The sequence below is a fragment of the Tachyglossus aculeatus genome, unplaced genomic scaffold, assembly GCF_015852505.1.
Source record: "Tachyglossus aculeatus isolate mTacAcu1 unplaced genomic scaffold, mTacAcu1.pri scaffold_1_arrow_ctg1, whole genome shotgun sequence".
NCBI lineage: Eukaryota > Metazoa > Chordata > Mammalia > Monotremata > Tachyglossidae > Tachyglossus > Tachyglossus aculeatus.
The window spans coordinates 5,340,588-5,412,676 of NW_024044915.1; positions in this window are offsets into that span (position 1 = coordinate 5,340,588).

Consider the following 72,089-nt stretch of genomic DNA (forward strand, 5'->3'; position numbering starts at 1 on the left):
TTCATACGGAGGTTGATAGTTCTCTCTGTTCTCTCTGTTCCCTTCTGCTCTCTATCTACCCTCACTCCCTTGGTGAACTCATTCACTCCCATAGCTTCAACTATCATCTCTACACTGATGAAACCCAAATCTTCATCTCCACCCCTGCACTCTCTCCCTCCTTCCAGGCTCGTATTACCTCCTGCCTTCAGGACATCTCCATCTAGATGAGATCTAAAACTAATATGCTTTAGATTAAAAACATAGATAGATAAACATAGATTAGATTTTAGATTAAAAACCATCTAAAACTCAATATGTCCAAGAATGAACCCCTTATCTTTCCTCCCAAACTCTGTCCTCTTCCTGACTTTCCCATCACTGTAGACAGCACTACCATCCTTCCCATCTCACAAGCCCTCAACCTTGGTTTCATCCTCGACTCAGCTCTCTCGTTCACCCCACACATCCAATCTGTCAAAACCTGCCGGTCTCACCTCCACAACATCGCCAAGATCCTCCCCTTCCTCTCCATCCTTTGCCACCTTGCTACCTCGCTAGTTCAATCTCTCATCCTAGCCCAACTGAATTACTGCACCAGCCTCTTCTCTGATCTCGCATCCTCTTATCTCTCCCCACTTCAGTCTATACTTTACTCTGCTGCCCAGATTATCTTTGTACAGAAACGCTCTGGGCGGCATGTTACTACCCTCCTAAAAAATCTCCAGTGGCTGCCTGCCAACCTACGAATCAAGCAAAAACTCCCACTCTTGGCTTCAAGGCTTTCCATCACCTCACCCCCTCCTACTTCACCTCCCTTCTCTCCTTCTTCAGCCCAGCCCGCACCATCCACTCCTCTGCCGTTAACCTCTTCACTGTGCCTCGTTCTCGTCTGTCCCGCCCTCGACACCTGGCCCACGTCCTTCTCCTGGCCTGGAATGCCCTCCATCCACAAATCCATCAAGCTAGCTCTCTTCCTCCCTTCAAGGCCCCTCTGAGAGCTCACCTCCTCCGGGATGCCTTCCCAGACTGAGCCCCCTTTTTCCTCTCCTCCTCCCCATCCCCCCCCGCCCTACCTCCTTCTCCTCCCAACAGCACTTGTACATATTTGTACAGATTTAGTACTCTATTATTTTACTTGTACATATTTACTATTCTTTTCATTTTGTTACCGATGTGCATATAGCTATAATTCTATTTGTTCTGACGATTTTGACACCTGTCTACAAGTTTTGTTTTGTTGTCTGTCTCCCCCTTCTAGACTGTGAGCCCGCTGTTGGCTAGGGATCGTCTCTAGATGTTGCCAACTTGGACTTCCCAAGCGCTTAGTACAGTGCTCTGCACAAAGTAAGCACTCAATAAATACAACTGAATGAATGAATGAATATGAGCCCACTGATGGATAGAGACCATATCTATATGTTGCCGACTTGTTCTTGCCAAGGACTTAGTACAGTGCTCTGCACCCAGTAAGCTCTACGATTGAATGAATGAAAGAATGAATGATAGGCAATGACTGGAGATCTTTGTGGGGGGCGGTGACATGCTCCGAACATTTCTGTAGAAAGATTATTTGGGCAGCAGAGTGAAGCATGGACTGAAATCGGGAGAGGCACGGGATTGGGAGGTCAGAAAGGAGGAGGCTGATGCAGTAATCCAGTCAGGATAGGATGAATGATTGTACTAATGTGGTAGCAGTTTGGCTGGAGAGAAAGAGTGGTTCTTGGCGATGTTGTGAAGGTGAGACCAGAAGCATTTGGTGATAGATTGGATATGTGGAGTGAATTAGAGAGCGGAGTCAAGGATGACACCAAGGTTACAGAATTGTGATATAAGAAGGATGTTGGCACTTGACTCCTCGCTCATATTCAACCCACATAGCCAATCCACTACTACATCCTGTTGGTTCTACCTTCACAACATAGCTAAAACCCTCCCTTTCCTCTCCACCCACACTACTACCACTGTGATACAATTATTCATCCTATATTGCCTTAATTACTGTATCAGCCTCTTTGCTGACCTCCCAACTTCTTGACTCTCCCCACTCCTTTACATACTTCACTTTGCTACCTGGGTCATTTTTTTTTACGAAGATGTTCAGGATATGTTGTCTTGCTCCTCAAAAATCTCCAGTGGTTCCCCATCCACTTCAGCATCAAACAAAAACTCACCATTGTCTTTAATGCAATCCAACACCTTTCTTCTTCCTACCTCACCCCCCTACTCTCCTTTTACAACTCAGCCTGCACACGTCGCTCCTCTACTGCTAACTTTCTCACTGTGCCTCGATCTTGCCATCTCACCACCAACCCCTAGCCCATATCCTGCCTCTAGCCTGGAATGCCCTCTCTCCTCAAATCCAACAGACAATTAATCTCCCCCTCTTCACAGTCTTATTGAAGGCACATCTCCTCCAAGAGGCCTTTATAGACTAAGCCCTACTTTCCTCTTCTCCCACTCCTTTCTGCATCACCCTGACTTCCTCCCTTTGCTCTTCCCCCTTCCAGCCCCACAGCACTTATGAAAACATCTGTAATTTATTTTTATTGATGCTTATCTGCCCCCCTCTACCCTCTAAGCTCACTGTGTGCAGGGAATGTTTCTATTTATTGTTATAATTGTATTCTCCTAAGCGCCTAGTACAGTGGTCTGCAGACAGTAAGTGCTTAAATGCTCAACAAATTCGAATGAATGAATGAATTAGAGAATGATATGGGAAAGTAGCGAAGGAGTTCAAGTTAGAGGAAGAGGGAAAGTGATTGTACCTAGGTGAAGAGGTAGAGAGTAAGATACAACTAGAAGGTTACCTGGAGAGTAATGAAATGAGCAAGGTGGAAAATAGTGGGTGAAGATAATAGTAGGTAAAGTGAGGAGAGTTGGTGGAGAGTCTTGGAGTTGATTGTGAGGTGGGTTTTTTTGCTTCAGAGAAACAAAAAATTCCAGGGTAGGGTTATGAGGAGAGGAGAATTATGAGTTGGGAGACACCTCAGGAAGATAAAAGTCACAAATAGCTGTTATTTGAAGATTTCAATATGGGAAACTGAAAATAAGGAAGGGATAGGAAACATTTTCAGAACAAGATAAAACAAAACTTCAAACACTGCTGCATCCCAGATGAAAACTGGGAGTCAGTTTCTAAGGGTAGATAAGCATGGCACACTGCCATCAAGAAGGGAATAACTCAGCAAAAGCTTCCTATGGAGAGACAAGGAGGTGAAAAAGAACACAAGGGACAACCTTCTAATTTGTAATGTGCCCGGGACTGTGGAACCCATGTTGACCGTTTTTGTCATAGGGTGACAACCATCAGTGAGTTCTAATCCCAGCTCCTCCACTTGTCAGCTGGGTGACTTCGGGAAAGTTACTTAACTTCTCTGTGCCTCAGTTCCCTCATCTGTAAAATGGGGATTAAGACTGAGCGCTACATGGGACAACTTGATTAACTTGTATCTACCTCAGTGCTTAGACTGTGCTTCTAGACTGTGAGCCCGCTGTTGGGTAGGGACCGTCTCTATATGTTGCCAACTTGTACTTCCCAAGTACAAGTTGTTCAGGATATGTTCTGAACATCTATCTGTATAGATATATATATATAGGGAGATATTATTTGTTTAGTGCTTACTATGTGCAGAGAACTGTACTAAGCACTTGGAAGAGTACAGTAGAATTAACAGACACTTTCCCTACCCATTACAAGATAGATAGGTAGCTATATGTGTGTGTGTGTAAATGTATATACCCAAATATATGTATATACCCAAATATATACATACATAGTGACTATAGAGAGAGACTTTCTCATTCATTCATTCAATCGTATTTATTGAGCGCTTACTGTGTGCAGACCACTGTACAGTGATCTGCACACAGTAAGCGCTCAATAAATACGATTGAATGAATGATTGAATGCTTAGCACGTTTCTTGGCACATACTAAGCGCTTAAGAAATGCCTGTGTTATTATTATCATTATTATTATTATCTTCTTCAAATATGAAGGACTATGTATAGTAAGCACTGCATTGTATTGCACTCTCCCAAGCGTTTTGTGCACTGCTCTTCACATAGTAAGCACTCAATAAATAAGATCGATTGAGATATATATAAGCTCAATTGATTACATCTTTCTGTATATATATTTATATCTTTATATATCTCTATCTGTATAGAGATATATATAGAGAGATAATATTTGTTTAGTGCTTACTATGTGCAGAAAACTGTACTTAGCACTTGGAAGAGTACAGTAGAATTAACAGACACTTTCCCTACCCATTACAAGATAGATAGATAGCTATATGTGTGTGTGTGTAAATGTATATACCCAAATATATGTATATACCCAAATATATACATACATAGTGACTGTAGAGAGAGACTCTCTCATTCATTCATTCAATCATATTTATTGAGTGCTTACTGTGTGTAGAACACTGTACTAAGCACTTGTAAAGTATAATTCGGCAACAGAGAAATCCCTACCCAACAATGAGCATAGAGAGAGAGACTATATATATATATATATATGATCGACATTTTGCTAGATCCAAAGTGCTGCTCACTGTACACATACATAGTATATATATATACCAATGACCAACATTTAGCTAGATCCAAAGTGCTATATATATAGTGAGCAGCACTTTGGATCTAGCTAAATGTTGGTCATTGGTGACCTTAAGAAGTCCAGTTCTGGTGGAGTGAAGGAGTAAAAAACCAGACTGGATCAGGTTGGAAAGAGAGTTGATGGTGAAGAAATTAACAGAGCAGGTGAATATGACCCATTTTCAAGGGCACAATGAGTTGGGGCTGGAAAAGACACCCCCAGGCCTTAAGTGAGGCAGGAGATTTCATTCATTCATCCATTCAATCCTTTTTTTGAAGACCTACTGTGCATTAGATACTGTACTATCATACTGGAGGGAAATGTTCCAAGAGAAACACCATGGCCTAGTGAAAAGAGCACCAGCCTGGGAGTCACAGGTCACGGGGTCTAATCCTGGATCTGCCAGTTACTTGTTCTATGACCTTGGGCAAGTCACTTAACTTCTCTATGCTTCAGTTCCTCAACTATAAAATGGAGATTAAATACCAATTCTCCCTCCTACTTATATGATAAGCTCCATATGTATGGAACAGGGACTGTATTCAACCTAATTAACTTGTTCCTACCCCAGTGTTTGACACATAGTAAGAGCTTAACAAACAGCATAAAAAATTCTGAAAACAAGAGGCTCACAATGGAAGAATAAGGGCTAGGGAAGGAGGAGGAGTTTGTAATTGAATGCATAAGGAGAAATGAAATAAAAAACAAAGAAATAATAAAAAGACAACACCAGTGAACAATACAAAACTAACAAAGTATTGTGACTAAAGGATCAGCTTTTCAGACTCCTTATGCCTCAACTAGGGATGCTAAGAGTCCAGAAGTCACAAGAGCCACACCCGCAGGAACCACAACATTTGAAAAGTGGTTACAGGAACAATGATGATGCTTCCTCATGCTGACCACCTGGAGGAGGGCCTGATTGGATGCCAAGATGGTATAGGGTTTGGGAAGTCTCTCTTTCCTGGGTAGCAGCCCAATGGTAAGAACCTCAAGCTGATGCTTCTTTTCCCGGTGTGCAGGCAAATAAAAAGCAGAATTAGCCTCCTTTCTGTTGGGAATAAGTCTGGATTGGGGGGAATTGAATCAATCAGTCAATAGCATTTACTGAGCATCTACTGTTGCACAAAGCACTGTAATACATTCTTGGGAGAGTACAGAAGAAATAATGAAACACTCCCTGTCCTTTAGTGATTTACTGAATATAGCCAGAGTGCTCACTCTGAACTCATTCCTTGGGGTAATAGAGAACCATTCTATTCTGCAAAGATACTGAAAGCAAGAGGGGCCCTGACCTGGGATGCAGACCTGACTGTATGTGTTGTTTTTTGTTTTACCCCACAGAAACAGAGGAATAGAGGACAGATTTACCTCAGTTCGAGGGGATAGTCCTTTGATCCAACCTGTCCAGTCTACTTGAGCCCTAGCTAAATGTGGTGACATACCTCTTTTTGCTAAATACTTTGACCAGGGCAAGAAAACAAGGTCTATTAATCAATCAGTCAATCAATTTTATGCATTGAGGGCTTACTGTAATTAGAGTACTGAACTGAGGGTTTGGACAATACAGTAAAATGGAGTTGGTAGACACATTCCCTACTCAAAGTGAACTTTCAGTCTAGACGGGGAGACAAATTAACATAAATGAATAAATTCAAGTATGGATAGGTACATAAGTGCTGTGGGGCTGGAGAGGAATAACAAAAGAATGCAAATCCTAGTGAAAGGCCAGCATGAAAGGGAGTGGGAGAAGAAGAAATGAAGGCTTAGTCAGAGAAGGCCTCTTGGAGGAAATGTGTTTTTAGTAAGGTTTTGAGGTGGTAAGAGTCAATGTTTATCAACAAATATGCGGAAGCTGAGAACATTCTTTGGATTTTGGACAAGATTTGGGTGTTTGGGACGTGGCATTAGCCTTGTTGTGGACTCGGGGCTCTACCGATTGCTTCCTCCCTTTTCTCAGGCTCGGCAGCTTGCTCTGCAGGAAGACCCTTCTGGTTCTGGTGGTGAACCCAAAGGATGGATCCCATGGAGATGGTTTTTGGGATCCTGATCCTACTGGAGATCAGCTTTGGGGTTTTAGGGAATGTGTTCCTCCTCCTGGTTTACATCTATCAGGTATCTGCCAACAAAAAGACAAAGTCCTCAGACCTAATCCTTGCCCACTTGGACGTGGCCAACACCGTGCTGTGCACACAGTAAGCACTTAATAAATACGATTGAATGAATGAATGAATGAATGAATGAATGAATGAATGAATGAATGAATGAATGACCCTTCTGGCCAAGGACACCCCAGACATTCTGTCAGCCTGGGACTGAGAAATTTCTTGGGTGATGTTGGTTGTAAAACCCTCCTTTAACTGTACAGACTGTTCCGAGGCCTGGCCATATGCATCACCTGCCTCCTGAGCATCTTCCAGGCTGTCACCATCAGTCCCAGCACCTCCCAGTGGGCAGGACTTAAAGCTAAATTACCCAAGTGTATCACCCCAACTTGTCTTCTCTCCGTTGCCAACTTGTACTTCCCAAGCGCTTAGTACAGTGCTCTGCACACAGTAAGTGCTCAATAAATACAACTGAATGAATGAATGAATGAATGAATGAATGGTGGATGTTACTGCACCCATAATCGTGACAGTTCCCCAGAACAGGACAAGTAGGCAAACTGTCAACATTCTGAAATACCGTTCCTCCACTAGCATTAGTGCAGTAACCACCCTGGTCAATGCAATCGTGCTCTTCTTTCGGGATCTTTTTTTTGTGGGGCTCATGAGTTTGTCCAGCAGTTATTTGGTGCTTGTCCTGCACAGACACCACAGGCAGGTCCAGCACCTTCGTGGATCTGGCCACTCCTCCAGGGAGATGCCCGAGGTCTGAGCGACCAGATGTGTTCTTGCCCTCATGACCCTCTACAACCTTCTGTATGTGTGGGAGACTATCACGCTGAGTGTTTTAAGCAACATTAGAAAAGATTTGCCTCTGCTTCTGAATGCACACATGATTTTGACATTCTCCTTCTCGGCTGTAAGTCCATTATTGATGATTCTTATTAACAGTAGGATAAGTACATTCAGGAAACGGAATTTACCTGTTTGGGACACTGTCCTCTCCCCAGTCCCAGGAAAATGAAATGTTCATTCCTGGTTTCCTGTGGTGAATAAATCAGAATCTTGGAAACTGCAGACTCACAGATGTGCTCCATTGAGTTAGAGACCATGCTTGGCTGGCCAAATTCTGTAAATTCATCATCTAGCTAGGCCCCATCCTCCCTGATGTCAGGGAGAAGTAGCAGCCCGATCTCTGCACTAAACCGCCTGGATAGAGCTCGGGCCTGGGAGTCAGGAGGTCTCTCCCCCTCTCTCCAGGCTCGCATCTCCTCCTGCCTTCAGGACATCTCCATTTGGATGTCTTCCCGCCACCTAAAGCTCAACATGTCGAAGACTGAACTCCTTGTCTTCCCTCCCAAACCTTGCCCTCTCCCTAACTTTCCCATCTCTGTTGACGGCACTACCATCGTTCCCATCTCACAAGCCCTCAACCTTGGTGTCATCCTCGACTCCGCTCTCTCATTCACCCCTCACATCCAAGCTGTCACCAAAACCTGCCGGTCTCAGCTCCTCAACATTGCCAAGATCCGCACTTTCCTCTCCATCCCAACTGCTACCCTGCTCATTCAAGCTCTCATCCTATCCCGTCTGGACTACTGCATCAGCCTTCTCTCTGATCTCCCATCCTCGTGTCTCTCTCCACTTCAATCCATACTTCATGCTGCTGCCCGGATTATCTTTGTCCAGAAACGCTCTGGGCATGTTACTCCCCTCCTCAAAAATCTTCAATAGCTACCAATCAATCTGCGCATCAGGCAGAAACTCCTCATCCTGGGCTTCAAGGCTGTCCATCACCTCACCCCCTCCTACCTCACCTCCCTTCTCTCCTTCTACAGCCCAGTCTGCACCCTCCGCTCCTCCACCGCTGATCTCCTCACCGTACCTCTCTCTCGCCTGTCCTGCCATCGACCCCCGGCCCACGTCATCCCCCGGGCCTGGAATGCCCTCCCTCTGCCCATCCGCCAAGCTAGTTCTCTTCCTCCCTTCAAGGCCCTGCTGAGAGCTCACCTCTTCCAGGAGGCCTTCCCAGACTGAGCCCCTTCCTTCCTCTCCCCCTCGTCCCCCTCTTCATCCCCCCCATCTTCCCTCCTTCCCTTCCCCACAGCACCTGTATATATGTATATATGTTTGTACATATTTTTTTACTCTATTTATTTATTTTATTTTTACATATCTATTCTATTTATTTTATTTTGTTAGTGTGTTTGGTTTTGTTCTCTGTCTCCCCCTTTTAGACTGTGAGCCCACTGTTGGGTAGGGACTGTCTCTATATGTTGCCAATTTGTACTTCCCAAGTGCTTAGTACAGTACTCTGCACATAGTAAGCGCTCAATAAATACGATTGATGATGATGATGATGGGTTCTAATCCCAGCTCTGCCACTTGTCTGTTGGGTGACCCTAGTCACTTCAGTTTTCTGTGCCTCGGTTCCCTCATATGTCAAATGGGGATTGAGACTGTGAGCCCCATGTGGAACAGGGACAGTGTCCAACCCAATTTGCTTGTGTTAACTCCAGCGCTTAGTACAGTGCCTCACCCCTCACATCCAAGCCTTCACCAAAACCTGCCGGTCTCAGCTCCGCAACATTGCCAAGATCCGCCCTTTCCTCTCCATCCAAACCGCTACCCTGCTCGCCCAAGCTCTCATCCTATCCCGTCTGGACTACTGCATCAGCCTTCAGTCTGATCTCCCATCCTCGTTTCTCTCCCCACTTCAATCCATACTTCATGCTGCTGCCCGGATTGTCTTTGTCCAGAAACGCTCTGGGCATGTTACTCCCCTCCTCAACAATCTCCAGTGGCTACCAATCAATCTGCACATCAGGCAGAAACTCCTCACCCTGGGCTTCAAGGCTCTCCATCACCTCGCCCCCTCCTACCTCACCTCCCTTCTCCCCTTCTACAGCCCACCCCACACCCTCCGCTCCTCTGCCGCTAATCTCCTCACCGTACCTCGTTCTCGCCTGTCCCGCCATCGACCCCCGGCCCACGTCATCCCCCGGGCCTGGAATGCCCTCCCTCTGCCCACCCGCCAAGCTAGCTCTCTTCCTCCCTTCAAGGCCCTACTGAGAGCTCACCTCCTCCAGGAGGCCTTCCCAGACTGAGCCCCTTCCTTCATCTTCCCCTTGTCCTCCTCTCCATCCCCCCATTTTACCTCCTTCCCTTCCCCACAGCACCTGTATATATGTATATATGTTTGTACATATTTATTACTCTATTTATCTATTTATTTATTTTACTTGTACATATCTATTCTATTTATTTTATTTTGTTAGTATGTTTGGTTTTGTTCTCTGTCTCCCCCTTTTAGACTGTAAGCCCTCTGTTGGGTAGGGACTGTCTCTATATGTTGCCAAGTTGTACTTCCCAAGCGCTTAGTACAGTACTCTGCACACAGTAAGCGCTCAATTAATACGATTGATGATGATGATGATGATGATGGCACATAGTAAATGCTTAATAAATACCACAACTATTATTATTATTATTTCTACCAGATATAAAATCTTTCAAGTATGCAACCTTTGCATTATCCTTGACCCTTTATACCCTAACAACTATTTAATTAATCTGACATTACATCCAATCTTTTGTCCTCATAATATGTCCTGCATCCATTCTTCATTGACAATCCAAATGACAACAGTCCTAATCTAGCATATCCTGGCTAGACTACTACTATTAAAGAAGCAGCACGGCTTAGTGGAAAGAGCCCAGGCCTGGGAGTCAGAGGACTTGGGTTCTAAGTCCGGCTCTGCCAGCTTGGCACAGAGTAAATGCTTAACAAATATGACAATTATAATTATTACTCAGCATGACCCAAGTTTAACTTCTTTATCTTCCTTCACAAAAGTAGTCCTCCTCCCCAGTCTTTGGATTTGGACTTCATTTTGATTTTTTCACCCCACCCTCAGTAGCACAGCACTTTTGTACCTAGTCATAATTAGTTTAATGTCTTTCTCCCCCTACATATTGTAAGACCTTTGTGAATAAGGAATGTGTCTGCCAACTTTATTAAATGATACTCTCCCAAGTGCTTAATACAATGATCTATACACAGTAACTCAATAAATAGGATGGATTAATTGATATATTAATTAATCGATTCCTTGGTAAGCGGGTCATTGGCCAAAGCCAAATGGCCCAAAGCAGGTGGGAACCTGGCGAAACCGACCCAATGGAGATGGGGGAATACCTCATTCATTACTGGTGGGTGGGTGTGGAGGGACTTTAACTCAGTGGGTGGAGCACATTTGCCACACCTCAGGGAAACTTTCCGAAGATAAAAGAATTGCTGTGCTGTTACAGGCACCAGGGGATTGTGTTAATTATCTTTGGGGAGAAACCTGCAGTTTGTGCCAGAATTTGGATGAGACAGAGGACAACCTTATTGCCTTGCAGGAGGTCCAAAAGAAGCAACAGATGGTCACTAATTAGTCAGTGATGACCATGAAATTAAAGAATCCACAGTTGCAAGGAAGGAGGGAGGAGGTTCAGAGGCTTGAAGGGCAACGTTAGGGAATGGAAGGAGACATTAGGTATCACCAGAGAGCTTTAGCTCAGCAAAGGGGGTGGGGGGCATTCTGAAACCCTCTCCTCGGTACCCTCAGAGAAGCAGGGGAGGCTATATTGAGAGCTGCAGATGTTCTGATCCAACCCCAATTCCTTTGAGTGCCATGGTGATTGTCCTGACCTAGGAGGGGAGAATAAGGGCAAGCCCTCACCCGCTGCTAGACAGCCAGAAAGTGTTTCTGTAACCACACAGACACAGATTTCTAGCTTATCAAAAGTCCCCGCAAATTCACCTCAACAAGGTCCTGGCCTTATTGTCAGAAAATGAATCACATTAATCACTCTGACATGAAGAGGGTTGTGAAGTCAGAGATCTGGGCCGTTGGTCGAGGGATAACGAAATTGGATTTACCCAGTGCAGAAATTTGCCCCTTCCCTGGATCTATGGGGGCTCTTTACAAGAGCCTGGCAAGAAGCAGAGACTCTAGCAACAGTCATTCGTTCATTCAATTGTATTTACTGAACAATTAATGTGTGCAGAGCACTGTACTAAGGGCTTGGAAAGTACAATTCAGCAACAAAGACAATCCCTTCTCACAAGGGGCATACAGTCTTATAATTCTCCCGACTTCAAAGCCTTACTAAAATCATATCTAAGCCTTCTTTTCAACTAAACCTTCATTTCCTCTATTCTGGCTCCCTTCTGCAATGTCTATACTCTTGGATCTGTACCCTTAAACACTTGTCAGTCAACCCACCCTCAGCTGCTCCTGTCTTAACTACATACATTACGTTTACTAAACTACCATTTTCAACGGCTCACTTTCCAATGGCTTCTTCCCCACTGCCTTCAAACATACCCATGTCTCCCCCATCCTAAAAAAAAAAACCTTCCCTTGACTCCACATCCCCCTCCAATCTTCCTCCTACCCTTCCTCTCTAAACTACTGGAGTGAGTCGTCTACACTCGCTGCGTCGAATTCCTCTCCTCCAACTCTCTCCTGGACCCCCTCCAGTCTGGCTCTGCCCGCTCCACTCCACTGAAACTATCCTCTCAAAGGTAACCAATGACTTCCTTCTTGCTAAATACAAAGGCTCCTACTTCATCCTAATCCTCCTTGACCTCTGAGCTTCCTTTGAAACTGTGGACAAAACCCTTCTCCTCAATATGTTATCCAACCTCGACTTCACTGACTCTATCCTCTCCTGGTTCTCGTATATCTCTGACTGTACATTCTCAGTCTCCTTCACGGGTTCCTCCTCCCCCTCCCATACCGTAACTATAGGGGTCCCTCAAGGTTCAGTTCTTGGTAGCCTTCTAATTCTCCATCTACACTCACTCCCTTGGAGAACTCATTAGCTCCAACAGCTTCGACTATCACCTTTTTGCAGACCACACCCAAATCCGTATCTCCTTCCCTGTTCTCTCTCCCTCTCTCCAGGCTCGCATCTCCTCCTGCCTTCAGGGAATCTCTACTTGGATGTTCTCCCACCACCTCAAACTCAACAAGTACAAGACAGAGCTCCTTATCTTCCCTCCCAAATCCTGTCCTCTCCTGAACTTTCCCATCACTGTGGAAGGCACAACAATCTTTCCCATCTCTCAAGCCCACAACCTTGGTGTTATCCGTGACTCTGCTCTCTCATTCACCTCATATATACTATCTGTCACCAAATCCTTCCAGTCTCACCTTCACAACATCTTCCCATTCCTCTCCATCCAAACCACTACCATGTTAGTATAATTGATCATCCTATCCCGACTAGATTATTGCAGCAGCCTCGTTTCTAACCTCCCAATCTCCTGCCTTTCCCCACTTCAGCCCATACTTCACTTAACTGCCCAGATAATCTTTCTAAAGAATAGTTCAGGGCATGTCACCCCCTTCTCAGAAATCTCCATGGTTGCATCAATATAAATAAATATAATTATAGATATATAGATATATACATAAGCGCTGTGGGGTGGGGAGAGGGGTAGAGCAGAGGGAGGGAGTCCGTTCTATGGGGAAGGAGGAGGAGTAGGGAAAAAGGGGGGCTCATTCTGGGAAGGCCTTTTGGAAGAGGTGAGCTCTCAGTAGGGATTTGAATGGGGGAAGTGTGCTAGTTTGGCGGATGTGAGGAGGGAGGGCATTCCAGGCCATCGGGTTGACGATGGAACAGGAGAGAACGAGGCACAGTGAGGAAGTTAGCAGCAGAGGAGAGGAATGTGCAGGATGGGCTGTAGAAGGAGAGAAAGGAGGTGAGGTAGGAGGGGGCAAGATGAGGAAGAGCTTTGAAGACAATAGTGAGGAGATTTTGCTTGATATGAAAGCTGATAGGCAATCACTGTTGATTTTTGAGGAGGGGGGTGACATTCTCCCAAGCACTTAGTATACTAATCTGCAAGCAGTAAGCGTTCAATAAATTCCACTCATGATAATGATGATCCTGCATTCAGCAATTCAGAATCAAATCTCATTGAGATCCATTCTAGGTTATTTTAGCTTTTTTTTCTATCCAATTAATTAATTAATTAATCCAATCAATCGAATTTATTGAGGGCTTACTGTGTCCAGAGCACTGTACTAAGCGCTTGGGAAGTACAGGTTGGCAACATATAGAGACGGTACCTACCCAACTGCGGGCACACAGTCTAGAAGGGGGAGACAGACAATAAAACAAAACATATTAACAAAATAAAATAAATAGAATAGTAAATATGTACAGGTAAAATAGAGTAATAAATATGTACAAACATATATACACGTGCTGTGGGGAGGGGAAGGAGGTAGGGTGGGGGATGGGGAGGGGGAGGAAAGGGAGAGGAAGGAGGGGGCTCAGTCTGGAAAGTCCTCCTGAAGGAGGTGAGCTCTCAGTAGGGGTTTGAAAGGAGGAAGAGAGCTAGCTTGGCGGATGTGTGGAGGGAGGGCATTACAGGCCAGGGGGAGGACGTGGGCCAGGGATCGACGGTGGGACAGGCGAGATCGAGGCACAGTGAGGAGGTTAGCGGCAGAGGAGCGAAGGGTGTGGGCTGGACTGTAGAAGGAAAGAAGGGAGGTGAGGCAGAAGGGGGCGAGGTGATGGAAAGCCTTGAAGCCGAGAGTGAGGAGGTTTTGCCTGATGCATAGGTTAATTAGTAGCCACTGGAGATTTTTGAGGAGGGGAGTAACATGCTCAGAGCGTTTCTGCACAAAGATGATCCGGACAGCAGCGTGGAGTATAGATTGAAGTGGGGAAAGACAGGAGGATGGGAGATCAGAGAAGAGGCTGATGCAGTAATCCAGTGTCTCTATTACTCTTGCCTGCCTCAGACTCAGCTCCATAGCAGAGAGATAAGCCTTGGTATATTTCCACCATAGAGCCCACACTTGGAGCCTTTGCTACTACAGGACATTCTTGGGCTTCCACGGTGGGGGCTTTTTCTGACTCCAAACCGGCTCCAAACCATGTTCTGGGTTGAACTCCATGGTGTGGTAAGGGAGGTTATCCCCATGGTCTAGAGCTGGCCCTGTAACATGTGGAAAGGGGGCTCCAAGATGCCATTGCTATGGAGATGAGACCTCCTCTCCCCTCCCCCGTCCCCTCTCACCTGTGGCACTGAGGCCTGACCTGCTGCCACTTCAGAGTGCCCCTGCAGTTTTTAGTAGATGCCTGTTTGCCTAAATTCAGTGCCTCTACCCACTTGTCGCCCAAACCCATTACCAGTCCTGGGTCCTGGCTCCATTGTCAGATTTGTTCCAGTGGTCCAAGACTATTGCCCCCTTCCCACACACAACCTGATGTTGAGGTGCTGCTCCCAGCCTTTTTCCCAGAGTGTAGCCCTCAGTGATTTCTGGAACCACTGCCACTGTAGGACTCCTTCAACCCCTGCCCTATCACATTTTGGGATTGACACTTAGTGCTCCATATTTCCCAAATGTCTTGGAATTTTAGAGGTGCCTTTCTGTTGTCATTATCCCCCCCAGACCAAATGGTTCTGAGATGGCAGATCAGGACACAAAGTGGAAATCAATGGACCATTCCTTGGAGGTGGGACTAAGAGTGATGAACGGGTATCATTGGAGATGAGTGAAGCCAAATTCCTGCTCAGTTACCAAAGAAAAGCCACAGACCCAAGTGATAGCAGAAGGACTAATAAATGTTCATTCCCTATGGGAGCATCTTCTGGAGAGCCAAAGAGAGCTGACTGTTTAAGAATGGGAAGTAGTCTGGCATAGTGGATAGAGCGCAGGCCTGGGAGTCAGAAGGTCATGGGCTCTAATTGTGGCTCTACCACTTGGCTGCTGTGTGATCTTGGGCAAGTCATTTAACTTCTCTCTGCCTAAATTATCTCATCTGTAAAATGGAGATTGAGACCGTGAGCCCCACGTGGGACAGAGACTATGTCCAATCTGATTGGCTTGTACCAAATACAGTGCCAAGTACAGTGTCTGGCATATAATAAGGGCTTGACGAATACCATAAGTATTATTATTATTAGAATTGGAGATTCAGAGACTGAGAGAGGAGGTGAGGCCCTGAGAGAGAGAAAACCCAAAGTGGGGCTTAATCCAACAACACAAGATGCTCTGTATTTCATCTCTGCCCCACTAGAGGCTTCATGCCCACCTTACCACAAGCCCCCCCCCCCCCCCCAGGGAAGTGGAATGGAGAACTCGGCAGCTCATCAAGTGGTGGTCACTTACCTATCTCTGCAGGTGAGGGAAGCAGTGACTAAAGAATTAATTTTGGGTGTTGGAGGGGTAGGGGAATGGAATGTTTTTACATGTCGGTTGGTAAAGCAAAGGTGGAATATGCTTCGGCTGACCAGGGAAAGTTGCAGAAGACTTTGTTAGGACCCAAGATGGCATGGGTCTTGGTGGGGGGCAGCTTTGCCCAAACAGCAAAAGAAGGTAAAAACATGGTTTGGGTTATATTCACTCATTCATTCAATCGTATTTATTGAGTGCTTACTGTGTGCAGAACACTTTATTAAGCCATTGTGAGAGTATAATGCAACAATAAACAGACATATTCCATGTCCACAGTGAGTTTACAGTGTAGAGAGGGGAGACAGACATTAATATAAATAAATAAATTACAGATATGTTCATAAGTCATGCGGGGCTGGGAAGGGGAAAGAACAAAGGGATCAAGTCAGGGAGATGCAAAAGAGAATGGGAAAAGAGAAAGCGGGGGCCTTAATCTGGGAAGGGTTCCTGGAAGAGATGTGCCTTTAATAAGGCTTTGAAGTGGGGGAGAGTAATAGTCTGTTGGATTCGAGGAGGGAGGGAATTACATTTTAGAAGCAGGATGTGGACAAGGGGTCAGTGGCAAGGTAGGTGAGATCGAGGTACAGTGTGAAGGTTAGCATTAGAGGATCAGATTGAGCGGGCTGGGTTGCATTAGGAGAGTAGGGAGGTGAGGTAGGAGGGGGTAAGGTGCTCTGAAGCCAATAGTGATGAGTTTTTGTTTGATGTGGAGGTGTATGGGCAACCATTGGAGCTTTTTGAGAAGTGGGGGTGACATTAATGGTGGCATTTGTTAAGCACTTACTATGTGCAAAGCACTGTTCTAAGCACTGGGGGGATACAAGGTGATCAGGATGTCCCAATGGGGCTCCCAGTCTTAATCCCCATTTTACAGATGAGGTAACTGAGGCACAGAGAAGTTAAGTGACTTGCCCAAAGTTACACAGCCGACAAGTGGTGGAGTCGGGATTAGAACCCCTGATCTCTGACTCCAAAGCCTGTGCTCTTTCCATTGAGCCTCGCTGCTTCTCCCTGCCCACGACATGTTCTGAACATTTTTGTAGAAAAATGATCTGGACATCAAAGTGAAGTATGGACTGAATGCAGGAGTAGGTAGAATGAACCCACCAGCTTGGCAACACCCTTAGGCCCTGGTGGACAGGATACACGTGTGGGCTTGAATGTTGGAGGACATTTGACCAGAGTCAGTTGGTCATAACATCCTGCCCAGAAGAATGGAGGGTTGGTTCATTGGACGGATCAGACGTGGGGGAATGCCTCATGCTTTAGAGTAACAGGCCTGGACCAATCAACAACCGCCACCTAGGAGCTGCTGCAACGTCCAAAATAGCAAACTGCTGTGAGGCTCAAAGGGGGGGCAGATAAAAGGCAGTTGTCTTGAGTCAATAGGAGCCGGCCAGAGATAAAATGACATGACGAGAACGCGGTATCCATGAGCTTAGAACCGGAATGTGACATGGGCCATGGGGAGGTAGCTTGGCCCTTGTGAACTGCGAAGTAGCTAAGACTCGCAGCGGGAGTCCACGCTGCCACTCTCAGCCATCACGGCCACCCCAAGCCAGCCGAACTCCCCAAGATCCCCTGACGTGGGACCATATCCACGAACATGGGGGGAGAACAGTCAGACTGGAAGTTAAGTTCGTACTCTGTGTGTGTGTGTGTGTGTGTGTATGTGTGTGTGTGTGTGTGTGTGTGTGTGTGTGTGTATGCGTGTTTCCCCCTTCATGGAGTTGAAAAAAGCTTTGCATCTCTGAAGTTGTCACAGAGTGCCCAGTCTAGAAAATTCCTGGTCGTTATGTGGAGGTTGGTTAGCATAGTGGGCTTTCCCAGCTAAGGAAGAAAAAGGTTTAGAACCCTCTCTTGACCCCACCTCGCCTTCTAGTTATCGCGCTATCTCCCTCCTACCATTCGTTTCCAAAATCCTTGAACGAGTCCTCTACACGCACTGCCTCGAATTCCTCAATGCCAACTCTCTCCTCAACCCCCTCCAATCTGGCTTCTGTCCCCTACATTCCACGGAAACTGCCCTCTCAAAGGTCACCAATGACCTCCTGCTTGCTAAATCCTACAGCTCATACTCTATTCTAATCCTCCTCGACCACTCAGCTGCCTTCGACACTGTGGACCACCCCCTTCTCCTCAACACGCTATCCAACCTTGGCTTCACAGACTCTATCCTCTCTTGGTTCTCCTCTTATCTCTCCGGCCTTTCATTCTCAGCCTCTTCTGTGGGCTCCTCCTCCCCCTCAAACCCCCTTACTGTAGGGGTTCCTCAAGGTTCAGTTCTTGATCCTCTCCTGTTCTTGATCTACACTCACTCCCTTGGTGACCTCATTCACTCCCACGGCTTCAACTACCATCTCTATGCTGATGACACCCGAATCTACATCTCTGCCCCTGCTTTCTCTCTCTACCTCCAGGCTTGCATCTCCTCCTGCCTTCAGGACATCTCCATTTGGATGTCTGCCTGATACCTAAAGCTCAACATTTCCAAGACTGAACTCCTTGTCTTCCCTCCCAACACTGCCCTCCCCCTGACTTTCCCATCACTGTTGACGGCACTACCGTCCTTCCCGTCTCACAAGCCTGCAAACTTGGTGTCATCCTCGACTCCGCTCTCTCGTTCACCCCTCACGTCCAATCCATCACCAAAACCTGCCGGTCTCAGCTCCACAACATTGCCAAGATCCGCCCTTTCCTCTCCATCCAAACCGCTACCCTGCTCGTTCAAGCTCTTATCCTATCCCGTCTGGATTACTGTATCAACCTCCTCCCCGATCTCCCATCCTCCTGTCTCTCCCCTCTACAATCCATACTTCACGCTGCTGCCCGGATTGTCTTTGTCCAGAAACGCTCTGGGCATGTTTCTCCCCTCCTCAAAAATCTCCTGTGGCTAACAATCAACCTACACATCAGGCAGAAACTCCTCACCCTCGGCTTCAAGGCTCTCCATCACCATGCCCCCTCCTACTTCACCTCCCTTCTCTCCTTCTACAGTCCAGCCCGCACCCTCCTCTCCTCTGCTGCTAACCTCCTCACTGTCCCTCGTTCTCACCTGTCCTCACGTCGAACCCCGGCCCACGTCATTCCCCTGTCCTGGAATGCCCTCCCTCCACACATCCGCCAAGCTAGTTCTCTTCCTCCCTTCAAGGCCCTACTGAGAGCTCACCTCTTACAGGAGGCCTTCCCAGACTGAGTCCCCTCCTTCCTCTTCCCCTCTTCCCCCTCTCCATCCCCCCGTTTTACCTCCTTCCCCTCCCCACAGCACCTGTATATATGTATATATGTTTGTACATATTTATTACTCTATTTATTTATTTATTTTACTTGTACATATTTATTCTATTTATTTTATTTTGTTAATATGTTTTGTTTTGTTCTCTGTCTCCCCCTTCTAGACTGTGAGCCCACTGTTGGGTAGGTACCGTCTCTATATGTTGCCAACTTGTACTTCCCAAGCGCTTAGTACAGTGCTCTGCACACAGTAAGTGCTCAATAAATACGATTGAATGAGTGAATGAATGAATGAATAAACCTATAAATCAGGATCCCACTCTGGGAGGAAGGGCTGGTTTGAAACCCAAAGAGCAGGGACCGGGACTTGTGACAGGTTGGAGTATTGGGGGGATATACTGAAAATGCAAACCTGGGTACATGAGTTACAGAATGCACTACCCAAATTTGTTAAGATACAACTACAGGCTGTTGAGAGATGATGGAAGGACGTCGGATGGACCTGAGGGAGCCAACATAACTTCTCCAAATCAAAATGAGCTTTCTACCTGGGAACCACAACAGAAAGAAGGGGGGTCCGCTATCAATATAAGACCTGGAAATTGTAAATTGGGTTTGTTCCCTAGAGGCATATAGGACACATGACTTCACCAGGAATGACAAATATTCTAGGTGCCAGACAAATGAGAGGGGTGAAGGTCGTCATGGAAGAGCAAGAAGAGGAGGGCAACAGTGCACTCAACCCAGCCTATTTTATGAATGAGGACATTTGACCCAGCACCCCCATGAAGCTGGACCACAGAATCAGACCCTAGGTAGTTTGGAGTGCAGTAGCTGAGAGCCAGGATGAGGAGGTATTGATTGATTCTGGGTCTGTATATGATTTTCTCACTGGGCAGAATGCAAAATTTGGGACAGTGGGACATGGTATTTGGATGGGGGCTTCAGGTGTGGTAACCTCTAACCCCTTGGTAAAATGTGTGGTTGCTCTGGCGAATGGGCTGCTTTGTGAGGGGACCTGGCTAGCCAATCCAACACATAAGTATTGAGACCCCAACCTTGCAGCAAACGCTAATTTATTGGATTGACTTTACCTTGCAGGGGTGTGGTTCTTCTGATTGGGCAGGGGGAGAGATTGATGACTGTCTGCTGCCTAGTGGATAGAGCACAGGCCTGGGAATCAGAATGTCGTGGGTCATAGTACCAGCTCTACCACTTGTCTGCTGTGTGATCTTTGGCTAGTCACTTTACTTCCCTGGCCCTCAGTTACCTCATCTGTAAAATGGGGGTTGAGATTATGAACTCCATATGAGACAGGGACTGTGTCCAACCTGATATGCCAATTGTCAGCTGTGTGACTTTGGGCAAGTCACTTAACTACTCTGTGCCTCAGTTACCTCATCTGTAAAATGAGGATTAAGACTGTGAGCCCCACGCGGGACAATCTGATCACTTTGTAACCTCCCCAGTGCTTAGAACAGTGCTTTGCACATAGTAAGCGCTTAATAAATGACATTATTATTATTATTATAACTGACATATTCACCCCAGAGCTTAGTACAGTACCTGTGGCACAGGTAAGTGCTCAAAAAATACCACAATTGTTATTATTATTATTACTAGCTGTTGATTCCATAATGCCATGGAAGCATGGTGTGTTATCAGCCAGTTGGGAGGACATCAAAGCCTGGGCCAAGGGCAGCTTGGAAGCAGGACTGATATCCAAAGAACTGGGAGTGGGCTTCAGAAACCTTCTGGAAGAAACAGATCTCCCCTTTGTCCTTGTCCAGCAAGACTGGGCACTAGAGGAGGATTCCCCCAAGAGAGTTATGTACAAGCGTGGGATCTGGGTAGGATCCACTGGGACCCCTTATGTGCCATTGGAGGGGAAGTTTTCCCTTGTTCATTGGCTACATAGAAGTGAAACTGAAGACCACCCCACCACCAAAGTTGCAACCGCATGATTGGGGGGGCTGGCATGGCATGGTGGCCAGAAAATGAAGAAGGCTAAGTAGTAGGTGAGCTGGTGTTTAGAAGTGCCTATCATGATCCTCGCTCTGCTTCCACAAAAGGTCTGGGTGGCAGGAGGGAATCCTTAGGCTCCTGGGACTAGATTTAAATTGACCATATGGGACGCCTACCCCAGACACAATTTGGGAAGCATTTCAGGCTAGTCATGGTAGTTGCATTTTACCTGAAGGGTGAAGGCCTTCGTAATGCTGTGAGAAGATAACCCCCAACATGGCTGAGATTTTGGTCAAGGAAATATTTTGTCAGTGGGAGATCCTGTGGGGGATTGATTGATGATGATGATGTTGATGGCATTTGTTAAGTGCTTACTATGTGCAAAGCACTGTTCTAAGCACTGGGGAGGATACGAGGTGATCAGATTGTCCCACGTGAGGCTCACAGTCTTCATCCCCATTTTACAGATGAGGTAACTGAGGCACAGAGATGTTAAGTGACTTGCCCAAAGTCACACAGCTGACAATTGGCAGAGCCTGGATATGAACCAACGTCTTCTGACTCTAAAGTCTGTGTTATTTCCATTGAGCCATGTTACGTCTCTATTCTCTAATTCTGACTTGGGCCTGCTTTCACTTGGGGAGGTGATGTAAATGTTAAGCAGAATTTTATATAGAGATTGGCAGTGCATGTGGCATACCTCCTCCAGGCAACTGGACAAATGGAATGAACACAAAGAACCATCAAGAATAATTTTCGGGAATGATCAATCAATCAATCCATCAATCATTTACTGAGCGCTTACAGTGTGCAGAGCACTGTACCTTGGTACACTGGGGAAATTAGACATGTTCCCTACCCACAGTGAGCTCATGGTCTGGAGGGGGAGACAGACATTATTATAAACAAATAAATTACTGTAATGTGCATAAATGCTGAGGGGCTGAGGGAGGCACGGTGGCAAGGGACACCTTCTGTATTCCTGCCAGGGATGTCAATCTAGCAGTTTCGGTTGTGGGAGTGGCAGGGTCCTTCCCATGCTTCTGAGTTCTGCTTTGCTGGCTCGGGCAGTCACGAGGTAGCAATGGACTTTGAGATTGTGAGTATCCCGGTTCACCTTGAGATAATTCCCTACCTCTATTTTCTAAGGCAATTATGCCATTGCTTATTACAGAGGGTAATCCTAGAACAAGAGTGAAATTCAGAATCTAAGGCAATGAGCTAGTTTTAAGACTGCCACTCTCTACTCTCTCACTGCAATTCTTGTCTCTTAACAGGTAGCTGGCAAGCCAGAAAGGTGGACCATCTGCAATGCACACAGTTCAGAAAGAATAAATTGGTGAGAAGTGTAGGGTGGGAAAGTTAGAGATGCTAGTGAACACATCCTTAATCATTAAAACCGATGTCAAGGAATCAACTAGAACCCAGATCCTCCAAGCACCCTTTGTCTCTGTTGATGATTGTGTTACCAGTTTAACTCCAACCTCGTATTCCTCCCACTCCCATCAATCAACAAATTAGTGGTTTTTATTGGGAGTTTATTGTTAGGTACCTAACACCACACTAAGTGCAAGAGTAGAAAACCAGGAGGGAAACATATAATTGCTCAATGTCACAAGTTCTTACATTCTTACCTCATTACATAAATGAATGCTTAATATTCACCCCAGTTTTTCAATAACTAAACCTCTCCAGGAGAGAAATCAATCAATCATATTTACTGAGGGCTTACTGTTTTCTAAGGCCTTAGAAGAGTACAATATGACAATATAACAGACACATTCTCTGCCCACAATGAACTTACAGCCTAAAGGGGGAGACAGACATAATATAAGTAAATAAATTACAGGTATATACATATGTGCAGTGAGGCTGAAGTGGTGAATAAATGAAGGGAGGAGGTCATGGTGATGCAGAAGGGAGTGGGAGACAAGGAAATGAAGGCTTAGACAGGGAAAGCTTTGAAGGTGGGAAAAGTTATTGTCTGTTGGAAATGAAGAGGTAGAGCCTTCCAGGCCAGAAGCAGGTTGTGGGATAGAGGTCGGCAGTGATATAGACGAGATTGAGGTACTGTGAGTAGGTTGGCATTAAATGAGCCAAGTATGTGGACTGGTTGAACAGCGAGGTGAGGTAGGTGGGGGCAAAGTGACTGAATGCTTTAAACCCAATGGTAAGGAGGTTTTGGTTGATGCAGAGGTGGATGAGCAACTACTGGAAGTTCTTGAAGAGTGAGGAAACATGGACTGAGCGCTTCTATCGAAAAACAATCCGGGCAGAGGAGTGAAGTATTGACTAGAGAGAGGAGAGACGGGAGGCAGGAAAGTCAGAAAGGAGGCTGACAGGTGGGACAGGGTAAATTCTTGGATTAACGTGGTAGCCATTTGGATGGAGAGGAATGGGTGGATTTTAGCAATGAAAGTGATTTCCTTAGAATATTGAGTACTTATTCCTGGAAACTTCCTTTAAAGTTCTTGTGGGCCTCTAATCTTACGTCCTCTTTTCCATCCTATTCCTCCTAGACCTCTCAGCAGCCTTTGACACTGGACCACACCCTTCTCCTTGAAACTTTACCCAAACATTACATCACTGAGATCATCCTCTCTTGGTTCTCCTATCTGACCACTCCTTCGCTGTCCTTTTTACTGGTTTCTTCTCTGCCTTCCGCCCTCTGAAAGTGGGGGGGGTCACCGAATGCTCTGTCCTGGGTCCCTTTCTATTCTCCGTCTACACCCAGTCTCTTGGAGAACTCATTTACTCCCATGGCTTCAAATACCATCTCTATATGGATGATTCCCAAATCTACTTCTCCAGCCCTGACGTGTCTCCTTCTCTGCAGTCCCACATTTCCTCCTACCTTCAGGACATCTCTGTTTAGATGTCCTGCCGACACCTTAAATTAAATATGCCCCAAATAGAACACCTTATCTTCTCACCGAAATGCTGTGTTCCCCCTGTCAATACTACCTCTGAAGACAATACCACAATCCTCCCAATAAACATAGTGCTGTCCACGTCACATGTCTCTCATTCCACCCACATACTTAATCTGTCACCAAGTCCTATTGGTTCTACCTTCACAGCATTTTAAAAATAGCGTGACCTAGTAGATTGAGGATGAGCCTGGGAATCAAAAGGACCTGTGTTCTAATCCCAGCATCACCATTTGTCTGCTGTATAACCTTTGGAAAAGTCACTAAACATCAATGCTCCAGCTACTTCATCTGTAAATACACTGTGAGCCAATGTGTGACAGAGAATATGTCCAACCTGATTAGTTTGCATCTTCCCCAGCGCTTAGTCTAGTGTCCGGCACACAAGTAAGGGCTTAACAAATACCATGAAAAAGAAAAAAACAAACCACAATCTGGCCTTTCTTCTCCATCCAAACTGCTACTATGCTGATCCAAACACTTATCCCACCTTGATAACTGCATTTGCCTCTTGACTGACCTCTCTACCTTCTGTCTTTTCCTACAAAGGTCCATACGTCACTTTGCTGACTGGACTGGATCTGACTGCTGACTGAAAAAAAATCAGTACATATCTCCTCACTTCTCAAAAACCTCTACTGTTTGCCCATTCACTTCCACATAGGACAGAAACTCCTTTTCATTGACTTGCAAAAATTCAATTTTCTTGCACACTCCTATCTTTCCTCACTGATTCCATGTTACAATCCAGCTCAAACACTATGCTTCTCTAGCATCATTTGCTCACTGTGCCCCAATCTTATCTATCTCACCACCAACCTTTTCCACATCTTCCTTCTGGATTGGAATTCCCTCCATATCTGCCAGACCACCAATCTACCCATCTTTAAAGCCTTATTAAAATCATATCGCCCCCAAGAGGTTTCTCCTGATTTTTTCTTTCAGTAGAACTTGTTACATACCTAATATGTGCTAAAAAACCATATTAAGCACTGGGGTAGATATGAGATAATCAGTTTGGACAAAGTTCCTATTCTACATAAGGCTCATAGTCTTAATCCTCATTTAACAGATAAAGCAATTAAAGAATCAGAGAAATTAAGTGACTTGCCCAAGGTCACACAGCAGACAAGTGGTGGAACTGGGATTAGAACCCAGGTCTTCTGACTCCCAGGCCCATGCTCTTTCTATTAGACCCCACTGCTTCTACAGAGATCCAATTAAGCCCTCTTTTTCACAGCTCCCTCTCCCTTCTTCGTTGTCTCTGCACTTGGAACAGTGATTGGGCATTTGAAAGTCACCTTAGCCCCACAGCATTTGTGAACATATCTATACATCATATATTATAAATCATTTATTCACATTGATGTCTGTCTACCACACTAGACTCTAAGTACATTGTAGGCAGGTAACATCTCTACCAACTCTGTTGCATTCTTCCTATTTGCACACTATTTCCCAGCACCTAGTAGAGTGCTCTCTGCACACAGTAAGCTCTTAATAAATACTGTTATCACTACTCTTCCAATCTCTTAGTACAGTGCTTTGCATACAGTAAGCTCAGAATAAATACGTTTGATCGATTCATTGACTGTGGGTAGGGGACATGTCATTTCATCATTCTGTACTTCCCGAGCACCTAATTCAGTGGGTGCTCAATAAATGTGGCTGCTGCTGCTGTTGCTGCTGCCCTTGAGAAGCAGCACGGCCTAGTGGAAAGAGCAAGGCCTAGGAATCAGGAAATTTTGCAATCTAATTCCAGCTTCACTCCTTGCCTGCTGTTTAACTTTGGGCAATTCGTTTAACTTCTGTGGACCTCTATATGGATGATTCCCAAATCTACTTCTCCAGCCCTGACCTGTCTCTTTCTCTGCAGTCCCACATTTCAAGATCTGTAAGATGCGGTTTCAAGATCTCTTCTCTATCCCCTTTAGACTGTGAGTCCTATGTGGAATAAGGACTTTGTCCAACTTGATCATCTGTGACCTTGGGCAAACCATTTAACTTCTCTGTGCCTCGGTTACCTCATCTGTGAAATGGGGATTAAAATTGTGAGCTCCCCCGTGGGACAACCTGATCACCTTGTATCCCCCCAGGGCTTAGAACAGTGCTTCACATATAGTAATCACTTAATAAATGCCATCATTATTATTATCTACCCAAGCCTTTAGTGCAGTGCTCAGTACATAGTAGGCACTTAAAATATATCACGATTTTTGGAAATTGGGAGTGAGAAATCAGACAGGAATGATGTGCTGAGATTTGTGGTGAAGGGAATAAACCAGGGACCAGACTGGGGAGAGACAAGATTATAAACACTTTCCTCTTAGAACCATCCTCAGAGCCACCTTCATGTTCCTGTTCCTCAGGCTGTAGATGATGGGATTCAGGGAGGGAGGTACCACAGTATACAGCATGGGAACCAGTAGGTCGGTGACAGATGGAGCATCTCGACTTGGTTGGGTAATATCAAAGCAACCGGGGCCGAGGAAAAGAGTGACCACAACAAGGTGGGGCAGACAGGTAGTGAAGGCTTTGGACCGGCCCTCTGCTGATGGCATCCTCAGCACATTAGAGAAGATGCGAACATAAGAGACAACGATGAGTATAAAACAGGTTGAAACTAAGCAGATACCAATGGCCACACTCACCTCTTCAGCCACATGTGAATCAGAACAAGCCAGCTTCACTAGCTGGGGTCCATCACAGAAGAACTGGTGGAGAAGGTTTGGACCACAGAAGGGTAAGGAGAATATACTGGCTGTGTGCACGGTGGCATGCAGAGTGCTGGTGATCCACGTTCTGGTCACCATCTGCACACAGGCTCCCCTGCTCATGACGACTTCATAGTGCAGGGGGTGGCAGATGGCCATATAGCGGTCATATGACATTACCGTGAGGAGAAACACTTCTGAACCAGCAAAGAAAGAAAAAGACCTGAGTAGCACAGCCCAGGAGTGAGATGGAGTTGCTGTGGGTTATGGAGTTGATAATAGATTTGGGTATGATGACTGTGATGATACCAATATCGAGGAAGGACAGGTTCTTCAGGAAGAAGTACATGGGGGTGTGGAGGTGTCGATCAAAGGTGGTAGCGGTGATGATGAGGAGATTCCCTATTAGGGCCAACAGGTAAACCAGGAGGAACAGTGTGGCATGAACCAGCTGCAGCTCCAGGACATCGGAGAACCCCATGAGGAGGAATTCAGTCACTGTGGTAAAGTTGGCCACACCCAGAGAGATTTTGTGAATTGACTATGGATAGAAATAGGGGAAGAATTGTCGGGATTACAGGGCAGACGTTCCTAAAGAGAGGGCTATGTGGAATGGGTGAAACTGGAGTGGCTTTGAGTTTGACAGTTTGAGTCCCAGCATTGCGACTGATTCTAGTTTTCCCTTGACTCCAACTGCTACTGACCTTCGCTTGACAGGACTATGTTTGGATTGCCATTAAATCTTATAGTCAGTCTTTTCTCTGCATTATAGTACTATGCTGCAGTCACTTCAGCTTATAAATGCCCCAAAGCATCTAAAAACCATCATATGCATTCCACAACGTGCTGCACCCCTGCCTGTCTAAGCACTCATTATACTCAACCACAGCAGGGACATGGTTGGCAGGATTGAATAAGTAAGTAAATGAGGCTTTGTCTTGATCCTTCCAGAAAAGTCACAGTGCTGTATTTACATGGTTAAAGTGTCTAAGAATAGTCGAGTTGGATTCAGTTGTATAGGTGACACAAGGAAAGAAGATGGATGGGGACGTGTAAGATTAGTCAGGGAAAACTTCCTAGATGAGATGCAATGTTAGAAGTGCTTTGAAGATGGGAAGATCAGTGAAATGTCACGTATGAAGGCAGAGGGAGTTCCAGGGAGGGGGTGAGCAAGGGGTCAATGGCGAAAGAGAAGAGAGCGAAACATGATGAGTAGGTTGTTATTAGAGGAGAAAAGTGTGCTGATCAGATTGTAGTTACAGAGGAATGAGGATAAGTACGGAGTCAAAGTTTAGCACTTCTGAACACCAAACCACCCTTAGCACTAGTGTATGTGTACCAAGTTACTTACTCTCTGTATTCATTCACTCAATTATTCACCTTCCAGCTTTGCTTCCCCTTGTGCCTTCTTTCTTCTCCTAAGTAGAAATGATTTATTTCTGCACATCTCTCCAATCAGTCTCTAAGATCCTTGAGATCCAGGACTGTTTCTTTTACTGTATTGAACTCTTCCAAATGCTTAGCTTACTATGTTTTATTTTAACTCATCCAAGCACTTAGTACATTGCTCTGCATATAGTAAGCATTCAAAAATACCATTGACTGCTTGCTTGATTATCTCACTGCTCTACATACAGTAGGTGCTGTATCACCGATTGAATGAAATTTTAAAATGGATTTTTTGGCATTTCCTCCAGAGGTCCAATCTCTTCTTTAGGAGTTTCCCCAGGGGATGGGGTACCAGAAAGAAATTCCTGACAATGAACTCCAAATGGAGAATAGTGTGGAGGAAATCCATGTCCTCTGCTCTCCTCCTACTCCCTCTTAGGTGGGCCACCATGAACAGCAGGCATCTTGAGGCCCAGATAACTCTCTTGGATCTCAGCAAGGCTCAACATCCCTGTTGATAAACCAACTACTTGCAGATTTCTACATGGCAGCATGGTGCTTGCTCTAATCACTGGAAAAGCACAGAAACATCTCATCCCCTACCATTGTACTACTGCTGCCCACCCACCTCCTCCAACTAGCAACAATTCAATCTCCTCTGGGTATCAGCCGATTAAGTTGTTGTTGCAGTCGTTCATTAAGTTGTAATTGATTTCATTTACCACACCGACCTCACCATGACACTTCAATCGCCCCCACTCCTATCAGCCCATCCCATTCCACTCCTCCCACCACTTCTCCTCTGCCACCCAATTCCTTCCCTCTCCTTGTGCCACCTCCACCCCTTCCCGCCAGCCTCATCCCTGTCTTCCTGTCCCAGAGCCACACCTCCTCCTCCTGCTCTCCAGCACCCTCCTGCTATGTCCCCTGTAAACTCACTCCCATCCAAACCCTCCCCAGCTTTCGAGCTGTCCTCTCCCCAACTACCCCCTCCACAGCTGCTGCCAAGTGTGGTCTGTTGAACCCCTACTCCATCACAGGGAAGGGTCCCTTCTTTATTGACCTGTTCTTGTCCTGGTCACTATTCCTCCTTACCATCAGTGAAATCTGGCTCTTCCCAGATGACATGGTCTCTCCTGCTGCTCTCTCCAGAGGGGGTCTCATATTCTCCTACTCTCCCAGACTCACAGGGAAAGAAGGAGGTCTTGGCTTCCCTCTTGTGCTCCAATGCCACTTTCACATCATTCCACCTCCCCCATCCTGTGAAGCCCATATCATTTGCCTCTACCACCCACGCCAGATTCTAGTAGCTGTCATCTAGCGCCCACCAAGTCCCACCTCCAAATTCTTTAACCATTTTGATCCCTTTCTTACATTTCTTCTCTCTTTCTCCATGCCCATTTTGATCCTTGGGAAATTCAATATCCATATAGATGTTCTGCTGCCTGCCTTCTATCACTCCTCAACTCCGTTGATCTCCTGCTTCAGCCTACCTTGCCCACTTATCAACTTGAACACACACTCAACCTCATCATCTCTAACCACAACACAATCTCAACCCTCACCATCTCTGAAATCCTTCTATCTGACCCCAACTTCCTCACTTGCCTCCTCTCCCGCACATCTCCTCTCTGTAAATCTGTACTATTCCTCCACAAAGACTTCTGATCTGTGGACCCCATCCAATTTTCTCAACTCACTATGCTTCACTTAGCCTCAATACCCAAAGTACCCACCCTTCATGACCAGATAGGTGGTTTCAACACCACCCTCCCTATTGAACTCAACTCACTTGCTCTCCTATCTGTTCTTCAATCTCTTACCACTAACCCACAACCCTGGATCCCCTGCATAGTTTTCCTCCTTCGATTTTGCACTTGAGCTGCAGAGTGCTGCTTGCATGAATCTAAATATGATGCCAACTTTGTTACTTTAAGTTTAAGTACTTTAAGGATAAACTTTAGGTTTATCCTTGCATGCTTTAACTCTGCCCTCGCCTCTGCCCGGCAAAACTATTTCTCTACCCTTATTGACACCCACGCCTATCACCCTCACCAGTTGTTCCAGACATTTAACTTCCTCCTCAGGCCCATGCCCCTCTGCCTCTCCCATCCCTTAACCCTAATGACCTGGTCACCAACTTTATTAAGAACATTGATAACATCAGGTATGAGCTCCCTAAAATCATCCCTGCCCCTCCTCGACCCAAGCTCCCGGCTCCCTCTTCAACTTTCCCATCTTTCCCAGAAGTTTCTCTGGCGGAGGTCTACTGCCTCCTCTCAAAACCCAACCCCTCCACGTGCACATTGGACCCCATGACTTCACACCTTAACAAATCTTTTGCCCCTTCCCTTCTTCCCTCCCTAACAGCCATCTTCAACTGTTCACTCTCCAATGGCTCCTTCCCCACTGTTTTTAGACATGCCCATGCCTCCTCTATCTTAAAAAGACCCTCCCTTGACCTCATGGCTCCCTCTAGTTACTGTCCCATCTCTCCTCTACCATTCATCTCCAAAATCCTTGATTGAGTTGTCTTCATCCGCTGTTTCAAATTCCTCTCCTCCAATTCTCTCTTTGACCTTGACCCCGTTCAATCTGGATTCTGTCCTCTTCATGCCACAGAAATTGCCCTCTCAAAGGACACCAATGATCCCCTTTTTGCCAAATCCAATGGCCTCTACTCGATCCTAATCCTCCTCGACCTCTCAGCTGACTTTGATACTGTGTACCACCCCCTTTTTCTGGAAGCATTATTCAACCTTGGCTTCACTGACTCTATCCTGTCATGGTTCTCCTCTCTTCTTTCTGTCCATTCATTCTCAGTCACCTTCGCGGGCTACTCTTCTGCCTCCCACCCCTTAACTGTGGGGGTCCCTCAAGGTTCAGTTTGGGTCCTATTCTATTCTCCATCTACACTCATTCCCGTGGAGAACTCATTCAATCCCATGGCTCCAAGGCTCTTCATCACCTCACTCCCACCTACCGCACCTCCCTTTTCTCCTTCTACAGCACAGCCTGCACACTCCACTCCTCTGCTGCTAACCTCCTCACTGTGCCTCGTTCTCGCCTGTCCCACCGTCGGCCCCTGGCCCACATCCTTCCTCTGGACTGGAATGCCCTCCCTCCACACATCCGCAAAACTAGCTCTCTTCCTACCTTCAAAGCCCTACTGAGAGCTCACCTCCTCCAGGAAACCATCCCAGACTGATCCACCCTTTTTCCTTCCTCCTCCCCTCACCATCACCCCCCCCATGCCCTACCCCTTTCCCTTCCCCACAACACTTGTATATATTTGTACATATTTATTACTCTACTTTATTTGTACATATTTACTATATTCATTTTATTAACGATGTGTATATAGCTATAATTCTATTTATTACAATGGTATTGACACCTGCCACCTGCATATTTGTTTTGTTTTGTTGTCTGTCTCCTCCGTATAGACTATGAGCCCGTTGTTGGGTAGGGACCGTCTCTATATGTTGCCGATTTGTACTTTCTAAGGGCTTAGTACAGTGATCTGCACACAGTAAGCGCTCAATAAATTCGATTGAATGAATGAATGGACTACCATCTCTATGCAGATGATACCCAAATCTGCATCTCCTTCCCTAATATCTCCCACTCTCCAGTCTCCCATTTCCTCCTGCCTTTAAGGCATCTTTACTTGAATGTCTTCCCGGTACCTCAAACTTGACATGTCCAAAACAGAACTCCTTAGCTATCCACCCAACCCTTGTCCTCCCCTGACTTTCTCATCGCTGTAGATGACACAACAATCCTTCCTGTCTCACATGCCCATAACCTTGGCATTATCCTTGAGTCCTCTCTGGCATCCAACCCACATATTCAATCCATTATGAAATCCTCTCAGTCCCACCTTCCCAACATAGCTAAAACCCACTCTTTCCTCTCCTTCCAAACTACTACCATGTTAATGTAAACATTCTTTACATTCAACCTACCCTGAATGGATTACTGCATCAGCCTCCTTGTTGACCTCCCAACCTCCTGTCTTTCCCCACCCTAGTCCTTACTTAACAATACCACTACTTAATAGTAGTAGTTATAAAGAATTTACCAGTGGAAATTTGACACTGACAGTTTGAGGGGCTCAAAATCTATGAATCTAGGAGGGTGAGTGGGGAGGACTGGAGACAGACACATTGGGAGCGATGAAACACCAAAATATCAAAATAATGTAAGGGACAAGAACAAATACACAAGAGAAGCAGCATGGCTCAGTGGAAAGAGTACGGGTTTTGGAGTCAGAAGTCATGGGTTCAAATCCCGGCTCTGCCAATTGTTAGCTGTATGACTTTGGGCAAGTCACTTCATTACTCTGTGCCTCAGTTACCTCATCTGTAAAATGGGGATTTAGACTGTGAGCCCCCTGTAGGACAACCTCATCACCTTGTAACCTCCCCAGCGCTTAGAATAGTGTTTAGCACATAGTAAGATCTTAATAAATGCCATTATTTTTAAATACACAATACCCAAAATAAAAATAGAAGTCAGTAGGGAGGAGTAGAAGTAGAGGAGGAGTAGAACATCTCCAAGCAATTTAAGTCCAGAGCAATGGCTATTGACTTTGACCCCTTCCTCACATTCCTTCTCTCCTTCTCCACGCCCACTCTGATCCTCGGATACTTCAATATCCACATGGATATCCCTAACGACTCCTCTGCCGCCCGCCTTCTATCTCTCCTTGATGCTGCCAACCTCTTCCTCCACCCCACCTCACCCACTCACCAACTTGGTCATACCCTCGACCTCATCATCTCCTACCGCTGCACTGTGTCCACCCTCACCAACTCTGTGATCCCTCTCTCTGATCATAATCTTCTCACCTGCCTCCTCACTCACACTCCTTTCCCCTGTAAATCCGTATTACTCCCTCACAGAGATCTCCGCTCCCTGGACCCCACCCATCTTTCGGAGCGCCTCACACCCCACCTCGCAGCCCTCTCCTCTCTACCCAGTCTTGATGATCAGATTACTGCTCTCAACTCTACCCTTTCCACTCAGCTAGACTCGCTCGCTCCCCTTTCCCTTCACCGCTCTCGCACCACTAACCCACAGCCCTGGATCACTGCCACTGTCCGCCTCCTTCGCTCTTATGCTCGAGCTGCCGAACGCTGCTGGCGAAAGTCTAAACACCATGCCAACCTCGTTCACTTCAAGTTTATCCTTTCCTGCCTTAACTCAGCCCTCTCTTCTGCCAGACAAAACTATTTCTCCTCCCTTATTGACACCCATGCCCATCACCCCCGCCAGCTCTTCCGTACATTCAACTCCCTTCTCAGGCCCCCGGTTCCTCCCCCTCCTCCTTCCCTCACCCCCAACGATCTGGCCTCCTACTTCATTAACAAAATTAAATCCATCAGGTCCGACCTCCCCAAAGTCTCTTCCCCCCTTTCTCCAACCCCCCGGCTCTCAACACTCTCTGCTACTCTCCCATCCTTCCCAGCGGTATCCTCAGAGGAACTCTCCTCCCTCCTCTCAAGTGCTACTCCGGCCACCTGTGCTTCTGACACCATTCCCTCTCATCTTATGAAATCTCTCGCTCCATCCCTTCTCCCCTCCTTAACTTCCATCTTCAACCGCTCACTCTCCACTGGTTCCTTCCCCTCTGCCTTCAAACATGCCCATGTCTCTCCCATCCTAAAAAACCCCTCTCTTGACCCCACCTCACCTTCTAGTTATCGTCCCATATCCCTCCTACCATTCCTTTCCAAAATCCTTGAACGAGTTGTCTACACGCGCTGCCTAGAATTCCTCAACAACAACTCTCTCCTCGACCCCCTCCAGTCTGGCTTCCATCCCCTTCATTCCACGGAAACTGCACTCTCAAAGGTCACCAATGACCTCCTGCTTGCCAAATCCAACGGCTCATACTCTGTCCTAATCCTCCTCGACCTCTCAGCTGCCTTTGACACTGTGGACCACCCCCTTCTCCTCAACACGTTATCTGACCTTGGCTTCACAGACTCCGTCCTCTCCTGGTTCTCCTCTTATCTCTCCGGTCGTTCTTTCTCAGTCTCTTTTGCAGGCTCCTCCTCCCCCTCCCATCCTCTTACTGTGGGGGTTCCCCAAGGTTCAGTGCTTGGTCCCCTTCTGTTCTCAATATACACTCACTCCCTTGGTGACCTCATTCGCTCCCACGGCTTCAACTATCATCTCTACGCTGATGACACCCAGATCTACATCTCTGCCCCTGCTCTCTCCCCCTCCCTCCAGGCTCGCATCTCCTCCTGCCTTCAGGACATCTCCATCTGGATGTCCGCCCGCCACCTAAAGCTCAACATGTCGAAGACTGAGCTCCTTGTCTTCCCTCCCAAACCTTGTCCTCTCCCTGACTTTCCCATCTCTGTTGACGGCACTACCATCCTTCCCGTCTCACAATCCCGCAACCTTGGTGTCATCCTCGACTCCGCTCTCTCATTCACCCCTCACATCCAAGCCGTCACCAAAACCTGCCGGTCTCAGCTCCGCAACATTGCCAAGATCCGCCCTTTCCTCTCCATCCAAACCGCTACCCTGCTCATTCAAGCTCTCATCCTATCCCGTCTGGACTACTGCACTAGCCTTCTCTCTGATCTCCCATCCTCGTGTCTCTCTCCACTTCAATCCATACTTCATGCTGCTGCCCGGATTATCTTTGTCCAGAAACGCTCTGGACATATTACTCCCCTCCTCAAAAACCTCCAATGGCTACCGATCAATCTGCGCATCAGGCAGAAACTCCTCACCCTGGGCTTCAAGGCTGTCCATCACCTCGCCCCCTCCTACCTCACCTCCCTTCTCTCCTTCTACTGCCCAGCCCGCACCCTCCGCTCCTCCACCACTAATCTCCTCACTGTACCTCGCTCTCGCCTGTCCCGCCATCGACCCCCGGCCCACGTCATCCCCCGGGCCTGGAATGCCCTTCCTCTGCCCATCCGCCAAGCTAGCTCTCTTCCTCCCTTCAAGGCCCTACTGAGAGCTCACCTCCTCCAGGAGGCCTTCCCAGACTGAGCCCCTTCTTTCCTCTCCCCCTCGTCCCCCTCTCCATCCCCCCGTCTTACCTCCTTCCCTTCCCCACAGCACCTGTATATATGTATATATGGTTGTACATATTTATTACTCTATTTATTTATTTATTTATTTATTTTACTTGTACATTTCTATCCTACTTATTTTATTTTGTTGGTATGTTTGGTTCTGTTCTCTGTCTCTCCCTTTTAGACTGTGAGCCCACTGTTGGGTAGGGACTGTCTCTATGTGATGCCAATTTGTACTTCCCAAGCGCTTAGTACAGTGCTCTGCACATAGTAAGCGCTCAATAAATACGATTGATTGATTGATTGATTGATATTGCAGCCACCAGCCTTCCCGAGGTTATATGATGACTCATGCTAGAGGAGTTGTTCTCATTCTTGACAGGGTGGTAGAAGACAGGATGGGATGGGGTTTCCCACTTCTTAAAAATGATTCCTCTAGCTATACCTTCTTTCATTTTATTTTGCTATGTGCCTTACTATGTGTCAGGCACTGTACTAGGCATTGGGGTGCATGCAAGCAAATCGGGTTGGACAAAGTCCCTGACCCATGTGGGGCTCACGGTTTCAATCCCCATTTTACAATTGAGGGTACTGAGGCACATTGAAATAAAATGACTTGCCCAAGGTCATACAGTAGACAAGTGGTGAAGCCAGGGATTAGAATCCATGACCTTCTGAATCCCAGGCCCGTGCTCTATCCACTATGCCATGCAGCTTCTTTACAGATGGAGAGAACACAGAGGAACAAGGGACTTAAGGAGCAGGGAAATAGAGAATAACAGAGGAGTGGAGAAAACTGAGAATGAGAAGGGAAATTGAGGTAAACCACTCTGAGGGGCAAGAGGGTTAGAGAAAGGAGCACAGGAGACTATCATCCAGAAAGGACATGTGTAGATAGGAGGAGGGGCCCAGGGAGATAATTTTAGGGAAAGAGGACAGAAAAGTGGGCAAGTAGTAATAAGGAGGATTTAATGGACACAAGCACAAAGATTATCTAACTGGAATGGAGATCAGTTGTTACTATGAAGGGCCTGTTGCATCTGTTCACATACAAATGCTAAACCATAGAAGATGAATGAGTTCCTCTTGAGTCCCTTATACCAGGTTTGCTCTTCCAATCATGTTTCTTTCTACATCCCCAAGTTCAATACAAGAACAATGTTGTTTCAAGGGAAGAACGTTGTTTGGTTAGTGTCACCTACCTGGGAACGTAGAGCTGCCATTGGCTCTGAGATCATGCATCACAAATGATCACTTCACAGTTACACTTCACTTACACCGGATGTTCATAAGTCCACACACAGCACTGCCTGAGGAAAGCCACAAGGAGCTTCAGGGGAAGAAGGTATGGGCAGATCCACGGTATGGTCACATTGAAAAAGTGTTGGGCAGGGCTTCAGAAGACCAGAATTCTGGTGCCAGCCCTGCTACTAATATGCTCTGGTACATCGGGAATGACAATGCAGTCCTCTGAGCCTCCTTTAATGTCTCAGGGATGTTGACAGAATCCATGCAATAAAATAGATGGAAGCTCTTTGGAAACTAAAAGTCATAAAGATGACCCTAAACCTATTTAGGTAGAAATAATCCCACTTTATGTGTGTCCTAATCCATCCACATGAGGACCTCGAAGATTCAGAGGTGGCAGATACCTAGGGAGATATCTAGAACATTTGAATCTTGTACTTAATGCTAGAGTCCAAGGAATGGAAGTGAGTTGATTGGTAGTATTAATGCAAAATCAGAAGACTGTTGGCAAACCCTCCTCTCTTTCAGCACACTGATGAAGATCCAGCTATAAAGACCGACCAGCCAGGAATTTCAGCAGAAACCTCAAGCACCCTGAGTCTTATGGAGTTAATTAGGTGAGGTCACTGGGGAGCCCAGACTAAGAGAGGAGAAGCAGGGTAGAACTCCCTTGGTTCCTAACACTGGACAAAGAAATGACTTGTCCTTTATGACTATATATTTCTCTAGGTGGCATGACACCAGTGTTAAGATCTTTCACTACCAAAACATTTACAGCTCTACCCTGCTCCAGCGATACATCAGTTACTATGAAAAAAGGGAGAGCTAAGGGCTATATTCATTCATTCATTCAATCATTTATTGAGCACTTACTGTGTGCAGAACACTGTACTAAGCAATTTAACCTCCACACTGATGAAATTGGAAGGCCACCATAGCCTTTAACTTCTCCATATCCACTCCTTCCTCTCCATTCGAACGAATACCACCCTTTATAAAGCAATTGGCATATTCTGGCTTGACTACCATATCAACCTCCTCACTGAACTCGCTTCCAGTCTCTCCCCTCCACAATTTAAACTTAACTCTGTTGTTGCAATCATTTTTCTAAAATATTGTTCTCTTCATGTTTCTGCAAAGATTGGAAGCATTCATTGGTTACCCATTACTCTCCCCATTGCACAACAAATTATCCACACTCCTTTCCCACTACACACTAGCTTGGACTCTTCAATTCTTGCAGGTTAACCTACTTAGTGAACTTCGATCTTGCCTCTCCCACCTCCAATCCATTTCTCGCACTATTTTTCCAGCCAGGAACTCTCTCCCTCTTCAAATCCCCCAGACCACAGCCCTACCCGTATTCAAAGCCCATCTGAAATCATGCTTTCTCCAGGAGCTAATCCATATTTATTTTTACTTCTCTCCAGGTCATATCCAATAATATGCCAATTGTGCCCTTGGACACTCATCATTGCCTAATGGTCAGAGGGAAGGCCTGGGAATCAGAAGGACTAGGGTTCTAATCCCAGCTCGCCTAATTGCCTGCTGTGGGACCATGGGCAAGTCACTTCACTTCTCTGTGCCTCTATTTCCCCATCTGTAAAATAGGGATTAAGACTCTGAGCCCCATTATCTTGCATCTACTTCAGCACTTAATACAACGCCTGATACATAGTGAGTGCTTAACAAATATCATAAAAAATAACCAACAGCAGGACTCCTGTACTTAGCAATTTACTATATTCTACTATTTAAGCATTTGCTCCCTGCAGTCAGGAGACATATCTACTATCTCTGTTGTATTGAATGATCCCAAGAAGAGAAGTATGAAACAGAATGGGCCTTGGATTCAGCGGACCTGGGTTTTAATCCAGCTCCACCACTTGTCTACTGTGTGACCTTGGACAAGTCATTTAATTTATCTAGGCATCAGTTTCCTCATTTGTAAAATGGGGATTAAATCCTACTATTTCCAATGGAGACTGGGAGCTCTATGTGGGGCAGGGAATGTGTTCAACCTGATTAACCAGCACTTAGTACAACGCTTAGAACAGAGAAAGCACTTAATAAGTACCATAAAATAGTACTTAGTATACTGCTCAACACATAAGAAATGCACAGTTAATACTAATGACTGATTTTCCTTTTTCTTCTCCTAACAGTTAATTATATTGTGCCTGTCTCTCCTACTACAGTGTACTGTAAGCTTCTTGAGGGCAGAAACCATGCTTTTTAACTCAACTGTAGTCTCTCAAACACTAATAATGTGCTCTCCACACAGTTGTCACTCAATAAATAATATTAATTGATTTACTGACTCAGGATAGAACTAATTTAAACAACTGAGAAGTAGTGTTACCTAGTGGATAGAGCAGGAGCCTGGGAGTCAGAGGGATCTGGGTTATAATTCTGACTCTACCACTTCTCTGCTGCATGACCTTGGGCAAGTCACTTAATTTCTCTGTGCCCCAGTTACCTCAGTTGTGAAATGAGAATTAAGGTTGTGAGACCCATGTGGACTGATTACCTTGTATCTATCCCAGTGCTCTGAACAGTGCCTGGCACATAGCAAGCACTTAACAAATATCATTTTAAACTAAGGTTGGATGGCAGCATGACAAACATGGGTTATGAATTAAAAGAATTTACTGAGAGTTACTTTTTTAGGTATTAGATTGGCTGGTTGAAAAAAATGGGTCCAATCTTTCAATACAATTGTAAAGAATGGTTTGATTGGCCCAAATTTTCTATTTTATTTTAGTTTGGCCTATTCTATTCTTCTCCATTCTATTTCAGTCCAGTCCAGTACACTTTATTTTCTTAACATTTCTTAATATGCTCAGGGTCCATACTATTATTGGACTCTATGATCACTCCTTACTTTTTCAAACATATTTCTAGGGTTTACATTATAAAATGAGGCCCAAGCTCTCAAGATCAAGTGAACAACAGATATTAGGGAAAAATAAGTAAAACGTGGAAGGGATAACATTTTCCCAAGAATAATTATAATCACCATTTGTCAGTTTCTCATCAGTTTATCACGTAGAAAAATCTTGATACTTAGACAAGAGCAGTGTGGCCTTGTGAAAGAGCACGGGCTTGGGAGTCAGAGGGCCTGCATTTCTGATCCCAGCTCTTCCACTTGTCTGCTGTGTCACTTTGGGTAACTCACTCAACTTGTATGAGCCTCAATTACCTTATCAATCAATCAATCAATCAATGGAATTTACTGAGCGCTTACCTTGTGCAGAGCACTGTACAGAACAACAGAATCAGTGGATAAGTTCCCTGTCTATAACAAGCATATAGTCTAGAAGGGGAGACAGACATTGATATAAATAAATAACATATAATTCAAAGATATGTACATAAGTGTTATGGGTCTGGGGGTGGGGTGAATATTAAATGTCCATAGATCAAAGATTCAAGTGCTTAGATGACAAGGAAGGGAGAGCAAGTGGGGGAAAAGGGTTCAATTGGGGAAGGTCTCTTGGAGGTGATGTGACATTAACTGTGCTTTGAAGATGGAGAGTGGTGGCATGGTGTCTATATTGTGGAAGAGAGTTCCAGGCCAAAGTCAGGACATGGAAAAGCAGATGACACTGAGACAGATAAGACCGGGCACAGTGATAAAGCTGTCACTGTAACAGAAGATTAGTGAGGTGATGTAGGAAGGGGTGAGTAGGTTTGAGTGCTTCAAAGCTGATGGTAAGGCATTTTACGTCATCTGTAAAATGGGGATTAAGACTGCGAGTCCCATCTGGGACATGGCCTGTGTCCAGCCTGATTAGCTTATATCTACTCCAGTGCTTAGTACAGTGCCTGGCACATAGTAAGAACTTAAACAAATACCATTCTAAAAAGGCATGATTAGATGAATGATTCAGAGTAGGCAGAAGTCATATCCCTAGGATTTTTATATAATCCAAGCCAAATTGTCCCTCATTCCAAGATGAAATCAAATACTGATGAAAGAAATGTATATATATATATGACAGAGTAATCAGTGTTGGATCAATGAATTCCAGAATGTCAAAACTGTAGATGCAGATAGAGGAGGAGAGAGTTGTGGAAGTGGCCAGTTGATAGCGCCATTCTCAATTGTCAGCCAGGAGACAATGATGGTCTCCTGGTGAACTTTCCCAGCTGCCTTGGAGCCATAGACATTTCTGATTTCACTTGCAATATCGAGGGGGCTGAGGCACATTCTCTTTTAGGTTATATGAATCAGATAATTGCCTCAATGCTCCACTTCATTGCATTCTTGAAGAGACTTCAATTTATCAGTCAATCATTCAATCAATCCATCATATTTATCGAGTTCCTACCATGTGCAGAGCATGTATTAAGCTCTTAGGAGAGTACAATGGAATTTGTAGATACAATCGTTGTCCCCAAGGAGCTTACAATCTAGTGGATGTAACAAACACTGAAATAAATAATAGGTGAGTGGGAAGTAAAATAGTTGTACATAAGTGCTGTGGGTGAGAATGGGGTGGGAATAGCTTCTTCAGCTTTAGAAACTACTCGGTTGATTGATGAAAATTAGAAAGATATTTGAGGTTGAGGAATTGAACCCCCTCACTCAAAACAGTTCTGAACATACATGCCCGCATAACCCATCCCTCCGAGACCTGTGAACATAAAGTAGAATAACACAGAATTCTCTTTATGTGATGCAGAACAACCTAGGACAAGAGTGTCAGGGAAGTAATCAACGAATTAGTCCTTATGGGCTGGCTCGTGATAGGGCAGGCTGTGACGGAGTAGTTCTGCTCACCATGACAAACAGTTAGGTCCAGTGGGAATAGGAGTGGCAGTAGCGAGTAGTTTTGCCTTTACAGAAAAAGAGGTAGTTAAACATGTTTTGGGAATTCATACTGTAAATGTGGCCAAAGAGAGGATGAAAGTGTGAGAGGGGAAACATGATGGGCAGTATCCAGGCATGGATTTGAATGTTGATTGTGGGAATTCATTTGGCAGAAATTAAAGGGGAATCTAGTCCCCTTGTCTGGAAGTGCTTGGTGACTGTCTGATATTTAGCAGGGCTGAGGTCAATTAATGGTACATATTGGAGTAGTTAAACTATATGTGCATGGGGTTGGGGGTACTGGAAGTAGAAAAAGGACAGAGACGGAGGAGTTACAGGCAATGGCGCAAGAGTGAAGGAAGCCCAAAGGCAGGGTAATGATATCAGGAGTCACTGGCAACAGCAAAAAAAGGGCAATTGAACTGCAGCAAGAACAAGATGGGGATTGTCTGTATCTGTTGCTGAATTATACTTCCCAAGAGCTCAGTACAGTGCTCTGCACACAGAAAGTGCTCAATAAATACGAGTGATTAAATGAATGAATGAACAAAATATTATCCAGCATCTTTAGAAAGGGCATAAAAACCATGGACATGAAAACAAAGGGAGTGCTGGCTAATTCTTTGGATAACTATGCTAATTGGGTAGCTAAAGTCATCGCTGTTATTATGCTAGGATGCTGGGGGTGGTGGGGCACAACTTTAGTGAGAGTTTTCTTTCAGGAACCCCACACAACTTTGACAGAGGACAGTTGCTGGAAACAGCAAGAATGAACAATGTGCTCAGCTGGAATGACCAGACTAGGAAGAGCATCTCATGGAAGCATGGAGCCGTGTTTCTGACTCCGAAATGGAACTTTCGGAGACCTGATAAACAGAACGCCTAATGACCTAAGTTGAGAGAACATTTAAGGCAGCGGCATGGAGGAGAATCCTGCCTCCCCAGGATCCCTCACCAGCTCTCCTCCAGGCCACTGAGGACTCTCCATCCTTACCCAACTTTCACCATTCCTATGGTACAAAGAAAAGCAGCCACAACATGGCATAACCTCTGCAAAACCTGCTGCTGTAATGGTCACAGTGGCCGCAGTTGTGATTGTGGACTCTGAGACAAGAGGAGCCTGAAATTCTGCTCCTCTTGACACAGTATATTACTGGACTTTGCTATTGTCCTCATATTGTCACAGTGGGTTTTTTTGGTTTGTTTGTTACATCTTTCCTAATCGATCACCAGTCCCCTCTCTCCCTATTAATTTTTGACTGTGAGCCTCCTTGGGAATATGGACCATGTCTATTTCCCACCCGTATCTTTTTCCAGCTCTTCAGTGCTCTGTGCTCAGTGAGCACTTAATACACGCTATTACTATTACTACTATTACTACCACCACCACTACTCTAGACTGTGAGCCCACCTTCTAGACTGTGAGCCCGCTGTTGGTTAGGGACCATGTCTATATGTTGCCAACTTGTACTTCCCAAGAGCTTAGTACAGCGCTCTGCCCACAGTAAGTGCTCAATAAATACGATTGAATGAATGAATAAATTAATTAAAATGACAGAAAGGACACCAATCATGTGAGCATTGTGAAGAACACTGGAGATACTGTGTGTATCAGGGAAGCAGTGTTCCTTAATGGAGAGGGCATGGGCCTGGAAGTCAAAGGTCCTAGGATCCAACCCTGACTCTGCCAGTGGTCTGCTGTGTGACCTTGAGTAAGTGTTTTTTCCTTTCCACTCCTCAGTTTCCTCAACTATTAAATTGGTCTGCAATACCTGTTCTTTCTCCTACTCAGACTGTGGGACAAAGGACTGTGTGGGACAGGAACAGTGTCCAATCTGATTGGTTCTACCCCAGCTCTTGGAACAATGTTGTGCACATAATGGAAACATAACAAATATCATGATGAATCTATTAAAACAAATGCAGGCCCAAATGACTAATTAACTTCTATCTACCCCAGTGCTTAGAATAGTGAAACAGCATGGCCTAGTGGATAGAGCATGGGCCTCGGAGTCAGAAGAACATGAGTTCTAATTTCAGCTCCACCACTTTCCTGCAGTCTGATCTTTTTGATCTTGGGTAAGTTACTTCAATTCTCTGTGACTCAGTTACCTCATCTGTAAAATGGGGATTATGACTGTGGGCTCTATCTGGAACAGGGACTGTGTCCAACCTGATTAATTTCTATTTACCCTGATTAGTTTGGACGGTGCCTGGCACATAGTAAGTGCTTAACAAATACCATTAGAAAGTATTTTGCCCTAAGAAAATGCTTAACAAATGTCATAATAGATACATTTTAATTAATATAAGCCCAGTTGCAAAAATAACAGAATTCTCTAACTGAACTCAATGAAATTCAGTTGTATGTAGCTGAGATCCTGGGTGGACGGTAGTTTGGCTAGAGGAAGGTGGCATGAGTACCCCAGGAGAAAACATTGTCACACTCCGAACTTATATTCTAGAGAACTCCCACTTTTGAGAAACTGGGCTTAGATTTGCACCGAAGGGTAACTATGATAATAATAATGGTGTTGATTATTATGCTTGAATGCTAGGATGGCTTGTTATAGAAGTGCAACACATAAATAGGGTAAAATTTACATAAATAGGGTAAAATGGCCAATCCCACAACCATGGCAGTGATCAGCAATCAAACCTGTATAGGTCCTCTTTTCTGCTAGCAATGAGGTGCTTGACCCCACATCCCTATAATGCCAGACTCCGTGGATCACTCAGGGGCCAAAGCAGATGGGTGAGCAAATTGAAGAGAAAATATTTATTTGAGCCAACACCTGCAAGGGATAATTTTGGCTTCATGAATGAAAAATACACTGAGAAAAAAAAATGAGAAGAGAGACTGGTCAGGAGTTCCGTAGGAGAAGGTACAAGCTCATAGGTTTTGGTGTCTGGCATAGAGCTCCAGAATCCTGGGAATCACAGAATGTATTTCCCACCTTCTCTCCCTGCTAGCTCCCAACAGGGCAGGGCAGTACTGTGACCATTTCTGCTTCCACATCCAGATCATCACTCTCCTCCCTGTAAAACAGTAGGTAGGGGGAGACGGGGCAGAAGGATCATCAACCAAAGAACAGGTAGACATGTCCACATGTTTTGTTTTGTTGTCTGTCTTCCCCTTCTAGACTTTGAGCCCGTTGTTGGGTAGGGACCATCTCTATATGTTTCCAACTTGTACTTCCCAAGGGCTTAGTACAGTGCTCTGCACACAGTAAGAACTCAATAAATACGATTGAATGAATGAAGTAGACAGTATAAAGAGTTACAACCTTTAAGGTCTTTAGTGAATTGCTCTTCAACCACATCTTTAATGACCAATGGAATCTCCTAAAATTCACAGGACAGACTCTGGTTGGGCATGGGTGCCTGGCACACTACAAAAGGTTTCCCAGAATATAGGACATACTCAGTGTGACCCAGGAGTACCTAGCACACCCCCAGGTCTCTCAAAATACTGGAAGGGAGACCTAGGCGGAGGTCATAGAGGCTTTAGGGGCCCTCATCTGAATCTGGTTCTAAATTAAAGCTTGCTTTGCTTCACTAACTTATAACTGGTTTTTCTTCATTATTCTGTGCTTAAATTCTTGCTTTTCACACTGATTATTTTTTTCTTTCCTTTTAACTGGTATTTTTAAATTTCCCCACCTAAATTTGCACAAATTCAATCTTGTTTTATTGTTGCTCTTTTAAAATATTTCTTTTGAATTAAATTGGTCTTTCTAAAATTTCTCCGCATGAATTTGCCTAAAATCACCAATATTCAACTTGAAGCTTTCTTTCATTTTTTACATTTTTCTTTCAAGCTTTCACTTCTTAAAATTCTTTCCCTTATTTTGACATGGGCATTTACTTTTGATACTGGTAATCTATTAATTTCTTTCCAACCTCTCAAGAGATGGTGAGAGAGAGAGAGAGAAAGAGAGAGAGAGATTGGGCCCAAATAGAGTTAAGCTTACCTGCTGTAAACATTCACCTTGGAAAGTTTCCAAATGATTGGGTGTGACTTGTTTTCCCATGAAGTGTCTTAATACTATATATTTTAATTTTTTATTATTTTTTGTTTTATTATTTTTATTATTGCTATTGTTTATTTTCATTATTTTCATTTTAAAATGTATTTTCCTTTTTTGGTGAAAGGTATTTATAAAGCACTTACTGGGAGTTAGGCACTATTTTAAGCATTCAGGTAGGTTCAAGTTGCTCTCAGTCAAGTGGGAGAGTCTCAGCAGCATGGCTCAGTGGAAAGAGCACAAGCTTGGGAATCAGAGGTCATGGGTTCTAATCCAGACCCCGTCACTTGTCAGCTATGTGACTTTGGGTAAGCTACTTAACTTATCTGTGCCTCAGTTGCCTCATCTGTAAAATGGGGATTAAGACTGTGAGCCCCATGTGGGAAAATCTAATTACCTTGTATCCCCCCCACCCAGTGATTAGAACAGTGCTGAGCACATAGTAAGTGCTTAACAAATGCCATCATTCTTTATTATTATTTATTCTCAGGTATTGAATTCCCATTTCATAGTTGAGGAAACTGAAGCACTGAAAGTATTCATTCATTCAATCATATTTATTGAGCACTTACTGTGTGCAAAGCACACAGTACACTTCTTGGGAAGTACAAGTTGGCAACATGTAGAGATGGTCCCTACCCAGCAGTGGGCTCACGGTTTAGAAAGTATGTGACAAGCACAGGGCTAAGAGCTGAGGTTGATAAAAATTGGTTAGATCAGATAAAAGTCCTTGTCTTTCAGGAGGCTCATATTATAAGGCAGAGGGAAAACAGATGTATAATCTCCATTTTGCATATAAAGGAACAAGCAAATAGAGGTTAAATGACTTGCTCAAGGCCATACAATAGGCAAAAGGCAGAACTGGGCTTGAATCCAGGTCCCCTATGCTCTTTACATTAGGTGATTGTCCCCCAAAGCAGTAGATTCTTCAACCCGGAACATGCAGAGTTGGTCAGGAAATTTAGTACTTTTCCCCAAGGTTGTGCAAGAATCTACTGGGGAATGCCAAGGTTTAATTATTGAATATGCTCATCTACCCAACTGATAATTACCAGGGCTTAAAGTTCCAAAGTGCATTTGTTTTTGTTTATGAATTTCTAATTCTTGAGTCTGTGTCAGGGGACCCAGAAGCCAACTGAGGAATGGCATTTATTATGTCTTTTCTATAATTACAGGTGAAGGAGTGTTTGGAAATTATGACCATAATAGAGGGGAAGCAAATCAAACCCAAGCCCAAACCTATGGCCACACTGACGTCAGTGACAATGTGTATTTCAGAACAAGAAACCTGTCGCAAAGTGGAGATGTCACAAATGAGCTCCTGAGTCCTGTTAGATTCACAGAAGCTTAATGGTAGTGTCCCAGATCAGTACAATGCTCCAAACAGGATCCCAGTAAACCAGGAAGTAGCTGCCATCCACTCACAGGCCCCTCTATTTATTATGAACCCAGAGTGCATGGCAGCAGATAGCAACACAGAACATCACCATGAGGACACACATCTCAGAAGAAGCAAACACAATCACCAAAAATACCTAGCTACACAGCCCCAATACAGATAGAGTATTGGTTGCTCAAGGAGGTGATGATAAATCTAGGGTCTGTTGACTGAGATGTAGCAGAGATTGAGGAAGGACAAGTTCTTCAGGAAGAACTACATAGGCGTGTGGAGGGCGCAGGTCAAGGTGGCAATGGCAATGGTGAGGAGATTCCCTGTCAAGGCTGCCAGGTAGAACAGGAGGAACAGCATGGCATTAAACAGCTGTAGCTCCCTGATGTCAGAAAGCACTGTGAGGAAGTACTCAATCATTCTGTTGATGTTGACCATTTTGTGGGGGAACCTACAGATAGCCAGATAGCCAGAGAAGACAAAGAGAATAGGCATATTTTGAAAAGGGAAATCATAAAAATCTTCTTTTGAGTGTTTGGATCAGATCCCCTTGCTTAATAACTGGAATTGTATCAGTAACAATTGATTAACTTCCAGATAATAAAAATAATAATAATAATAATGGCATTTATTAAGCAGTTACTATGTAAAGCACTGTTCTAAGTGCTGGGGAGGTTACAAGGACATCAGGTTGTCCTACGGGGAGCTCACAGTCTTAATCCCCATTTTACAGATGAGGGAACTGAGGCAGAGAGAAGTTAAGTGACTTGTCCAAAGTCACACAGCTGACAATTGGTGGAGCCGGGGTTTGAACCCATGACCTCTGACTCCAAAGCCCGAGCTCTTTCCACTGAGCCACACTCCTTCTCTGCTCTGCTCTGCCCCATCAGATGCTGCTCTGATGGGGCACTAAATGGTCCAGAACTCTGATTTCTATGAATTGTACTTTCTGACAGAGGGTTTTATTTCCTATTCCTGTTTTAGGAAAAGAAAGCAGCATTCTGTCCCCTGGGAAATATAGTTTCTGAGTTTCTAACCCCTGCCCCTGCCCCACCCACATAGCCCCTCGCTAAACCTTACCTCAAAATTTTGGATTCAGTTTGGCCATTTCTCCCGGACCTTTGGCTGGAGAAGTACAATCCTCAGGGCCTGGAGGCTTCTAGCCTCCTCTGGATTTTTGATCGATGAAGACAGCTTGGGGGCCGAGGAGGCTTGGACCAGTTGATCATTGTACAGTGTGCACCTCACATCAAAAACATTGTAATCTTAATGCCCTTCATTGCATCACTTCCTGTGACCCGTAGGGGCCCAGGCAGTATGTATTCTAAGGGCAGAAGACAGTGGAACTGTAACTGGTAGGTTAGGGCCATCAGACAGAAGAAGCTCGATGTAACAGTCAACAAGCATAGCATAAAGTTTAGGGGAAAAATGCCTGTTGCTGCCGCTCACTGTTCTCCAAAGGGAAGACAGAGATGGCCCAGGAATGAGGAAGCCTTTTCACCGGGGATGCTTATGATGGTCTCAGCCTGTCCTAGGACTGAAAACTAATCGTCTTGCAGTAGGAGAAAGTCTCAAAGCCCCTGGGTTGAGGGCTTAAATGGTGTCAGAGATCTCATTGTCCTTGGGCTGAGGGCTTAAGAGAAACAGGATCCTTTACTATTGATGTTTTCTGTAGGGTAATAAATGCTTTCTTACTGTAATACTAAATATCGTGGTAAACTTTCAGTCGCTAAAGGTGAGTCAAGAACCCTCCCCTCCCCCCGTCCTCAATAGACCTTACTGAGACATAAAATTTATGGTTTCAAAAGTGGGATTCTGTGTTTCAGACTTTGCGGCTGAATATACACACTATCTCCCTCTCTCTCTCTCCCTCTTTCTCTCTCTTGCATTTTGGACTTTATCCTCCAGCTCTGCCCTACCCTCGTTTGTCAGTATATTGCATGCTCTTACTATGTGACTTGGATTATTTGATGCAAATGGAGACCCTCTCAGAAGAGTGTAGAGAGCTCATGAAGAAAAATGGGTGGACTGTCATTCGCTGGGAAAGCAAATGGCTAAAGGGAGTACTAGGAATGAGGAGCTTTAAGCTCATAATTATAAGCGTGGCAGAAGGTGGCTAGGATTAAGTCTGGAAGGGGAACAGAGGTGGGTAGAGAAGAAAGTGAAAGTTTGCAAGCAAGTCTAAACCATGAAGAGGAAAGAAAGGGAGCCACAGAACTAGACGTGGGTGCCTGGCAAACAAACTCTCAGGCCTTAAAGGGGCGGTTGGCCAATTCAGAAAGGACCCTAGCGCCCTTAGTGAAGAACAAGCTGGACGGAAGCCAGTTATCCCGGTGGACAGGGTAGCAGATGAGAAGCCACAGATGCAGATATGGAGAAACAGCATGGCCTAGTGGAAAGACCATGGACCTGAGAGTCCGAGGGTATGTGTTCTAATCCAGACTCTGCCATGTGCCTGCAGCATGACATTGGGCAAATCACTTAACTTCTCTCTGCTTCAGTTCCTTCATCTTTAAAATGGAGATTAAGTCCTCCTCCCTCCAATTTACACTGTGAGCCCTACGAGAGAAAAGGACTGTGTCCAACCTAGTAAACATTTCTCGTGCATATAACAGTTCTCGACATGTAATAAGTGCTTAAAAATATGATATATAAAAAAGACATAAAATGAAGGGCCAGGCAAACCAAATGAGCAAAAGACCATCTGTGGAGGAAAGGATACTATCACCTGAAGAAAAGAACTCGAGTTAGGGTGCGTGGAAGATGAAATATATTTTAAAACTCTAGTTAAAACTAGTTGAGATCAGGCAGCAGAGGCCTCTCAAGTTGTTCAGAGAACAACAAGGCAAGGGGAAAGGGAAGCTACCTGACCATCCCTTTGGCTATGAATAAGGGAATCAGGTAACCTGCATTGAGTTATCTCTCTTGTTGATTGTCAGGTTGAGTAGCACCCTTTGAAATGAACCCAAAGTAAGGGGGGAAAGTAGCAATAAAGTTTATTTTTGTGCCAACCATGGGGCTCTGGTTTTTTTACTATGGCAGGGGGAGGAAGTGGTAGAGGGGAGAACATTGCAGGTGCTCTTGGCCACCGGGGATAGGTTTCCCCATGATAGTTCCAGAATTTGAGCACGGCCCTGCTTGCTGCACCAAGATGTTAGCTTCAGTTGATCGATACCACAAAGCCACACCGAGGAGATGCTTAGAGCTTGCAAGAAGCAGCTTTAGCAGTCTAATGAATATACCCTCCTTAATTGCCATAGAATCCATCCTGGTAGGTACAATCCACTCATCTACATACACCCTCCTTCATGTCCATTGGTTGCCAGTGTTTCATACGGTTGTCTATTGAACTTCTGCACCATCTGTGACCTATCATATCATGCTACCCTAATACTCAATCCTTTCCTCTTATCTGGTTGGTGGTTTCCTTGTGCTGGCCTCTTCCCATTAACCTGGTCACTTCTTTGTTGCTGCCATAAATTTCAAACAAGCCTCATTCCACTGTCACCCCTCCCTTCAACTATACATCCACCACCCTTAAATAAAACCTTTCAGGACTCTGGCAGTCTGAACACTAATTCCCCCTAAAGCCCAGAGTATAATTACAAACTACAAAGCATAGGATTACAAGTATTTTTGTTGTAATAATGATGATAGTAAAGATAATAATAGTAATGATGATATTTGTTAAGCACTTACAATGTGCCACACACTGTGCTAAACATAGGGTAGGTACAAGCTAATCAGGTTGGACAAAGTCCCTATCCTACAAGGGGTTCATGATCTTAACCCCCATTTTATGAATGAGGTAACAAGCACAGAGAAGTTAAGTCAATTCCCCAAGATCACACAGAAAACAAGTAGTAAAGCCAGGGTTAGAACCCAGATCCTTCTGACTCCCAGGCCCATGCTCTATCCACTAGGCCATGCTGCTTCAGGGAAACATTTCCCAGAAACAAAATCTTTGGTCAAAAATATTTAGTTCTGACCATGTGTCCCGAGGTGACCCTGGGGTACCGGCCATCTCAAGGCCAACAGCTATCTCATGACCACCTGAGCCAGCAGGCAGAACTCTGAAATGAGGGTGGGATACCGCTCCCACGATCAAATCTGCTAGATTGACAGCCCAAGCCGGGAATACAGAAGGTGTCCCTCGCTCCCGTGCCAATCAAATTAGGTATGGAGGAGGGGGGAGGGCAGAGATTGGATAGACTGAGGCCGGAAGCTGGAATGGCCTAGGGGCACAGGCAGTAAATACCTGTAGCCTCTGACCTTCGGGGTCTGAACACCAGGACACGCAGCAGCAGCCTCTGCAGCAGCAGCCCACGTGTCTCTCTCTCTCTCTGCCCAGAAGGCCAGATGCCTGCTCTACAACCAGAACCAGCACACTGAGGCAAGGGCCGCGGATGGGTGAGTGTCTCTTGGGTGGGGCCCAGGTACCCTGCTGCTGATGGGAATAATGAGTGGATTCCTCCCATGTAGGGAGAGCACATTGTGAGAGCTAGCCGCCCACCATTTGCGTGGGTAATGTAATGAATTCTTCCCATCTGGGAAAGTAAGTGGATTCTTCCCGAGTGGGAAGTGCACATGGGTGAGAGCTAGCCACCTCACCCACGCGCGATTAACATATGATTGTGTTCCTCCCGTGTAGGGAAGATCTAATATTGCTAATTGATTATATTTCTCCCAAAAGGGAAGTTCAATACATTGCGCCTAAACAATTACATAAATTCAGTTTGCCTTGTGGAATAAATTTTATATAAAACTCAGGCTTTCTGTCCCCGGCATCTCTCCCTCTCTCTCACCTCGCCAATCACTGAACAAACCCGTCCCCGGACGACGGGTGACACCATGTTCAATGCTCAGTTCAGTCAAACAAAGGATAGGAATTGAGTAGTTGATCTGATAACAGTGTTTCTGAACAAGGTCACTCATTCACATGTGCCCCAGATATAGAAGGAGAAGGGAAGTTAATTTTTGAGATAATTTGAAGGTTCATTCAAAGAGTAAATGTGGTGAATTTGTGAGCTCCTTGGAATAAGACCCAACAGGATTTAGCAGTTGACTGGATGTGAATGATATTGAGGATTCCAAGATGTGCTAAGGCTGTCTGCTTCTGGGACAGGGAGAATGGTGGTGTTAATGACAGAGAAAGGATAGTTAGGAGGAGAACTACTTTTGCGAAGGAAGATAAAGAAGTAAAGTTTGGGTCAGACTGAGTAGTAATTATAATTGTCATACTTGTTAAGCATTTACTCTATGCCAGGATTTGTACTAAACAGTGGGCTGGATACAAGCAAATCTAGTTTGACACCATCCCTGTCCTACATGGGGCTCACAGTCTCAATCCCCATTTTAAAGATGAGATCACTGAGGCACAGGGAAGTGAAGTGGCCTCCCAAAGGTCACATAGCAGACACGTGGTAGAGCTGGGATTAGACCCCAGGTCTTTCTGATTCCTAGGCCCATGTGTTACCCACTAGGCCATGCTGTTTCTCAGTTTGAAGTTTTAGCAGGGCATCTATGTGGAGATGTCATGCAGACAAGAGGAAATACAGCATTGTAGTCTAAGGTGAGAAGTTGCTGGTGTAGAGGTAGATTTGGAAGTCATTTGCATAGATGTGATAGTTAAACTAGTGATTAGTGGTTTCAGTTTGATGTGGAGAGGATCATCTCCATCTGGATGTCTTTCCTGCCGCCTAAAACTCAACATGTCTAAGACTCAGCTCCTTATCTTCCCTCCCAAGCTCTGTCCTCTCCCTGACTTTCCTGTCACTGTGGATGGCACTACCACCCTTCCCATCTCACAAGCCTCCTCCCCCTCCTCCCCCTCCCCATCACCCCTGCCTTACCTCTGTCCCCTCCCCACAGCACCTGTATATATATATATATATATATATATATATATATATATATATATATATATATATATATATATATATATATATATATGAGCCCACTGTTGGGTAGGGACCGTCTCTATATGTTGCCAACTTGTACTTCCCAAGCGCTTAGTACAGTGCTCTGCACACAGTAAGCGCTCAATAAATACGATTGAATGAATGAATGAACAAGCCTGCAACCTTGTGTCATCCTTGACCCTGTTCTCTCATTGTTGACGATTTGTACCTCCCAAGCACTTAGTACAGAAGTCTGCACACAGTAAGCGCTCATTAAATGCGATTGAATGAATGAATGAATGAATTCACCACAAATATCCAATCCATCACCAAAACCTGCCCGTCTCACCTTCACAATATCGCCATGATCTGCCCATTCCTCCATCCAAACCACTACCTTGTTGGTACAATCTCTCATCATATTTCGACTGGATTACTGCATCAGCCTCCTTCCTGGTCTCCCATCCTCCTACCTCTCCCTGCTTCAGTCTATACTAAACTCTGCTGCCTGGATTACCTTCCTAAAGAAACACTCTGGGCATGTCACTCCCCTCCTCAAAAATCTCCAGTGGTGGCTTACCAACCTCCGTATGAAACAAAAACTCCTCACTAAGGGCCTCAAAGCTCTCCATCACTTTGTCCCTTTTTACCTCACCTCCCTTCTCTCCTTTTACATACAGCCCATACACTTCACTCCTCTGGTGCTAACCTTCTCACTATGCCTTGCTCTTGCCTGTCCCACCATCGGCCCCTGGCCCACATCCTACCTCTGGTCTGGAACACCTTCGTCTTCAAATCTACCAATTAGTCACTCTTCCCTCCCTTCAAAGAGCTACTGAAGGCTCACCTTCTCCAGGAGGACTTCCCAGATTGAGCCCCTTTTCCTTTGCTCTTCCTACCCTCCCCAACACCCGCACTCCCTCCCTCTGCTCTACCCCATTACCATCCCTAGAGCACTTGTGTATATTTGTACATATTTATTATTTTATTTATTTTATCAATGATGTGCATATGTCTATCCTTCTATCTATTTTGATGTTAACGATGCCCAAATGCTTGGTTTTTTTTTTTTTGTTATCTGTCTCCCCTTTCTGGACTGTGAACCCGTTGTTGGGTAGGGATTGTCTCTGTTGCCGAATTGCAGTTTCCAAGCGCTTAGTACAGTGTGTTGCACACAGTAAACGCTTAATAAATATGATTGAGTGAATGAAAGGTAATCACTGAAGGTTTTTGACTGGAGAGATTTTTGCAGAATGGCCAATTGGTAAAATAATTCAGCACAGCAGAATGAGGTATAGACTAGAGAGGGTAGAGGATAGAAGCAGGGAGATAAATTAGGAGAGTCAAATGGCAATAATTATGGTATTTGCTAATAATTTACTGTTTACCAGTCACTCTTCTAAGCACTGGGGTAGATTCAAGGTAATCAGGCTGTCCCCACGTAGGGCTTACAGTCTTAATCCCCATTTTACAGATGAGGTAACTGAAGTACAGGGAAGTTAAGTGGCTTGCCCAAGGTCACACAGGAGACAAATGGCAGAACCTGGATTAGAATCCTTGTCTGCTGACTTCCAAGCCTGGTCTCTTTCCACTAAGCGATGCTGCTTCTTTAATAGTAATAGTCTAGTCAAGATATGAAGAATAGCTAGATTAGGACTGTGGTCAATTGGACTGTCAACGAAGAATGGATGCAGGACATAGTATGAGGGCAAAAGACAGGATGTAATAGATTGAATTGAATAGTTGTTAGGTATAAAGAGTCAAGGTTAAAGCTAAGGCTGAATACTTTGAAGAGTTCATATACAGTAGTAATAATAATAACAGTTGTGGTATTTGTTAAGCATTTACTATGCTTACTATAGTTATTGCACTATTGCTAGTGGAGGAACAGTATTTCAGAATGTTGACAGTTTGCCTACTTGTGCTTTTCTGCGGACCTGTCACGATTATGGGTGTAGTAACATCCACCAGCATATTGAGGATCCAGGAGGGAACACAAGTTGGGGTGATACACTTGGGTAATTTAGCTTTATGTCCTGTCCACTGGGAGGTGCTGGAACTCGTGGTGAGGGCCTGAAAGATATTCAAGAGGCAGGTGGTACATATGGCCAGGCCTCGGGACAGTCTGTACAGGTAAAGAAAGGTTTTACAACCAATATTTCTCAGGAACTTTCTCAGTCCCTAGGCTGATAGGATGTCAGGGATACCCTTGGCCAGAAGGGTCATGGTGTTGGCCATGGCCAGTTGGGCAAGGATTAGGTCTGAGGACTTTGTTTTTGTTGGCAGAAACCAAGTAGACATAACCCAGGAGGAACACGTTCCCTGAAACCCTGAAGTTGACCACCAGTAGGATCAGGATCCCAAAAACGATCTCTGTGGGATCCATCTTTTGGATTCACCACCAGAGCCAGAAGGGTCTGTCAAGCCTGAGAGAAGAGAGGCAGCATTCGATAGAGCCTCCAGTCCACATCAAGGCTCATGCCACGTTCCAAAAAGCCAAATCTAGTCCAAACTCTAAAGATTCTTCTCAGCCTCCACATATTTGTTGATAGACATTGACTCTTCCCACCTTACAAACCTTACTAAAAACACATTTCCTCCAAGAGGCCATCCTTAACTAAGCCCTTATTTCCTCTTCTCCCACTCCCTTTCAATCTGGCCTTTTACTAGGATTTGCATTCTTTTTTTACCCACCTCCAGCCCTATAGTACATATTTCCATATCCATAATTAAATTTATTCATTTTTGTTAACTTCTGCCTCTCCCTCTAGACTGAAAGTTCGCTTTGAGAAGGAAATGTGCCTACCAACTCTGTTATATTGTATTCTTCAAAACCCTCAGTTCAGTGCTTGCACCCTCTGCCCCTCTGCCCTACAGCACTTGTGTATATGAGTACATATTTGTTTTTCTATTTATTTTATTAATGATGTGTAAATATCTATAATTGTATTTATTTATATCGATGTTATTGATGACTGTTTACTTGCTTTGACGTCTGTCTTCTTCCTACTAGACTGTAAGCCCCTTGTTGGGCAGGCATAGTCTCTATTTGTTGTTGAATTGTACTTTCCAAGTACTTAGTACAGTGCTCTAAACACTGTAAGCACTCATTAAATACGAATTGATTGTATGAATGATCACAGTGAACACTCAACACATACAATTAATTGATTGACTATGGATTAATAGACCTTGTTTTCTTGCATTGGTCAAGACATTTAGCAAGAAGAGATGTGTCACCATATTCAGCTTGTGCTCTAGTAGCTTGGACAGGCTAGACCAAAGGATTACCCCCTTTGAACTGTGGTAAATCTGTCCTCTAGTCCTCAGTTTCTGTAGGAAAAAGCAAAGAACTACACATACAGTTAGGTCTACATCCCAGGTCTGAGCCCCTCCTGCTTTCAGGATCTATGGCAAATGAAATATTCCTCCATTAGCCCAAACAATGGGTTCAGAGTGAGCACTCTGACTATATTCCCTAGAGGACAGGTATTGTCTTATTACAAGGATTTATTGCAATGCTTTGTGCATAGTAGATGCTCAATAAATGCTACTGACTGATTGGTTCAATTCTCCTCAATCTAGTCCTATTCTCAACAGAAAAAAGGCTAGTTCTGCTTTCTATTTGCCTTCTCTCTGATCTCCCATCCTCGTGTCTCTCTCCACTTCAATCCATACTTCATGCTGCTGCCCGGATTATCTTTGTCCAGAAACGCTCTGGACATATTACTCCCCTCCTCAAAAACCTCCAATGGCTACCGATCAATCTGCGCATCAAGCAGAAACTCCTCACCCTGGGCTTCAAGGCTCTCCATCACCTCGCCCCCTCCTACCTCACCTCCCTTCTCTCCTTCTACTGCCCAGCCCGCACCCTCCGCTCCTCCACCACTAATCTCCTCACTGTACCTCGCTCTCACCTGTCCCGCCATCGACCCCCGGCCCACGTCATCCCCCGGGCCTGGAATGCCCTCCCTCTGCCCATCCGCCAAGCTAGCTCTCTTCCTCCCTTCAAGGCCCTGCTGAGAGCTCACCTCCTCCAGGAGGCCTTCCCAGACTGAGCCCCTTCTTTCCTCTCCCCCCTCGTCCCCCTCTCCATCCTCCCGTCTTACCTCCTTCCCTTCCCCACAGCACCTGTATATATGTATATATGGTTGTACATATTTATTACTCTATTTATCTATTTATTTATTTATTTTACTTGTACATTTCTATCCTACTTATTTTATTTTGTTGGTATGTTTGGTTCTGTTCTCTGTCTCCCCCTTTTAGACTGTGAGCCCACTGTTGGGTAGGGACTGTCTCTATGTGATGCCAATTTGTACTTCCCAAGCGCTTAGTACAGTGCTCTGCACATAGTAAGCGCTCAATAAATACGATTGATTGATTGACTGATTCAGAGAGGGGAAAAAGTATCAACTTGAGGTTCTCATTGCTCCTTTACCACTGGGCTGCTACCTGGGCAAGAGAGACTGCCCAAACCCCATATCATTTTGGAATCCCTTCAAGCCCTCCTCCAGATGGTCAGAATGAGGAAGCAGCATTAACGTTCCTGTAACCACTTTTCAAATGTCATGGTGTCTATGGATATGGCTGCTGTGACTTCTGGGCTCTTACTAGCCCTAGCTGAGACACGAGGGACCTAAAACGATCCTTTAGTCAAAATTTTTGTTGGTTTTGTATTGATCACTGGTCTTGTCTTTTTATGATATCTTTCTGGTTTTTATTGCATTTCTTCTTAAGTATTCAATTCTAATCTCCTCCTCCTTTCCTAGCCTTTATTCTTCCACTGTGAGCCTCTTGTTTTCAGAATTTTTTATGGTATTTGTTAAGCACTTACTATGCAACCAACATTGTCCTTAAACACTAGGGTAGGAGCAAGTTAATTACTCAAGCCTCCCAAGTGCTTAGTACGGTTCTCTGTATGTAATAAGTGCTAAACAAATAATATATGTGTATATATAGGTAGATAAAGTTGTAGAGAAGCAACGTGGTTCAGTGGAAACAGCCCGGGCTTTGGAGTCAGAGGTCGTGGGTTCAAATCCTGGCTCCTACAGTTGTCAGCTGTGTGACTTTGGGCAAGTCACTAAGCTTCTCTGTGCCTCAGTGACCTCATCTGTAAAATGAGGATAAAGACTGTGGGGCAACCTTATCACCTTGTAACCTCTTCAGCTCTTAGAAATAGTGCTTTGCATGTAGTGAGCACTTAATAAATGCCATTATTATTATTATTATTATTGTTATCTATATATAGTCATGTAGAAAGAGATAGATATGATTGAGCTATATATATTATACACATACATACAGATTATACATATACACTTATATATTGTCTGCTTACTATGTGTAGAGCACTGCACAAAGTACTTGGGAGAGTACAGTACAATACAGTAGTATATAGTGCTTACTATATGTATAGTCCTTCATATTTGAAGAAGATCCCCCTGATGGTTAAGTCCAACAATGCCAAAAAAAGGTCAATGAGGGTTCCACAGTCCCACTCATTCATTCATTCATTCAATCATATTTATTGAACGCTTACAGTGTGCAGAGCACAGTACTAAGCACTTGGAAATTATTATTTGACAACAGATAGAAACAATCCCTACCCAACAACGGGCTCACAATCTAGAAGGGGGAGACAGACAACAAAGCAAAACAAGTAGACTGGCATCAATACCGTCAAAATAGATAAATAGAATTATGGATATATACACATCTTTAATAAAATAGAGTACTAGATATGTACAAATATAAACAAGTGCTGTGGGGAGGGGGAGGGGGTAAGAAAGGGGAAGGGGGAGTAGGGGGAGTAGGAGGGAGTAGGAGCAATGAGGAGGGGAGGAGGGGAGCAGAGAAAAAAAGGGGGCTCAGTTTAAGAAGACCTCCTGGAGTAGGTGAGCTCTCAGTAGGGCTTTGAAGAGCAGAAGAGAGAGGGATTCGTGTATGTGAGGAGAGAGGGCATTCCAGGCCAGGGCAAGGACGTGGACCAGGGTGAATGAGAGAGCACAGTCAAGGATGACACCAAGGTTGCAGGCATGTGAGACGGGAAGGATGGTAATACTGTCCACAGTGACGGGAAATTCAGGGAGAGGACAGGATTTTGGAGGGAAGATAAAGAGCTCAGTCTTGGACATGTCGAGCTTTAGGTGGCTGTCGGACATCCATGTAGCGATGTCCTGAAGGCAGGAGGAGATACAAGCCTGGAGGGAGGGAGAGAGAACAGAATGTCCTACGCACATTGCACGTTAGAAAGTTGTCCCTTGTGGTGTTTTATTCACCTCCTTGCCTCTTTTTTTCAAAGGAAGCTTTTGCTCAGAGTCATTCCCTTCTTGATATCAGTGTGCCTTTCTGATCTACCCTTAGAAACCGACTCCCAGTTTTCATCTGGGTTGCAGCATTGTCTGAGGTTTAGGCTTATCTTGTCCTGGAAATGTTTCCCATGCCTTCCTTGTTTTCAGTTTCCCTTTTGGAAATCTCCAAACAACAGCTATTTGTGACTTCCTTCTTCCTGAGGTGTCTCCTAACCCACAATTCTCCTTTCCTCATAACACTTTGTTGGCTTCTTTTGTTTCTCTGAAGCAAAAGAAACCACCTCACAGTCATCTTTAGGGCTCTCCACCAACTGTCCCCACTTTACCTATCTATTATCTCCACAATGTTTTCCAGCTTGATCATTTCATTACTCTCCAGATAACCTTCTAGCTGTATCTTACTCTCTACTCCTAGGTACAATCACTCTCCCAATTCCCCTAACTTGAACTCCCTCGCTAACTCCCCAAATCATACATTTATTCATTCATTCATTCATTCAAATTTATTGAACACTTACTGTGTGCAGGCCACTGTACTAGACTCTTGGGAGAATAAAATATAACAATGAATAGACACATTCCCTGCCCACAATGAGCTTACAGGGTGCGGGGGGGGGGGGTGCGGAAAGATAAAATACAAATAAATAAATTACAGATTTGTTCGAAAGTGCTTTGGGGCTGGAAGGGGGAAAAGCAAAGGGAGCAAGCCAGGGTGATGCAGAAGGAAGTGGGAGAAGAGGAAAGTAGGGCTCAGTCTGGAGGGCCTCTTGGAGGATATGTGCCTTCAATACGACTTGGAAGAAGGGGAGAATAGTTGTCTGTCGGACTTGAGAAGAGAGGGCACTCCAGGCTAGAGGCAGGATATGGGCTAGGGGTTGGAGGTGAGATAGGCAAGGTCGAGACACAGTGAGAAGGCTAACAGTAGAGGAGAGACGTGTGCAGGCTGGGTTGTAGAAGAAGAATAGGGGAGTGAGGTAGGAGGGAGAAAGTTGTTGGAGTGCTGTAAAGCCAATGGTGAGGAGTTTTTGTATGATGCAGAAATGGATTCATTCATTCATTTAATCGTATTTATTGAGCACTTACTGTGTGCAAAGCACTGTACTAAGCGCTTGGGAAGTACAATTTGGCAACATGTAGAGAGTCCCTACCCAACAGCGGGCTCACAGTCTAGAAGGGGGAGACAGACAACAAAACAAAACATGTTAACAAAATAAAATGTGTGGAGGGAGGGCATTCCAGTCCAGGGGGAGGACATGAGACTTCCTGACTCCCAGTTCTGTGTCATCTGCTCTTCATTTTTCATCTTTGCTTTACTTGTAACTTGTTTCAACTGCTCAAATATCTATTAGCAGCAATAAAGCAAGATGTTTTCAATCCAGAAAATGAAGCAATCTGCATCTGCTGAAAGACCCGTCAATGGATAGCCTGGGACTTGGATAACCTTCTTAGTTATGGATTGGCAACCACTGGAGATTTTTGAGCAGCAATGTGACATATCCTGAACATCTTTGTAAAAAAATGACCCAGGCAGCAAAGTGAAGCACTCTCCCCTGGAGTTGGGAGAGTCGGGAGGCTAGAAGGTCAGCAACCTTGGTGTCATCCTCGACTCTGCTCTCTCGTTCACCCCTCACATCCAATCCATCACCAAAACCTGCTGCTGTCACCTCCGCAACATCGCCAAGATCCACTCTATCCTCTCCATCCAAACCGCTACCCTGTCTCATCCTATCCCGACTGTATTACTGCATCAGCCTCATCTCTGATCTCCCATCCCCCGTCTCTCTCCAGTTCAATCTATACTTCACACTGCTGCCCGGATCATCTTTGTGCAGAAACGCTCTGGGCATGTTACTCCCCTCCTCAAAAATCTCCAGTCACTACCAGTCAACCTACGCATCAGGCAAAAACTCACTCTCGGCTTCAAGGCCCTCCATCACCTCGGCCCCTCCTACCTCACCCCCCTTCTTTCCTTCTACAGCCCAGCCTGCACCCTCCGCTGCTCTGCCGCTAACCTCCTCACTGTGCCTCGTTCTCGCCTGTCCCACCATCGACCCCCAGTCTACGTCCTCCCCATGGCTTGGAATTCCCTCCCTCTGCACATCCGCCAAGCTAGCTCTCTATCTCCCTTCAAAGCGCTACTGAGAGCTCACCTCCTCCAGGAGGCCTTCCCAGACTGAGCCCCCTCCTTCATTTCCCCCTCCCCATTCCCCCTACCCTACCTCCTTCCCCTCCTCACAGCACCTGCATATATGTTTGTACAGATTTATTACTTTATGTATTTTACTTGTACATATTTACTGTTCTATTTATTTTATTCTGTTAATATGTTTTGTTTTGTTGCTTGTCTCCCCCTTCTAGACTGTGAGCCCGTTGTTGGGTAGGGACCGTCTCTATACGTTGCCAACTTGTACTTCCCAAGCACTTAGTACAGTGTTCTGCACACAGTAAGCGCTCAATAAATACGAATGAATGAATGAATGAATGAATGAATGAATGAATGCGTAGAGAGGGTATTGTTGACAGCAGTAACCTGGTCATCAAGATTGGGTAGAGAGGATAGGGAGGCGAGGTGGGGTGTGATGCGCTGAGAAAACTGGTTGGGGTCGAGAGAGCAGAGGTCTGTTTGGTGTAGTAATATAGATTTACAGGGGGGAGGAACGTGAGTGAGGAGGCAAGTGAGAAGGTTATGATCAGAGAGACGGATTTCAGTGTTGGTGAAGGTGGAGATAGAGCAGCGGTAGGAGATGATGAGGTCGAGGGTGTGACCAAGTTGGTGAGTGGGCAGGGTGGGGTGGAGCAGGAGGTTGGCAGCTTCATGGAGAGATAGAAGGCGGGCAGCAGAGGAGTCACGAGCGACATCCATGTGTATGTTGAAGTCTCCGAGGATCAGAGTGAGCATGGAAAAGGAGAGAAGGAAGGTGAGAAAGGTGTCAAAATCGTTAAAGAAGTTGGAGGTGGGGCCGGGGGGGCCGGTAGATGATGGCTACAAGACTCTGTAGGGGGTGGTAGAGGGAAATAATGTGGGTTTCAAAGTAGGGGAAGGAAAGGGAAGGGGTAGGAGGGATAGTGTGAAAGCGGCATTGAGGAGCAAGAAGGAAACCGACACCTCCTCCTTTTCCCGTGAGTCTGGGGGAGTGTGAGAAGAAGAGGCCTCCACTGGAGAGAGCAGCGGAAGAGACCGTGTCATCCGGAGAGAGCCATGTTTCGGTTATGGCGAGGAGGAGTAGAGAGCTGGAAAGGAATAGGTCCAGGATGAAAGGGAGCTTACCTATAATGGAGCGGGGGCTCCAAAGGCCACACTTGGCATCAGCTGTGGAGGGAGAGAAGGGAAGGAGAAGGGTGCCAGGGGTGGGGAGGGTTTGGATTGGGATGAGTTGGCGGGGGCCTGGGCGGAGAGGAGGAAGAGGGGTGGTGATGAGAAAGGAGAACTGGGTTAGGGTGGGGCAGGGAGGAAGGGAGGGAGGGGGTTGGAAGGGAGGGGTTGAGGGTTGGCGCTGGTACAGAGGGATTCTGGGGATGGGGTGAGGGCGAGGGGCAGGGGATGGGGAAAGGGAGGAGAAAATCTGGGGGGGGAGAGGGAAAGGGGAAGGTGAGGAATGGGAAGGGCAGTTGGGATCAGGGCAATTGATAGCTCATGGTGAGGTCAGCAAGGTAAATGACAGCACAGCGGGTAGTTAACAATTAACATGCAGTAGCAATGATGCAGTAGAAATAATGCAGTAACAATAATACAATAAGTAGGTGATGACATCACAGAGAGGTGTTAACAATTAACATGCTATGGCAATAATAAAATAAGCAGATGATGATATCACAGTGAGCAGATAAAAATATGTGATGGCAAAAAAGCAGATGATGGCACCACAGAGAGCAGTTAACAATTAACCTGCAGAAGCTCGCATAAAATAGGCAGATGATGCTCAAAGCAGAAGGATGAATTGTCCATAGGTCAGTCAAATCAAATCAAAGAAGTTAATGGCCAAGAGAGTCCAGGGGCTCTTGGCAAAAATGTCTCTGAGGTGGTGGAGGATGCAGTCCTATAGATGGCATTTCTCGACTAGGGCGGAACTGTTAAGGGGGGTCATAAGAGTGGAGATGCCTGGGGAGTGGAGTGAACAGCCAAATAGCATGGGTGGGCGGACTAGGTGCGAATGAGGTTGTTATTAAAGTAACTCGGTGAAAACAGGGGACTTTTTCCTGGGGGAGGGGAGCGGGGGTGGAGGAAATCAGTCAGATCGGGACCGGGAAGGGGGAGTGGGGGGGCTCCTCAAAGAAGGTCGCTTATGGGGTAGGGAGGCATGTAAGCAGGGGGATACAATTCTTCATGATCAGGCAAGGAGACACAATGTCCCACGATCTCAACAATTTTCAATGAAATGGAGGAAAAAGGCATTGAAATGCAGGTAAGGGAAGGAACTAAGTAAGAAGATATGGGTGTAAGTGTTGTGAAAGTGGGAGATGGGATGAGTACCTAAATTCCCAGGGGAGTATAGACTCAAGGGCATAGGTGAACAAGTAGGGAGAGGAAATGGGATTGGAGGATTAGAGATTAAGTCAGGGAAGGCTTCCTGGAGTACATGTGGATTTAGTATAGTTTGAAGATGGGGAAATGTGGTCTATCAGATGTAAAGAGTTTCAGGCATCAGGGAAGGAGAAAGCAAAGTGTTGACCACAAGAGAGATGAGATAGAAGCACAGGAAGCAGGGTGGTATTAGGGAAATGAGGTCTGTGGGTTGGATTGTTGTGGGAGAGGAGATTGAACAGGTAGAGAGGGAGACAGCTGACTGAATTCCTTAGATGACCAACTGATGCCCTGTAGCCAAGGAGATTTTGCTTGATGTGGAGAAGGATGGGCAACAAGCTTTGTGTGACCTTGGGCAAATGACTTAACTTCTCTGTGCCTCAGTTGCCTCATCTGTGAAATGGGGATTGATTGTGAGACCTACACTGAAACACGGTTTATGTCCAACCTAACTGTCTTGTATCTACCCCAGTGCTTAATACGGTGCCTGGCATATGGTAAGCACTTGATAAATTCCATAAAAAGCATTTAGACTTAATAATCACTGTTGCCTTTACTTTGCCCCATGCTGGGATGATGTCCTCTCTTTGCAGATGAGGGGTACAGGTGGCTCTGCCCATATTCTTGGATGATAAGGAAGGTGTTCTGCTTGCATTCCTGCTTTCGTGTAGTAAGCACTTTCTTTTAAGCCAACGTAGTTGAATTTTCACCACTTCCAATCCATTAATCAGTGATTAATCATTAATCAGTAGATCAGTGTGCTTACCATGTGTATAGCGCTGTAAAAAGGACTTGGAAGGGAACAGTTCAATATAATTGGCAGACACATTCCCTACCCACAAGGACCTTACAGTCTACATGGGGAGGCAGACATTAAAACTCATCAAGGGTATGTCCAGTAAGTGTTATGAGGCTGAAGATGGGGGTGAATATCAAGTGCTGAAAGAATACAGATGCAGATGCATAAGTGAGACAGAAATAAGAATGACTAGGGGATATGGGAAATTGGATGGGAAAGGCTTCTTGAAGGAGAAGTGATTTTAATAGGGCTTTGAAGCTGGGGAAAATAGTAGTCTGCTGGATATGAAGGAGGAGGGAATTCCAGGCCACAGGGAGGATAGGGGCAAAGGATCAATGGTGAAGTAGACTAGAATGAGGTACAGAGAGTACGCAGATTGGTGACAGAGTGAATATTTCACAAATCATTTTTTATAATTTACTTCATACTATTGTAACTCAGTTATTGACAGTTTCACAGGCAAGGATCAAGTCTGTGAAACCGAGGAAATGAGTTTGTGGCTGGCACAGACTTGCAGGAATAAAACAGAAGGTGTAATCCATTCACTGAGACCCCATTGCTGAACTGTAACAAAATCTCATACCAAAAAAGAGCTCAGAGGGATCTATCATCTCGAATCTTCGGTTAGAATTAGGAGAGGCTCTCTGTAAAGCTACCTAAGAAGGGAGAGAAAAGGGGAAGAAAGCCTGAAGGAGGAGAGATAGAGGAGAAAGCACACACACACACACACACACACACACACACACACACACACACACAGAGAGAGAGAGAGAGAGAGAGAGAGAGAGAGAGATTATTTGGACAGGAATTATATTTTTGCACCACAAATACCCTCAGCATGTGAGTAACGAATACAAATTCAAATATTGATTCTGTTTCCGAATGGTACCATCATTATCAACTGTCTTGTTTCTTAATTCCACCAGGAAGGGAAACATTAGACTGGACCTCAACCAAAAAGGTAACATGGCCTTGGGATTACTTCCTCCACATGTCAGGCTCATCATTGGCCAAGATTTATACATGACTGTCAGCTGCTGTTCCTTAACCAAAGCTGTGAATCTCATGGCTCCTGCACGGGCTTAGTTGGAGAATGAGCATCATCTGTATTTATTTTGGTTGTGCTACCAGTAGTTGTATTCACAGTAGAAGTATTTATTGAACACCCACTTGGTGTAGTAGACCGTATTAGGAACTTGGGAAGTATACATTAACAAAGGACATGCTCCCTGCCTACAAGGAGTTTGCATTCCAATAGGAAAGAGAAACATAATCTTTTTCAGTACTTCCAAAATACATAAATTGGGTGAACATGTATGCGTGAGTGTGTAGGGGGATGTAGCTGAGGCTGTTTCTGAACAAATTTGGAACAAAGGGAAGGTTTTCTTCAACAAAAACAGCAGCTACCATCACATTAATTTCAAATAAAATCAGGAAAAAAAACACAACTCAAATAAACCTCAGTCCTGGTTTAGGGCCATTTCTAGCCCATTTGTCCAGGTATTTGCCTTGTGATTAGAGTCTCTAATAGAATAGTCTAAACTACACTCACTACATTGTGCACTTTTCAGTGCTAAATTCCTGTTTCCCTTGGAGTTCATGCTTTTTCTCTCTCATGCTGTTACCCTACTCTCTGTCCACTGGTGCAAACCAATGATGGTGCCATGGATTCTCTGATGAAGGAAAATATTCTATCTTTGTTATCAGGACCCAGAGTCTGATGGATCATTTCACAGTGACTGAGGTAGGGTCTTTGCTTTTGAATATTCAGATATGATGGATGCTTTGTGGGAAAGCGAGGTAGAGACAGGCACCTAACTTGTGGGGATTTGACCCCTATTCCTCAGTATAAATTAGGAAACAGAGTTCCCCCACTACCTCAAGATTCTTAGTTATCATGTGAGGGTTACCATGGGTGGTGGCACTGAAATGTGTCTTAAGAAATGTATTACCCTCTTAAGGTGTCATTAGCCAGGATAAACAGCTTTGATTACAGCAGCCTGTCCATACCCCTGACAGTTCATGATTCTTTCGAGTCAGTCACTAACATTGCTAGAAAGGTTAAGCACACTCTGCAGCTCTCCCTGCCCCTAGGTGATAGGAAGGTATATTTGCATACATTTTACTCACCTTGATGCAAAGCATGGATTAAGAACAGAGAGGGCAAAGATAGGAGATCTATTACAACCCCTGGTGACTGGAGGTCCCGGGTTTTATATACCCTCTGTCCACATCTAAGTCAGGCTTGAGCCTTGGCTCTGACTGAGGCAGTCGAGCTACATGAGGAAGACTGAAGGACATGGGAAACAACCAAACAGATTTTAGTATCATGAACTCCCAGTTAAGGTAATGAAACAAGTAAGCTAAGGAAAATCTTCCTTTTGTTTCAGAAATTGCTTTACATACCCTTCGACTAGCTACTGTAGTTATTATTTTAGCTGCATTAATTCTAATTGTGAGTAACTCTTTTCATACAATTAAACACTCTTAATATTAATAGTAATATTCATTTTTAAGTATTTACTCGGCAAAGCACTGTACTACAGATGCTAGGAATCAATACTCAGATGGAAGTTAGACACTGTGTCTACAAATAAGATGGGAAGAGTTAGAAGACAAATGCAGTAGGACAGAAAAGCTAACTTGTGCCCTAAACAACATAAAAGACAGAGTTCAAAGTCCAGTGAGACTTGTGGTGGGCTCGGGATGCTACCATCCAGGTCACTGATTCATTCATTCATTCATTCATTCAATTGTATTTATTGAGTGCTTACTGTGTACAGAGCACTGTACTAAGCGCTTGGGAAGTACGAGTTGGCAACATGTAGAGATGGTCCCTACCCAACAACGAGCTCACAGTCTAAAAGTGGGAGACAGACAACAAAACAAAACATTAATAAAATAAAATAAATAGAATAGTATGTACAAGTAAAATAGAGTAATAAATCTCTATAAACATATGTACAGGTGCTGTGTGGAGGGGAAGGAGGTAGGGCTCTCAGTAGAGCTTTTAAGGGATACAATGTCAAATAAACTTTGATGATACACTGTCAAATAAACTTCCCTAAATTCTGAAATTTGTTAATGTGTAGAAGGCCCAAGCTGTTGCTGCTTTAAATCCCTCATTAAGTACTGCATTCACAGTGCATGGTAGGAGTAGGGGTCCTGGGTGTTGTGTTGGTAAAGCCGCAGGAGTTTCAAAGTAGTTTTCCTAGCTTTCCAGATGCATAGAGGGGTTCTTTGTGTACTTATGGTGTCAATTCACACTTCCTGGAAGAGAGAACACTCAGGAAGCATTAAAGTATTCAGTAGAGATTTCCTCCAACATCAGCTGCCAGCCTCTCAGGGCTGTGAAATTCCAAAGGATTTCCGTGCCTTCAGAACATATATTCTCTTAAAAGATGTGGTTGGTTGCTGTGATATTCTTGGGCAATCTTGGGATGTGCTGTCTGGAAGCTTTCTGGATGGAGTGGGAAAGGCCAGAAGCCACATGTCGATTCTCTACCTTAGAAATTTCGAGTTGGGGACAGGACCTGGCTACAAAGGGATAGTTCAGGTGGTACTGGGCAAGCGCAGCAGTCTGAGGGTGTGGTCAAAATGCCCTGGTTGCCTCCCAATCTGCTCCAGGAGGAGCAACTTTCCCATTTGCATCTCACAGCAACTGTTACTTCCGCTGGCTGACAAGGTGCTTCCTCTGCCAACGGACTTTACTTATCCACCTCATGGGGGCTCCATCACATCACCTTTCTCAGCCTAAGGATTATGCTCTGTAGCAGAGAGGGGAACCCTACACCATTTCTTTCACAGAGTTGATGGCACCCCACTTTCTGTCCCCACTTCTCCCGGTGCCACGTAGCTTCCCGGAGCCCAACAAAAATGGACTTAATGCTAGTATAAGGCACTCCAGCCTCCCCAAGATAACCTCCTGGCCATCTTTCTCCTTGTTAACACTTCTTCCCCAATATCCTGGGGTTGGAGTCCTCGCCCCACCCTTCCTCTCCTCTGTTTGCCAAAATGCATCCCAAGGCCCTACAAGTGGACCCATATCTATAAAGACTGTCACTTGTCTGCCTCAGTATGCCTACACAACCAAGGCCTCACTCTTCTCCCCAATTCCTGGGGTCTGGCTTTATTGTCAGGCTAGCTCCTGGGGCCCAAGCCTCCCTTCCTTAACAAAGAAGTATCATGGTGCACCCCCAGCCTCTATTATTCATTCATTCATGTTTTCAATTGCATTTTCAGAGTTCTTACTTTGTGCAGAGCACTGCACAAAGCACTTGGGAGGCTACAATACAATACAATTCTTGGGAGAGAAGCAGCGTGGCTCAGTGGAAAGAGCTTGGGCTTTGGAGTCAGAGGTCATGGGTTCAAATCCCGACTCCACCAATTGCCAGCTGTATGACTTTGGGCAAGTCACTTAACTTCTCTGTGCCTCAGTTCCCTCATCTGTAAAATAAGGATTGAGACTGTGAGCCCCACGTGGGACAACCCGATCACCTTGTATCACCCCAGCGCTTAGAACAGTGTTTTGCACAGAGTAAGTGCTTAACAAATACCATTATTATTATTATTATTACAATACAACAATAAAGAGACAACTTCCCTGCCCACAGTGAGCTTACGGTCTAGACGTGGGGGAGGGAGACATTAATACAAATAAATCAATTACAGATATGTACACACTTGCTGAGGGGCCGGGAGGGGGGAAGAACAAAGGAAGCAGGTCAGGGTGGCGCAGAAGAGAGTGGGAGAAGAAGAAGTAGTGGGAGACGTAGTCAAGGAAGGCCTCTTGGAGGTGATGTGCCTTCAATAAGGCTTTGAAGTAAGAGAGAGTGATTGTCGGGTTTGAGGAAGGAGGGCATTCCAGGACAGAGGCAGTATGTGGGTGAGGGGTCAGTGGCAGATATAGGCAAGATAGAGAAAAAATGAGAAGGTTAAAATTAGAACTGTGAAGTGTGTGGGCTGGGTTGTAGTAGGAGAGTAGCAAGGTGAGGTAAGAGGGGTAAGGGGATGGACTGTTTTAAAGCCAATGGTGAGGAGTTTTTGTTTGATGCCGAGGTGGATGGGCAACCACTGGAGTGTTTTGAGGATTGGGGTGAAATGTCCTGAAAGTTTTTGTAGAAAAATCATCTGGGCAGACGATGGACTGGAGTGGGGAGAAAAAGGAAGCTGGAAGTTCAGAAAAGAGGCTGATGCAGTAGTCCAGGAAGAATGAGTGATTGTAATAACGTGGTAGCAGTTTGGATACAGGAGAAAAGGCAGATTTTAGCGGTGTTGTGAAGGTGGGACCGACAGAATTTAATTATGGATTGAATATGTGGGTTGAAGCGGAAGAGGAGTCAAGGATAACACCAAGGTCCCGTGAGACCAGAAGGATGGTAGTGTCATCTACAGTTGTGGGAAAGCCATGGGGTGAACAGGATTTGAATGGGAAGGTAAGGAGTTCTGTTTTGGACATTTTAAGTTAGAGGTGATGGGAAGACATCCATGTAGAGATGTCTCTAAGGCAAGAAGAAATGCTAGACTGCAGTGAGGGAGAGAAATCAGGGCTGGAGATGTAGATTTGGGTATCAGCTGCATAGAGGTGGTAGTAGAAGCCACGGGCTGATTTCTCCAGGGGAATGGATATAGATGGAGAATAGAAGGGGATCCAGAACTGAAACTTGAGGGACTCCCACAGCTAAGGGTTGGGAGGAACCCGTGAAAGATACTGAGAATGAACAGACAGAGAGATAAGAGGAGAATCAGGATAGGACAGAGTCACTGAAGCCATGGTTGGATAGTATTTCCAGTATTTCCGCAGTGTCGAAGGTAGTTGAGAGGTCGAGGAGAATTAGGTTGGAGTAGAGTCCGTTGAATTTGACAAGAAGAAGATCATTGGTGATCTTCGAAAGGGTGGTTTCTGTGGAGTATGGAAGACAGATTAGAGGAGGTCAAGGAAAGAACTGGAGGAGAGAAATTTGAGACAGCGGGAGTAGACAACTAGCTCAAGGAGTTTGAAGAGGAATGGTAGTTGAATTGAGCTGAGTTTTTTTAATGGCATTTATTAAGCGCTTATTATGTGCAAAGCCCTGTTCTAAGCACTGGGAGGTCTCTGTGGGGAAATAGTACAGATTTACTGGGAGGAAGTGTGTAATACAGGAGGCAAGTAAGGGGTTTGTGGTCACTTATAGGGATTTCAAAGTTGGTGAGGTTAGAGATTGTGCAGTGGTTAGAGATGATAAGATTGACTGTGTGTCCACGTTGGTGAGTTGGCGAGGTGGAATGTACAGCATCTCCTGGAGCCATTGTCATTTAAAGATATCTCCAGACCCTCCTTATCCCAGGATTGGGTTCATTAACACCTCATGTTTCCCAACAATTCATCACCGGGAAGGTGTCCCCCTATTCTCCCCTGGGCCATTGAGCTCCAAGATATTTGATCTAGCTATGAGGCAGAGATCATGAAGCCAGCTTTGTGGTCACCAAATGATTTTGAGGAGTTTTTGCAACAGTGGGAACTTTGGACAAGGGTACAAAGAGTGATGCATGGGCACCATGGAGACCAAGGGGGGCTGGCTTCCTGCCCAACCACCACTGATAAGCTGCAGAAGGAGATTGACATTGCAGGGACTAATTACAGATCACAAATGGTTCATGCCAGTGTAATCACCTATTAGACGACCAGGGGATATGACTGAGTCATCTAGAGTGGGACCAGGTAAATTATCAGAATTTTAAAAATTCCATCCCTGCTGACAACCATTCATTATTTCAATCATACTTATTGAGTGCTTTCTGCATGCACAGAACTGTACTAAACAATATAACAATAAACAGACACATTCCGTGCCCACAACGGGCTTAAAGTCTAGAAGGGTAAATAGACATAAACATAAATAAATAAATTACAGCTATGTCCATAAGTGCTGTAGAGCTGGGGATGGGAGGAATAATAATAATGATAATGTTGGTATTTGTTAGGCGCTTACTATTTGCCAAGCACTGTTCTACGTGCTAGGGAGATACAAGGTTATCAAGGTTGTTCCACGTGGGGCTCATAATCTTAATCCCCATTTTACAGATGAAGGAACTGAAGCACAGAGAAGTGAAGTGACTTGCCCAAAGTCACACAACTTAGAAGTGGCAGCCAGGAGTAGAACCCACGAGCTCTGACTGTCAATTCCAGGCTCTTTCCACAAAGGGGGTGAGTCAGGGTGACACAGAAGGAAGTGGGAGAACAGGAAAGGGGGACTTAGTCAAGGAAAACCACTTGGAGGAGATGAAGGCTTTGAAGCAGGGGAAAGTAATTGTAGGAATTGAGGAGGGAGTGCAGTGAGACAGATGGAAAAACAGTGAGAAGATTAGCATTTGAGGAGTGAAGTGTGAGGTCTAGGCTTTGCTGGGAAGGAGTGGGAATAAAGGTGTCTGACTTAGAGTGAACTATTGTCTTCGTCTCTTTTAAGTTACACGATTCTGGGAATGGAATTACAAGTGGCTGAGAGGGTCAAAGACAAGGATCTTGACTTCTTCCTCTCTGTCAACCCCCATACTCAATCAGCCACTAAATCCTTTCATTTCTTACTCCACCACATTTCCAGAATTAACTCCTTCCATCCAAACTGCTACCACACTGATCCTAGCACCTGCCATATCCCAACTCAAGTATTACATCAGCTTCCTTGCTGATCTCCTTGTCTCCAGTCTCTCTCCTCTCCAGATCATATGACTCCTTTATCCTTTTATCCTTTAGTTTATCCCTTCCTGCCTTAACTCTGTCCTCTCTTCTGCCAGGCAAAACTATTTCTCCTCCCTTATTGACACCCATGCCCATCATCCCCGTCATCTCGTCCATACATTTAACTCCCTTCTTAG